The following is a 72,089-nucleotide window of genomic DNA, read 5'->3' on the forward strand; positions in this document are numbered from 1 at the left end:
GGTAACATCTCACCCACTCTCTCATTTGCTCTCTTTTTACATTGCTTCACCACTCTCTTAACCTCTCTCTTTTTCTCCATATACTCTTCCCTCCTTGCATCACTTCTACTTTGTAAAAACTTCTCATATACTAATTTTTTCTCCCTTACTACTCTCTTTACATCATCATTCCACCAATCGCTCCTCTTCCCTCCCGCACCCACTTTCCTGTAACCACAAACTTCTGCTGAACACTCTAACACTACATTTTTAAACCTACCCCATACCTCTTCGATCCCATTGCCTATGCTATCATTAGCCCATCTATCCTCCAATAGCTGTTTATATCTTACCCTAACTGCCTCCTCTTTTAGTTTATAAACCTTCACCTCTCTCTTCCCTGATGCTTCTATTCTCCTTGTATCCCATCTACCTTTTACTCTCAGTGTAGCTACAACTAGAAAGTGATCTGATATATCTGTGGCCCCTCTATAAACATGTACATCCTGAAGTCTACTCAACAGTCTTTTATCTACCAATACATAATTCAACAAACTACTGTCATTTCGCCCTACATCATATCTTGTATACTTATTTATCCTCTTTTTCTTAAAATATGTATTACCTATAACTAAACCCCTTTCTATACAAAGTTCAATCAAAGGGCTCCCATTATCATTTACACCTGGCACCCCAAACTTACCTACCACACCCTCTCTAAAAGTTTCTCCTACTTTAGCATTCAGGTCCCCTACCACAATTACTCTCTCACTTGGTTCAAAGGCTCCTATACATTCACTTAACATCTCCCAAAATCTCTCTCTCTCCTCTACATTCCTCTCTTCTCCAGGTGCATACACGCTTATTATGACCCACTTTTCGCATCCAACCTTTACTTTAATCCACATAATTCTTGAATTTACACATTCATATTCTCTTTTCTCCTTCCATAACTGATCATTTAACATTACTGCTACCCCTTCCTTTGCTCTAACTCTCTCAGATACTCCAGATTTAATCCCATTTATTTCCCCGCACTGAAACTCCCCTACCCCCTTCAGCTTTGTTTTGCTTAGGGCCAGGACATCCAACTTCTTTTCGTTCATAACATCAGCAATCATCTGTTTCTTGTCATCCGCACTACATCCACGCACATTTAAGCATCCCAGTTTTATAAAGTTTTTCTTCTCTTTTTTAGTAAATGTCTACAGGAGAAGGGGTTACTAGCCCATTGCTCCCGGCATTTTAGTCGCCTCATACGACACGCATGGCTTACGGAGGAAAGATTCTTTTCCACTTCCCCATGGACAATAGAAGAAATAAAGAAGAACAAGAGCTATTTAGAAAAAGGGGAAAACCTAGATGTATGTATATATATATGCATGTGCATGTCTGTGAAGTGTGACCAAAGTGTAAGTAGGAGTAGCAAGATATCCCTGTTATCTAGCGTGTTTATGAGACAGAAAAAGAAACCAGCAATGTGTGGTGTAAAAACCAGGGCAATGTGTGGTGTAAATATTATGCAGAAAATTCGGAGTGTGGAAATTAGGAGAAGGTGTGGAGTTAATAAAAGCATTAGTCAGAGGGCAGAAGAGGGGTTGTTGAGGTGGTTTGGTCATTTAGAGAGAATGGATCAAAGTAGAATGACATGGAAAGCATATAAATCTATAGGGGAAGGAAGGAGGGGTAGGGGTCGTCCTCAAAAGGGTTGGAAAGAGAGGGTAAAGGAGGTTTTGTGGGTGAGGGGCTTGGACTTCCAGCAAGCGTGCATGAGTGTGTTAGATAGGAGTGAATGGAGACGAATGATACTTGGGACCTGACGATCTGTTGGAGTGTGAGCAGGGTAATATTTAGTGAAGGGATTCAGGGAAACCGGTTATTTTCTTATAGTCGGACTTCAGTCCTGGAAATGGGAAGTACAATGCCTGCACTTTAAAGGAGGGGTTTGGGATATTGGCAGTTTGGAGGGATATGTTGTGTATCTTTATACGTATATGCTTCTAAACTGTTGTATTTTGAGCACCTCTGCAAAAGCAGTGATAATGTGTGAGTGTGGTGAAAGTGTTGAATGATGATGAAAGTATTTTCTTTTTGGGGATTTTCTTTCTTTTTTGGGTCACCCTGCCTCGGTGGAAGACGGCAAACTTGTTGAAAAAAAAAGAAATATATATATATAAATATATATATATGGGAGCAAGGGGCTAGTAACCCCTTCTCCTGTATATATTACTAAATTTAAAAGGAGAAACTTCAGTTTTTTCTTTTGGGCCACCCCGCCTCAGTGGGATATGGCTCGTACGTTAAAAAAAAAAAAAAAAAAAAATATATATATATATAAAAATTTCCCTGAACATCAAAATCCTGCCTGTGCTATGTATTTTTCTGTTACAGTTGAGTAATGCCTAACATTAATTACAATTTTCATTTTCAGTTACAATCATCGGTGGCATAATCTTCCTGATATTTGCTGTGTCTTCATTGATAATTGGCCCTTGAACAGGCATCTTCATACATCATAAAATACAGAAGGTTGTAAGCAAAGTGTTCTTAAAAATTATAATAATAATGGTAAGTCTATGGTATGGGCTTCTGTAATTGTTGAAGTTCATTAGAGTTTTACGCTTATGATTGCAGTTTAATCTGAGTTTATTTCTGCAAATACAAATTTTAATCTGGACATGTAAATGTTTTCATGGTGTGCACAACAACAACAGAACGCGCTACAGTTCTAGCCTGACATAGAAACGCTTGATGCAAAGTAAACCTTTGTTATAGACTATGTTTTGCTTTACCCCAGGTGAAACATCATCTATAACAAAGTTTTTTTCTTCTACATTGTGTGTTTTTCTGCCATGTTTATCGGTAATGCCTGCCATCCTACTTTGAGTACCAGCTTCAGTTAGGAATAATGACCAAGTACTTTAAAAACTAAATTAATTCTGAACTTCTTTTGTTATCATTGTTTTTAATAGACTAAGCCAATGTAAAAACAAAATAAAGGAAATTGGCTATTGTTTAGAATAAGGGTTGTCAAAGTTTTTAAACCACTAAAAATTTTAAATTTCATTCATCTCGCAGTGCAAATAATACAAGATTTATAATATAATACTGTATTCAAAAAAATGTGTGGAAACAAATTAGACACAGTTGCTTGATTTCTTGTAGGGTTGTAATCCTGGAGCTTTTAAATCCCTGATGTAGACTACAGTACTCCATGGACTCTTCTTGAAGTGCTGGAGATACAGTGCAACATGGTAGATGAAGAATGAGACACTTGTGCCACATTTGGGAATCTTTATTGAGGAAACATTTTTGCCAGCCAGTGGTTTCTTCAGTTCAATACAGAGAAGATTGATGGAAGATGAGGAGTTTGAGGTAATCAGTCCCTCTTTGCATATGCACAAAGGGACTTAATTACCTCAAACTCCTCATCTTCCACCATTCTCTGTATTGGACTGAAGAAGCCACTGGCTGGTGAAACATTTCCTCAATAAAGATTCCCAAATGCTGCACAAGTGTCTCATTCTTCAACTTGTTGGTTTACAAAACCATTTTGATCAGACATGGTAGATACAGGATGGCAGAGTAGTTAGTTCCACACACACTGGTGCTACAGGAAACAACATAGCATTTTATTTGAGGATTGGCAACTCAAGTTTAATTTCATTTCAGTTCTTTTTTTTTTTTTTTTTTTTTTTTTGTCATAGACTGTGATGGTTATTACGGTTTATGCTGTAAGACTTATTATTATAAAAGTTGAAAATCTGAAGCGCTAAATATACTATACTGCCATTGCAGGTATTACTGTATACTAAATCTAGATATCATATATAAGTAGGTTGCATTTGATCTAATCACATTAGCATACACTCATAATTTAAAAGAAATCTTGATTCTTAAATTTATCCCTGTTTATAAAAGTGTAAACTACGCGATACTTCCCTAAACTCTGTGCCATTAATTCACTTAAGTATTTATTGTGTTATCTCACTCTGATGTCTGTGCTGATGTATCCATTTCTTTTTTTAAGTTTGATATAACATTCTCTTTAGCATGAATATTCAAGTTAGTATGGACCAGTACAAGCCGTGCTTGTCAACTCGTATCTTGTGAACAGGGTTTCCCATTAATTGTCGTATATTTTATTTTATTTAATAGGAATATTAGTGTTGCTCAGTAAGATAATACTTGGCCAATGATGGCCATATTTATTATTTATTTTTAGTTTAAAATTGCAATATTGCATAATAGAGTAAATATTATTTAAAAGAATTGGTCCTCTGTTGACCATTGGATCCTGTAATTATAAATTTTCTGGATGATGTAAATATGGAATGCAGATACAGTACAACACCATTAACACCAATGCTTCATTGCTGAGGGTACATCACTTCTTCTGTCATAAAGATAAAATCTTATGGTACAAAATTCACTGTAAGTGATGGCTATAGTGGTTACCCACACCACAGAATTAAATCTTGTATTGATATATTACCAATCATTGAAGTCATGGCAGTATGTAATTATTACATGATGTGCTGGGAAGATACTAGGTTAGGCTGTTAACCCTCTCACTGTCCATCACGTTGAACTGTTATAGATAGTTGCCAAGGCCCGTTGTGTAGAACTCCATTGTGAAAGCATCTAGCTCAGATAAGCTGTGAGCAGTAAATTTTGGCCTAGATTTGAGAGAATTTGTTTGGTGAGTGTGCACAGCATAAAAAAATCCTGCCTCACACTGCATTATGGGAAAAGCAAAAAACTGACCTTGTATTTGGTTTATAATAGCAAATTTGAGGCATTTTCTAGGATGGCTTTTATTGTTTTATTGGCTGTTTCTTAGTATCGTTTGGTAGAGTGAAAGATATACTATTGAAATGAAGAGGACTTTACTTGGTTCCAGGACTGGAAGTAGCATGAAATTGGCCTCAGAGTAGAAATACAGTGGAACCTCTACTTGCGAGCATGTCCACGTGCGAGTTTTTCCAAATACGAGCAGTCGATGGGTCGATTTTTTGCTTCCATACGCGAGCAAAATTTCCACAAGCGAGCAGACCTCGAGGCAGGTTCCTTGACACTGGTGAGGGGCTCTTGCTCTTGATCTCAGGAATTGTATCTCATTTGTTTGTTGGACTATCTTATTGAAACTTGGGCAATGTATGATGGAAAGTTGCTTCTTAATTACACCAAAAATGAAAGAAATCTATGCATAAATAATGGAGTTCACTTCTCAGCAATTAGCCACACCTTAATGGTAATTTTGAATGGTTTTTATGGTTGTATTCTCGTTTTTTTGGTCTCATTTAATAGAATGGAAGATAAATTACAGAAATAGATATGATTTTGATTGCTTTCACGACAAAAAGTACCTTGACTCAAGAAATCGTAATGACACGATTGCAAATAAACCATACCCCCGGCTGGGATTGAACCTCTATGATTGAGAGACTATGACCACGGGTTCAATCCCGGCCGGGGGTATGGTTTAAAAAGTACCTTCAAATAGAGCTCAACCTAGGAGAAATGGTCCATTGCTTGGCTGTTTCAGTGTAAACAAATGACGTCGCTGTCCATTCCAATATGCAGTTGTGAATGGGTTTACTTATTTATACAATTATTGCAATAAGGAATAACAGTAAATCTAATATTTTTTGTGTGAATAAAAATTACGAATAATTTATATAATAATAACGATAATAATAATAATATGTATAATAATAATATGAATAATAACAATACATATAATAATAGTATAATACAATAATAATACATATATAATAATAATGTACTACATATAATAATTATAACAATAGACGGCTTCAAAAGGCTGTCACTAGATGGCAGTGTTTTCCACAACAAAGAGGGAGCGGTTGTGGCTGCCTCCACCTGTTACATAATGACATATTTTATTCATTCTAGGTATATATCATGTTTCTGTGTTATTTATATTGTCTGTTATGTCATATTAGATGAACTGTAATATATAAATAAGCCGTATAGATGATATTAGCGAAATTATTCATGAAGAATTTTGCCCGGTGTCCAGACAAACTCTTGTCCACGCCGACACCACCCATACCACTACATGAATGACATATTTTATTCATTCTAGAGTATATATCATGTTTCTATGTTATCCATATTGTTTGTTATGTCATACTAGATGAACTGTGATAGATAAATAAGCAGTATAGGTGATATTAGCGAAATTATTCATGAAGTATGTTGCCCGGTCTCCAGACAAACTCTCGTCCACCGCCGACACCGCCCATACCATTACATGAATGACATATTTTATTCATTTTAGAGTATATATCAGGTTTCTATGTTATTTATATTGTTTATGTCATATTAGATGAAGTGAGATAGATAAATAAGCTGTAGAGTTGATATTAGCGAAATTATTGAAGTACAGAATTCCACTGGAATGGATTAATTGCATTTCAGTTAATTTAAATGAGGAAAATGACTCTGCAAACGAGCAAATCCAGTTGCGAGCAAGGTCACGGAACGGATTAAACTCGCAAGTAGAGGTTCCACTGTATTTGATTTTTGCTGATATTCCTAAGGATGGGTAAGACCTTCCCTACACCATGCGAATCTGTTTTATGGATTTTACTAGATCTGACCCAATTATTGGGATGCCGTAAACCATGACCAGTCATTTCTGGTTATATTAACCGATAAATAGGGTAAATCTTCAATGTTTTGTGTGGTGAATTCAAAATGTAAGGCAAATGCAATATAGGAGAGGCCTGGAGATAGGATTAATGAACATAGGAAATTGATTTTGGCATTTTAAATGACTGTAGTGTTTGTAAATTGGAATTTTTTTATTTCGTGTAAAATTGGCCAAATTACCGACTTCTGTGCACTTTATAGGATAGTTTAGTAAAAAACTAAGAATTTGGCTTAAAATAGGACTCAAATTTGGCAGTCACCAATATGTAATTTGTGCCAAGACTGCTAACTTTGCACCAGCATAATTCCATAAATTTTCCGTCAACATTCATATTTTTTTTATTCCATTCCTTTCAGAAAAAAATTCTCTTACCATTTCAGATAAAATTTTTTTTTTTTAAATGTGGACACTGTGAGCACTTAATTTTGAGGGTCTGGACAGTGAAAGGGTTAATACATTCAGCATTTCTGTCTGTTTTGATAAAAGTATTTTATATAGTTTAGGAATTATAGGATAAAGAATTTGTGGGAGTTTCATATTGTTTATGAAATGTGCATTAAGCAAGGGATAATTAAATTTTGCATGCCAGGTCTCCTGACTAAAATTTTAGTGGATTAGTATTGGTGAGAAAGTTTGTTGTAAATTTGCTTGAGGTGATTGGGTCACCATACTGTTGTTCCATCTTCACAGTTAGTGGCCAACATAGTGGGTTGTGCTGTAGCAGCTATTTGCTGTTACATCATCTGTCCTAAGATTCCTCTTTGTGTTATTATTGCTCTATATTATAATTTTTGTATTTCATTGTTTAAATCAAGTAGAAGCAATTTAATATTGCCATGAGCATCTTCTGTTACTCGGCATGTTTGTTCATGCATAACTTTTGTACTCTTCTACACTCGCCACACTACAGACTTACTGATGCATCTTATGTACATATACAGAGGGAACGTTAACTCTCTCACCACATCGCAAACGTCTAAACTTACAAACATAGCACATGCAGCCTCTCCTCATTTAGCTCTCTGATCAGTATTTATACCTAAATGTATATTAGAGCTGATTTCCTCTATTCTGTTTATTTCAATATACAGTACACTACTGTATAAACATTTAAAAATATACCAGAAATGTTATAAATGGTGCAAAGATGACACAAATGCATTACCATTATAGTATGCTCCTCACTTAGCAATGAATTCGTTTAATGACGTGGTCTTAGGAACAGAATTCCGTTAAGAGAGGAGAGATTGTATGTGGTAATCCAATTATACTTGTTCAGCTGTTTATCCACAGTAATGAACATGTGTGAAACTACTATCCTTTGTGCTATTGTTTTCTTTAGGAAGATTAATTCCATGTTACAAACACCTTATTTTTAAGTTGAAATACGAGGAGCTTGTTCATAAGCTGTAGACCTCTACATTCCTGTATTCTTTTCTTCTGCTTTTCCCTAATTCGGTCTTCCTCCCCACTTCAATAATGCACTTGCACTCTGTGCTCGTCTATTCTCATTTATCATTATGGTGAAATTCTCACCATCCTGGAATACATAATTCTTCTTTCTACATAGTGAATTCACTGTTGTATAATTTATATGTCTTACATTAGTTTCTCAGCCTTGTATCTCCTTGTGGTAATCTGTTCTCAATTCATTAAATATCTGCATTACTTATTCACATCTTTTAATATATTTTGTCTTGACTTTCACTACACCATTGATGTATCTGTGTTCAAAGAGTGAATGCTAGTGTAGGTGACTATCATCTCAGCTTTCGTCATGTGTAAAAAATTCGCCTCATGTCTGTATTGTGTATGAAATTTTGAAATAAGGGTTTTGAAACCTTGTACAGTCATGGTACCCTGTAAAGGAGGATCACAACTTACAATAACCTAAGTTACACAAAACTGCAGGAACCATTTATATATTTATTTATTTGTTTTTCAACCAATTATATGACATGAGAATTCATGGCCCCTGACCAGCCTTTGTTCTGTTGTTTTCTTCACAAACCACTCATTTGTAATTTGTCAAACTAAGAACAGGGCCTGTTAGTCAGTTAAATACCACAAATGTAATACTCTTGTAAGCTGTGAAACCAAGAATTCAATACATTTGTAATTTACAAAGTACGCAATTCCTTTGTAAGTTGTAAAGCCAAGAGCACAACTTGTTTATGAGTTTTGGACCTCCTGTATTGTGTAATAATACACAGATTTGTTAAAAATATATTTTGAAATATATATGTTGTATATTATACAATGCAGCAAAAGGTTGCTATCAACTACCCACCACACCAGTAACATACTTCCACTACAGCTTCCCATCTTACCAGTAAACATTTGCATACTGTAATTATAGTTTGTCATACTCTGTTGCAGTTTGACTCTTTTTATACAAAAAAAATCACTCATGAATTATTGTTTTTTTTATGATTCCCTCCTGTTATTATAGCTTAGTATCAGCTGCTTTTTTGTTTTTAATTCAGTACTTCTATTCCAAATGTGTCTCGAATTTGAGCAGTCCAGAATTAAACAAATTCTGGCATTCATCTCCTTCCCTCCAAAAAAGAGCAGAAACAACACAGTGGTGCTCACCACTGACTCGTAGTTGTCCTCTTCGAAAATTGGTGTAGCTGTGTTTACCTACATGATGAAGAATGTGTTAACTTCAAAAAATTCATCAAAGCATTCTGTTCCATATCACTGCTCAGGTTTTGTACAGAAACACAGATGCATGATTTGTTTTCCAGAAAGGACATGGTTGCGTCTAAACTGGGTATAATACAATTTATTACTGTTTCAACAGATCAGCTCCCACCACCAAAAAAGCACCCTCTCTTTCCCAGTGTGCTCTGGTTATCCAAAGTTGTAAAGATCACAGATGAGCGAATGTTGCTACTGAGTACACAAGCATGCTTCAAATTCTCATAGTGTCAGAATTGATTATGCAGTGTCACTACTTACCAGTTCCCTCACTGCTGCTTGGCAAAAACACTGATGTACTTTTTCCTACCATGCAGTTGTCATAAAAAAGTTGTAGAAATGATTGAGTGTGGTATATGTTATTGTTAAGAACACCAGAGAGGCTAAGATAAACACATTTATTCACACAACACTTGGGGTATTTTTTTATTTGAAGTGCATCATCAGGCATCAAGTACATTATTAATGCAGTCCACAGTATACACCAAGCATTTAATATAAAAGTTCTAGAGGTGAGACGTACAATGCCTATTTCTGAAGAATGAGTCATGTTGGTGTGGTTCTGCAGGTCATTTGAACCATGGTCAGTGGCATAGCTTATTACCCTAAAAGAAGCCAATTATTATTTTAAACCTTTGACTGTTTATGTCGTATATATACGTCTTACCACTGTTTCTGACGTATTTATACGTGTAAATTCTAGCGGCTTCAAATCAAGCAGAAGAAAGCTGCTAGGCCCACATGTGAGAGAATGGGTCTGTGTGGTCAGTGTGCACCGCATAAAAAAATCCTGCGGCACGCAGTGCGTAATGAGAAAAAAAAATTCTGTTTTTTTGGATTAAAACGCCGACTTGGAGGTGTATTTTCTTATAGTATTTATCGTTGTATTCTCGTTTTCATGGTCTCAGGTGATAAAATAGAAAACATTTTATAGAAATTGAGATGATTTTCATTACTTTCACGATGAAAACGACCTTGAAATTGAGCTCAAAGTAGCGGAAATGTTCGATTTTTACCAATGTTTAGGAGTAAGCAAATCACACCACACGTCCAATACACGTCAACTGGTGAGTCTATTATTCTTTCACTAGTGCACTGATATTATTTATATCATTTTTACAATAATGCAGTAGTCTGCATAACAGTAAATTTTGTATTTTTTTGTATGAATAAAAAATCAATCTAGAAAGCAATAGTAATATAAGAGGGGCCTAGAGACGTGACTAATGAACAGAGGATATGTTATTTTAGTGCCAAGAATGTCTACATTGTTTATTCTGGACCCTATTTTGAAATTTGCATCTTTTTTTAATTTGCGTGAAATTGGCCAAATTGCCAATTTCTGACCACTTTATTGGGTAGTTCAAATCGGTAAATGGGTGGTTTCTTGTACTCAACTGATAGAAAAAATGGAGTTCTAAAGAAATATCTATGAGTTTGGTCAACTGGAGCAACGCAATTGGCCGAAAACAGGCTCCAAGTCGGCAAAATTGCCAATGTGTATATGTCGCCGAGACCGCTAACTTTGCGGGAGCGTAATTCCGTGAGTTTTCAACCAAATTTTGTACTTTTGGTGTCATTACCATCGGGAAAAGATTCTCTATCATTTCATAAGAAAAAATAATTTTTTTTTTCCAAAACTTTTGCAACATAGAATGACAGTTTCAGAAAGGGGCTTGTGACAGTCAAAGGGTTAAGGCCCCCACTTATTACCTTAAATGTGGCTCGAGAAATGTGAATTTTCAGTGTCATGGGAGATATTTAGATTATTGCATTTTTGGATGTCAAAACATGTTTATTTTGTGGTAACTCATTTTGCAGTTTATATTTTGGTAATCAAAATCTTTAATTTTACAACAGTGACAACTAATAGTTTACAGTTCTCTAAACAACATGAAATTGGCCTGTATTCATGCAGTGGTAAAGCTAAGTCAATTTCAGAATTGTTGCAATCTTCACCATCATCAAGCAAGATACTAAGTGCTGGTGAATATTTTAACTTCTTTGGTTCAGCTTACCTTGATGAACATTGACTTAAAATTATCTTTTAACTAAAATAAAAAGCTTAATAAATACATCAAGAAGTTAGTTAAAAGTAACTTGAAATAAAAGGCCTTGCAAACATAAAGCTGCTAAGTGTCTCAATCAGAAATGCAGCAAAATAGTTATCACAATATTATGATATGCAAATGAGATGGAGAATTTTTTTGGCTGGGAAAACAGTTCTTGGAGTGTTGACTTCTTTGTAGAGGAATTCTTGTGTGTCTGCACTTCATTGACTCTTTAATTAGAGCCAGCCCTATTACCTGGAATATGCCAGCCTCTCCACGGACTCTTCATGTAAGACATGGTGATCATTTCCTCTATACGAAGCTGTGAAACCAAGTACACTGGCTGTATACCAGTGTGATGTCCTTGATGACACCTGGTATCTGGTCCATTACCAGGCAGAGTAGTCCAGCACACTTAGTCACTGAATGGAGCATAGACTGATATGGAGGTGCTTATACGACATGTGGTACATGGCACTTTAACTAGCTCTGGGACTGACTCTTGCTAAACTCTACACCAACACCACTGTACTCAATAAATTATGTCCCTGCTTAATATGCACAAGATTGTGGATTGTAGCCTACTTAATGAACAAGGTGGGGAAAGGAACTTACATGCCTCCAGGTCTTTTTCTAGCTGGGGACTTGTGTGTGGTACTTGAGACGTCAGGCCGGAACATCTGCTAAACGATAAACGGTCATCATATCTGAATATCACTAAATCACTATAGTTGACACTTAGCTTAACCCATGCATTAGTGATGCCTGCATGGTCACAGCTCATTCCTGTGGGTGTGGACCCCAGCTTAAGTCCAGAAAGTCTACTAAATCACGTAAATGAGACTTGATGCTCTCTCTCTCTTGTCTTTGACTAGATGTTGGAGTACACGTCAAATTAGAGATCAGGGAATTATTAGTTCAGACCCCAGGTGCTCCAGAAGATACACGTACCGTGTTCCCTATGTGGTGACATCAGACTTGGGACTTCCCTCCAGCAATTCAAACTTGGCTGGCTCCAAGTGTCAGCCCTGCCTTGCCTTGGGGCTCTGTTGCAGATACTGGCAAGAAGGAGAGCTAATTAAGTGCTCTTAACAGATGAGAATGTCAGTCACTGTGACATTCATACATTCAAAGTTCTGAGATCTAGTGAGACATGGATCTCATTTCTAATACTGAGCCACAGAAGATTTAGCCACGGCAAGAAGGTGAGATATGTCATTCTGTGACTTTACTCTCCTCGCAGCAAGGTGAGGGGAAAAGATGTTAACTGCCCTATACCCTTACTTGGTAGAGAGGGGATAGCTATCATGGTGACAGTAGAGTCACAAAACTATTGAGGGGAGGGGGAGTAGGAATAGCCAGCGAAATAAATTCCATCACATTCTTAACGGATTGCATTTAATAGGTCATTGTTATAAAGGAGGAACAGATGAGGGCATAGACTGCCCTGGGTGACATCAATATTTGTTGGTGTGGTACGCTGTGATAAAAATAAGTGTAAGTAAAGTCAGTCATAATGTTTTAGTTGAAATAGAAGGTTGTTGTGTAACATTTTCAAAGGCCTTTTGTAGGTCAGTAAATATTTCAACTTAATATTCATTCCTAGCAAGCGCTGTATAGACTGTCTAGTACAATATATTTATTACTATATGGCATTATTCTCACTTTGTGGTCTGACCCAATGCTAGTATGGAATTAACATTTTGTGCTTGAGTATATATTTTAAATGTTTATGATAGTATTAATGAATTTGAAATTGGTTTGTAGTTATTTGTGTCAGAGGATTCTCTGCCTTTGTGAATTTGGTTAATTCACAATTTTGAGGATGTCTGGGAAAGTTTTATATTAAAATAATTACTGAGTATTGAGCAAGGGGCTAGTAACCCCTTCTGGATACATTACTAAAGTTAAAAAGAGAAACTTTTGTTTTTCTCTTTAGGTCACCCTGCCTTGGTGGGATATGGCCAGTTTGATAAAAAAAATACTGAGTATTGTAATGTCTGTTGGTAATACTTCTGAAGTTTTTTGTATACGATGGTGAGAATCCTTTGAATGATTGTAATATGGCTGTTGCTTCAGAGGTGGTGGTGGTTAAGTACAAAGATTTAAGGTAATTGGTATTGTTTGTATCTCAGATGACAATAGCCTCCTAAGTTCCAGTGGAAGAGAAGATGCAATTGAGTATATTTGCAGCATCAATTGCTGAGCAAGAGACAGTATCATTGTGGAAAGATTGATTTTTTTGTTAGTCTCTAGTATTTGAGGAAATGTTGTCAGAGTATAGTTTTTTTTTGTCTTTTTTTTTTTTTTTTTTTTTTTTTTTTTTTTTTTTTTTTTTTAACAAGTCGGCCATCTCCCACTGAGGCAGGGTGATCCAAAAAGAAAGAAAATCCCCAAAAAGAAAATACTTTCATCATCATTTAACTCTTTCACCACACTCACACATAATCACTGTTTTTGCAGAGGTGCTCAGAACACAACAGCTTAGAAGCATATACATATAAAGATGCATAACATATCCCTCCAAACTGTCAATATCCCGAACCCCTCCTTCAGAGTGCAGGCATTGTACTTCCCATTTCCAGGACTCAAGTCCGGCTATATAAAAATAACCGGTTTCCCTGAATCCCTTCACTAAATATTACCCTGCTCACACTCCAACAGATCGTCAGGTCCCAAACACCATTCGTCTCCATTCACTCCTATCGAACACACTCACGCACGCCTGCTGGAAGTCCAAGCCCCTCGCCCACAAAACCTCCCTTACCCCTTCCTTCCAACCTTTTCGAGGACGACCCCTACCCTGCCTTCCTTCCCCTACAGATTTAAATGCTCTCCATGTCATTCTACTTTGATCCATTCTCTCTAAATGACCAAACCACCTCAACAACCCCTCTTCAGCCCTCTGACTAATACTTTTATTAACTCCACACCTTCTCCTAACTTCCACACTCCGAATTTTCTGCATAATATTTACACCACACATTGCCCTTAGAAACGACATCTCCACTGCCTCCAACCATCTCCTCGCTGCTGCATTCACAACCGAAGCTTCACACCCATATAAGAGTGTTGGTACTACTATACTTTCATACATTCCCTTCTTTGCCTCTATAGATAATGTTTTATGTCTCTACATATACCTCAACGCACCACGAAAAATCATGCATTCATGAGCTACAGAAAAATAATTAACCTGGGAGTAATAACTTGGTTCCAAAGATTTCGACATTCACCCTGCCGAAAAAGTATAACAAATATTTTTAAATACGGTAATGTACAGCTTGCCTACCATGTGGCAGCAGTGTTCTACATCATTCCTCACTGCAAACTAGGTGAGAGTCTGGTTCATCAGTGTGAGTGTACTTGTTTACCAGGCATGGTGAAACTACAATTGTGTGTATGTTCACTGTCCACTATATTCTAATTATATGATCTTATTAGCTGTAGATGTAAAAATTAATAACTCATTATCAAATCACTGTTACAAACAATACCGTACATGTACAAATGTTTAAATTATTGGGAAGAGTAAAAATTTAGATTTTTAATTCTGCCATATATAAGCATCACCCTGCCACGGTGGGAGACGGCCGACTTGTTGAAAAAAAAAAATAAGCATCACTAGCTAAATTTGTTTTTATGTCACATTCTCATTATCTTCTAACTTTTATTTTCACAAACAATGCTTTTGGATGCTATAGTTACTGTAATATGCAATAATGAGGGAGAGCTGTAGATATCTAACAAAACCTCATAAAAATGTTACCTTATTTTATGTAAACATGATACAGTAGCTAATTCTATATTGTTGGTCACATTCTCTCCCTTTTTTTTCTTTACCATCAGGTGCTGTGATTAGTATGCAATAATCAGGGAGGGAAGTGGAACAGAATTCTTCCTCCATAAGCCATGCGTGTCGTAAGAGGCGACTAAAATGCCAGGAGCAAGGGGCTAGTAACCCCTTCTCCTGTATATATTACTAAATTTAAAGGGAGAAACTTTAATTTTTTCTTTTGGGCCACCCCACCTCAGTGGGATATGGCTGGTACATTGAAAGAAAGAAATAAAGGAGGGATATATAAAGAGTGAAGAACTTCCAGAATATTATGTTAGCTATAAAGAAGAAAATAATGAATTAGTCCACTTGAGATGAAACTACTTGGCTAGTTGTTGTATTGATAAAGCCACTGGATGGCAAAATGTCTACAAATATTACCCAGATGTTGCACATGTGTCTCTTCAAGACTAGCTAAGTAACTTGAGAGTTATTCTCCATGATGGCCTAAAGGACTGGATGCACCATACTGATTTTTTTTTTTTTTTTTTTAATTTTTTCATGCACTGATGAAGCATCATAACACGAGAAATTGCGCTAAAACCATATCCCTTAACAAAAGGTCATGCTAAGTATATATTTCATATGAAAATCTGTGTAATAAACTTGTATAATATCTATATTTGTATATTACTGAACAGTATGCTTATCATAGTTTGCACTAGGGTTTTGAACTTGACTCTTCATATTCAACTTTGGTTACACTGTATCTCTAGCAAGCAAAAAGATATTGCTTTTTGTTGGGTCCCTGGTCATGTTGACGTACAGGGAAATGAATAGGTAGACACTGCTGTGTGGTCAGCAGTACATGACCTCCCACTTTCATATAGAGGTGTTCTATTGACAGACTATTTTGCTGTAATTGCTACACACCTTCGCACCTGTTGGCAACAACGTTGGTCTGATCTGCTACATAAATTACATTCTATTAAACCAAGTACAGTGAACCCCTGGATTTTGTAACATTCAGAAATAGTAACTTTTTTCGTCAAAATATTGGCTCGTTGATTGTCATTGAGCTCATTGATAGTCATTTGTCCCGAACACGTCCACACCGCAACAGCGGCCTGACACTGTGCCATTGTTTATCAGCCAGTGAGCACGATCCCACGCATTCATACCATACATATCGTAGTATTCCATTCTTTTTAGTGCTTCCAACTGCTAAATAAGCCACCATGGGCCCCCAAGGAAGTTCCTAGTGCCAGCCAGCCCTTTCGTAAAGGGCTGAGAGAGAGGGGAGAATGTGCCTTCAGTGATTTTGCTATGTATACTATACTAAAGCAGCAGGAGTCGATGAAGGCTATAGCACCAGCCAGCGATGAAGTGTAGCATTAACAGTGTAGCGTGTAGCAAGTAAGCGTTTAATCAATAGAAGTAGGACAGCACGAAACTGACTCCTCCAGTGTTGTTGGAGTTATATAAGGCAACTGACAACACCGCCGTCTCTTCTGCCACCATCACCAACACAATGTAAGGTTTATCTTTCAGTGGCCCTTATCAAATCAAATCAAATCAAATCAAAGTTTATTCTCTATAAGGATTACAATGCGGGGTTTACAGATTTTGGTTATTGTGGGGTTTACATGTAATGAAATGCTAATTACAGAGGGGGCCACTAGAACACCTAGCATGGCTAGGCATTTCGGGCAAACTTAGATTAATTCTTAGCCCTAAATTATTACAAATTGTGGAGTAAGTTGACTAAATACTAAGTGACTAAATACTAGTTTGTGAGTTTAGCAATGTGAATGCTTTTGTTTTGGCACAGTCCATAGTTTCTATATTGGAGTATCACAGGCAAACTTATGACTAGTTAGGAATCATTATTTTAAGATTAAGATACATATTTCTGTGCTTATAGCCAAATGGGTGAGTGAGTAAGTGTAAGTGTGAGGCACCAGGTGGTTTTTATGTAGTTAGTTGATGGGGTGTATCAGGGAGATAAGATGTTTTCTAACACACCATCATAATGACATATTTTATTCATTCTAGAGTATATATCATGTTTCTTTATTATTACTATTGTTTATTAAGCCATATTAGATGAATTGTGCTAGATAAATAAGCCGTAGAGTTGATATTAGTGTTATATTGGACTATCTTGTCCTGTTTCCCAACACACTCCCCTTCCGCCGCCACAGTTCCTAACATACGCCAGAAACAGACCTCCCTGGAACACTTTTTTGAGTAACGGGTCCAGTGATTCTCAAGCTGGTCCTAGTGCATTAAAAAACAAAGAAGGGAAGTAACCCCAGAAAAGGACTTAGTACCTGAAGTCTTTATGGAAGGGGATTCCCCTTCCAAACAAGAGTAACTCCTCCATCTTCTCCCCTTCTTCCGTCTTCCATACATCAACAAGTCATTTTATTATGTTTTATTCTGCAAGTCTCATTGGTTTCTTTGTAGGTAAATGTATATTTCATGTAAAAAAGTATTGTTTTTAATTTGGGTATCTGGACTGGATTAATTGGATTTACATTATTTCTTATGGGGAAAATGAATTTGGAAATCATCAGATTTGGGTTTAGTCACTCTCTCAGGAATGGATTAATTACGATAACCAGGGTTCCACTGTATAGGTTTCTGGCCATCATCTTGTCATCAATGTCGAGGTTGGGAGACTACTCTCTCCCGTCTTTGCATTGGCCACACTCTTCTTACTCACGGGTATCTCATAGAGCGGTGCTCTGTTCCACTGAGAATTGTCAGGTTCCAGTTTCTGTTAGCCATATTCTGTTGGACTGCCCATTCTATCATTGAGCACACAGAATTTACCCACAATGTCATTACCGCTCTACTGCCCTTACCTTACCTTCCCTTCTTGCTGATGGACCCTCCTTTAACCCAGACTCTCTCGTTGACTTTTTAACAGCAACTGATTTACTGCATAAACTCAGATGATGATGTCTCTAGCACTCCTCACAACCCTTTCTACCTCAGTCTCTTGCTACCCTCTACCCCTGCCCTATCCACTGCCCTGCTGCACTCCATAACCTAATAATAATCCCTCTCCCACTTGCTACCCAATACCCCTGCACCCTTCTCTGCCCTGCTGTGCTGTATGACCCTTGTAGGTTTAGCACTTCTTTTTTATTATAATAATAATTCTGAACTTGACTTTGGATCCACGGGAAACTCAATTGTTTGTGGGTGCAGTTTTCCCTGCAGCAAATGACTGATAAATAATGGCAAATAAAATCTAACAAATAAGGTTTCCTGTATTTCCTATAGTTCTAGTGGCATTAATAATAATAATAATGTGATGCAAACCAATATTTTATCTGTGCAAAATAAAGCACTTATGACAAATTGCATGAAATGCCAGCTGCTTAAAAATGTTATGGAGAATAAAAGTCACAATATCTTGGCCAGAGCATCTCACAACTAACCCATATATTAGAGTAAACTTTTAGATGATACCGTGGTCTTCCTGAACCATAATCAGATGGGACTCGATGATGGTCCAGGGGAGACCGAAATGTTGTGTAAAGGGTTTACTTCAAAGTGTCAGTGGGTTGTGTAACATTAAGAGGCAAGTCTCCTCAGACTGGCTAGACTAGAGTTAAAGCTGCGTGTCACCTTCATTATACATTTTTTTTTTTGTTACCCTGATAACTCATCCATGTTAGTCACTTTTTTTTTTTTTTTTGAGTGAAACTTGTATGAAAAACTGTTAGATGAGGGAATTTCTCATTCCTTTCCTTTATTTTTTGTTTCCATCTGTAAAGGATGTCCTCCATAGTATTATAAAGTAAACCAGTATATAGAGTGCAGGTAGAATTTTCAGTCATTCTTTTGAGTATATGTGAAGTATCCATTAAGGGCTGCAGGTAACTAACCCCAAAAAATGGAGTTTGTTCACATAAAACAAAGCATCAGAAACTTTGAAACCTTGTCAATGAACTATCTGATCATTGGTAAAAAAAAAAAAATAAACTTGGTGCATGTAAATTTTTGTAAAAATTTTCTTTATTTTTACATGCACATATGTACACATGTTTCATTAATGCATTGATTTTTTTTCTTTTTGCCAAAGTTCAAATGTTAAGTTCACCTTCATTGTCAGTGTAGATAGAAAATGGTGTGGAGTGAGTTGTGTTTTATAGTGCAGATTCTCTCGACTGTGGATTTGTGTGTTGACAGAACCTTGTTATAGTGTTTTCTGCAGACTGGTGAAAAATATATGACTACTGGTAAGAAAGCTGTTGATGGTAAAAGTAATGTGTACGTAGACATTCACTCAAAGGTAGATATCAATTCAGCCTACATGTTAGAGAAGATCGAGTGAGTTATGTTACATGTTTGAGTGTAACATTACCAGACCATCACTTCACTCTGAAAAGCTTTACATGGTGAAATGTTGCCAATTTAAATTTCTTCTTCAATGTATGTCTTCTCTTTGCTATTATTGGCACATGCCATCTGTATCACAACACCACTAAAAGAAAATATTAAACTTTTCTATGACTGAACTTGTGTGATAAATTTATTTTTAATATTGTATGTAGTGTGGCAAAAAATGTTCATAGCAATGCCTGTTGACTCGGTGTATATAATGGGGCTTCAGAGATGACTTTCAAGGTGAGTGCCTTGATGTTGGTGAAAAACTCCTCATCCAAGAAGTTAGAACTAGCCTTCTACTTGGATGAAACCTGATTACAGTCCCTCTAGAGTACCAGAAGCTGTATGACCCCTACATGTTTAATGTTTTTCCATGAATGTAATTGTTCAGAGATGACTTGTATGGGCCATCATGCTCAGGGAGTTGTAATATGTTTAATGCTCTTTGAAGATATATATATTCTTGAATAATTGTTGTAATGAATACTCTCCTTAAATGTTACTAAATAACTGATGCATGTCACCAAATATGTAACAGTGTATGTAGAACACTGATTAAGCATCTCAGTGGTTCGATGGCCAGAAAGCTGTTAAATGTGATTCAACTGGGTCAGAAATTCTTTACGTTTTCTTCCTTCAATTTTGAATGAATACTACCACCACTACTATTTAAAACTGTGAATATTTTTCACAATATTTATATTTTCATACCATATTTAATGAGTTTTTATATGATCCTAGGCTAAGTTATTTTGTACTGTAACTTGATTTCTCTGTACAGCACTTCACATATTTTGAGGTTTTGGAAACAAATATAATTAACAGCAGCATCAGCAAATGCACTTTCACTTAAGCTATCCACCTACCCTACAGTGTCCCTTCAGTATAGGGTGGCATTTTTATTATTTTGGCAGTTTCTTACACATTCTGGATAGATTATCATATAGTACAGTATTATTAAATAGTTACAGAGGTACAATATAATTGATGTATTTTTTGACTAGTTTTGGATTGTATGGTACATTTGTAATTCTTGTAACTTAGAATACTTTTATGAATATAATAGCTAAGAATTTTCCCTTAGGCATTAACTTGGCCATGGTTGGCAGGTGTGTGTTCCATTTTTACCATTCAGCATGTACAGTACTGTATGGCCCATAAAGTGTTCAGCATTTTCAGTGAATGTGTAATGTAATACAGCAACCTAGCAGACAATTGACAAATTGGTTTCTCCCACTGCTTTACCTTCTGATGACGGATTAACCAATAGTAACCAGTAGCAGCATTTCTGTACAGGTCATTGGCTTCACCTACCAGAGTGATGGTGATGGATAGTTGGGGTCTGTACTGAGGTATGGGGGAATTACCTATTAGTAAATACAGGTTTTCCTTGCTTTGTGCAGTTTTGTGTGACTATATAAATGTGCAGTAACCCTCTTTCTACCAGTATTTTGCTATATGCATTAAAAATCCGCTTTCATGCAATGACCCAAGCCCAGCACCTCTTGATTATTTAGCAATTTCTCTGAAGATCACTATATTGACATTTATTAGAAAACAAATACAGTAGAAGACAGCAGATTTGAGCATGGAAAGTCCAATAAGCATAGTCTGAATGAAATCCCATGATTGATTTTCAATTTAAGTCTTGTGCCAAGTCAGCAGAAAATGGATGTATCCAGATAAGCCCAATTTTTAACAATTTCTCTTTAAATATAACTTGAAATTGTTCAGAATAATATTTGAAAAAAAAAAGGACATAACAGTGAAAATAAATTTGGGCATGAGAAATTCAATGAGCATATTTTTGAAAGAAATCCTATGTTTAATTTTCATTTCAAGAATCTTTTGTCAGATCAAAAGAAAATGGTCAACCGGCTAATTGAAGTTGTGTTGAGCCAACACAAAGTTTGGAATGGGTAGGAGGGAGGAAGAAAGTAAGATTAGTGGGGAGATATGTATTCACAAGTTCATAATATGTACATTGCGTTAATCCATAGAAAAGACGAGTTTGTTGTTTGGTGGAAGACGATTATGATCGAATTTTGAAATAAATTTATCATTGTGTATAAATTGTTTAGAAAACTGACGAAGTTAATAAATGAGAAACTTGTGCAAAATTTATAAATCTTTATTCTGGGAACGTTTTGCCATGTGGTGGCTTCTTCAGCCCAGTGCAGAGAAAGGTGGAAGATGAGGAGGAGTTTGAGGTAATCAGTCCCTCAGCCTAGAGTCAGTGTGTTCACTCCATCAGTCTTGACAAAAGTACAGCATATTCGTGGAGATGTGGCTTAAGTACTGATGACAGATAAGGTGAAGCTGTGGTGGGTGGAGTCACCAGCGGAGAAGACTAGTGAAAGTAGATCAGTGACATCGTCTTTATATCTCTACTGCTTTTGCTCACTCTTTAGTACTCGACTGAAGAAGCCTACTGTGTAGGTGAAACATTTCGGAATAAAGATATCTAACTGTTGCGCATGTCTTAATTATCATAAAGTGTTCTGTTCAACACAGCCTAAACAGCATTCACACAAAAAATCTGAGACCCTACCAAAGCATCATTGACTCCACTGCCACTAAGATACCTGCCCACATAGCAAAGAACAATTTTTGTCAACTGGAATGTACCCAACATAAAATAAACATTAAAAAATTCTGTGACACTTGAGAACAAACACTAGAAAAGCTGAATACACTGTGGCATAATTAGTAACGAGAAGGAATTACTGGAAGAAACACGGTCTTTGAGCATCACCGTACTTTGGGTCCTTACAAACTTGGGGAGAAAAAGCGTGTCATTTTCAACTCGTTGGAGTCTTAAAACAAAAAAAAATACAAAAATATATGCCCCTCTCATAATATACACATTGTAAGTGTGTAAGTGAATAGCAAAATATCTTAATCAAATCAGTGACTTATAAATTAGAAATGTCAATTTGAAAAGGCCACTGTATGTACAGTAACTAAAAGTTAGTAATAGTTTTTCAATAGTGATGTCACAAAATTGTACCTACTAATCAACCAAAAAAGAAAAGGCTATTTAACCCTTAAACAGTCCAAACATATATATACGTTCTTACCGCTAGTTCCCCAAACGTATATAAAAGTTTTATTTTTCCTGCCTTCAAATATGGCACGATTGGCCTGACATGCCTTGTCAGCACAGAATGGGTCATAACACTCAGTGCGCACTGTATTAAAAAAATTTGGGACCATTTAGTACCTTGTGGGAGCACCAGTTCAAATGAGCGCCAGCTAGAGCAAACAGTGCGGTAAATGCCTGGGATTCACTGATTTCATGTAGTATTAACTCTCCCATTTTAAGAGGAAAGTGATGTTGACCCCGAGTTTAGTGGCTTTGGGGTAGATGTGGCCATAAGTGGTCGAGGAAATATAAAAAAACCTCGATAATAACCCATGTGCAACACCCTTTCAGAATGTCTTATAACCTATGCCCTAAGTAAAGAGAAACAATTCTGGAACGTAATACTTGTTCAGCAGACTGGCTGATAGGCTGGCTGGCTGGCTCCGTTTGTTTGTGTCTGTGTCTATCTCTGTCTGTCTCTATCTCTGTCTGTCTCTATCTCTGTCTCTGTCAATCTCTTTCAATCGGTCTCTGTCTCATAGGTACACACAAATATACAAGTGTACATAGTGTAAATTACCTAGGATAACCCCAAAAAATTAGACAAAGTGCTATACTCTGCTTGAAGATATTAGTAAACGTAATGATGCGTTCTTGTGCCTCTCTCTGAGACAGAGAGCTAGACAGATAGACAGGGAGCTTGACACACACATGTTTGTGTACCAGCAAAAACAAAGCAGGGCTGATGCTCATCAAATGTCACCTCTAATCTCATCAGGTCATATCACTGCACCCTTGTGTATGCTCATCAAATGCCAGCTCTTATCTGATGTTATCTCATCTTATCACGTCACTGTCAGGGGTGGACAGTCTTGTTTTTCATGCATCAAGGGAACTTATTATTACGTATAATTGTTATTATCATTTTATTATTATTATTATTATTATTATTATTATTATTACGTATTATATAGTACTTCCACATATCTAAAACATTGCTGGGACCTATAAATACTTTGTATATATTATTCCAAATCAATAGTAAATGGCCAAGGCAGGTGTAAATGTCCACCTGTCAGTGTGTGACAATTTGAGTACAATTTCAGTAGATCTACGCTCCAAGCAAACGTATATCTACGTTTGGACAGTGTAAGTTTTAGGAGCCCATAAACATAAATTTTGACACCACAATGACAGTTTGCAACAAATAGATATGACGTATTCACCTCAGAGTTCCTCCATCTCGGAAAATGAACACTAAATAAAAGCCCTTGAGCTGAAATGTCTACCTTAACATTTTTGTTGTGAATTAGTCAAGTAATACACACAAACAAGAAAATTCCATGTGGAGCCTGGACTATTATGTTTAAACTTCCTGTATTGTATGTGTATTGTAGTGGGTTTAGCACTTGGTTTTGATTGTAATAATAATGCATGTGTATTGCTGTAACTTTCTTAAACAAAAAACTTCTCTCTTTAATCCTTCAGTGCACTTTTTAATGCCTGACACACACACTGTATGTAAGACTTCATTTGCATGATATAACAAACAATATTTCGTATATCTTTTCTGTTTTTGGGCGAGTGCCCATAACGTGACTGAAACAGTGGTAGGTTAATGTAAGAGTAAACGGAGCAGTTTTCCCAGGGCCTCTGGCCATGACAGGCACCAAGTTTTCATTTTCTGTTTAAAAAACTTTAAAGGAATAATTGATATTTATTACATATCATTTCAGATGAATAATTATAAGCATGAACAGATTTTAAAGTACAATTTAAATATAATGCATACACAGTGTGTTGCCTCAGAGCCATTCTTCACATTAATTCTTTACTGGATGATAACTGCATTATAGTTTACTCTGCATTTCTCCAGCTTATTCATGTTTCCTAAAGGAACCTTATCATAATTTTACCTTAGTTGGCAAAAATGTATAGATGGAAAGCATGGATGACTTAGAGAGTTGAGACAGGTAATACGCATTACCAAAATCAAGTTATTTTTTCAAGGGCAGGAAACTAGACCAAGCTTTAATTGTATTTTCACTTTTGCATACATTACTGTGTAGTTGAGTTAGTCTCCCAAGGTTTCACTTAAAGTTTTAGTACTGTGCTGAGATTCATACATAATATATATACATAGTTGATATGTGGCATTGTAGATAGTCAGTGCAAAATCTAAGCTTTGATAAACAATACCATAAAACATTATTCATGCATGTAAAAATAATTATAAATTTTTTTTTCAAGATTTAGGTTTATGAAAAAGATTTATATTACTCATTTTTTACTATAGTCAAAATATTGAGTTAACCCTTATTGTTAGTAGTGCCTCACAACCCTTCAAGGGGAGTGCCTTGATACTGGTGATGGGGGGTTTTTGATCCAAGGAATTGGAGCTACCCTCCCTCAAACCTGATTACCTTGCATTCCCCAGACACTGACTCTTACAGGTTTAGTGCTTCCTCATGAATATAATGATGACTCAATAATTGTTTTGTGTAGCGTTCATTCATATTTGACTAAAGAAAGTGTAGTGTATAATTGCTGATGTACTTCTGTTATGTCTACTTTATTACTGTATCATTACAGTAACCCCTCCATGATCACTACTTCTTTTAACTTAAAAATTAAATTACTCTTGATTTGGTAAATATACTCTATAACAGTTTTATATCCTTGATGTACAGTATCATCATTGAGTATTTGCAAGTTAATCAGCCTGTCACATTTTCTCATACATACAAGTGTCCCTAGTGCTGATAAAGTAATAGGAAACTAGGACCTAGATTCCTAGACTTAAATATACATAAAAATTGTAATAAATAGTTATGAGAGTTAGGTGGAATGCAGATGTGCTGTTCCCTTTATAGGCAGGGATGTAGGGAAGACATTAGGAATGGTTGTGATACAAAAAACACAAACTTGTATTTGATAAAGCTCACCCATTCACTCCACTAGTCTTCTTTTTTCTTACTTAGCTTCATATAGTTATCACTGAATTTTAGAGAAGAGTCAGATGTGTAGAGGCTACTTCCTAGGGCATGAGGAAGGAGTTGTACCCAGAGAATAAAACGTTATAGCAAATGGCACAAGTTGCTGCTTTATCGACAGATTAAATGCTGATTAAAAATTCAGTCTATTCATTTCTTTAGCACACATGTTTATAATAAGCATAGCATTGTCATAAATTATTTTAATGTCTAGGGTTTATATTTCATAGTTTAAAAGGAAGGTAAATGTATATAACTAACCGAGAGGTGGAGCCCCACAGTGCTGCTTGTACAAGCCAGAAAGCATATATACATTTATCATAAAGCATCACACGAGTAAAATCTGAAAAGATTTGAAAAGAGAAGGTAGGGGAAAGGTAGCATGGGATAGCAACAAATTCAGACAACCTCCACAAGCCTTTTTCCTCTTTGACAGCTAATTGTTCATAGTATTTTTTATTCTTTTAATTTTTAATTTTTTGACAAGCACTGTTGAACGTTACTAGAAAGTCTTGGTTACAGTATTATAATTAATGTTCTAGTAGGAATGTGAGTTTAGGCTTAGTATGTATGATAATAATCTAGTAAGAATGTATAATTGTGTTTTAAGTATATATCATTACCTATTTATGTTCAGTCTGACCTGTTTAGGTAACCTAACATACAATACTTTTTTATATTGAACCAAAATACTATACCTCTATTCATAAATTCTATATTTGAAACATTTTCCTGAAATGTAACTTGTGAATATGGAGGCTTTACTGTAGATGCAGCAACTTAAAAAATGTATAATTCTGTATACCATACACATAACTTAAAAAAATATTGCTGATAATTTTTATGTAGTGATTTAGAAATGCTGGGAATTACTGTAGGTACAGTACTATTTATTTTTGTTAAAAATAAATTGAATTGCATTGTGCAACAGTGTCAAGAAGGCCTGCACCAAGTGTTTTTTTCCTGTTAATTTTTTTTAGTAATACTAGTAAACCAAAATTCTACATGGCCATACAAAATTAATTTCGATATTTTATAATAAATGTATTTTTGAAAACAATGTGTGTGTGTTTAAATAAACCCAAATATACAAATATTTGCTAGTGATTATATTCACAAGGCTTAAAAAATTACTTAGGTTAGGTGAAAATTTAAGTCTAAAAGACTATTGAGATTTAGCTAATAAGATTTTTATATTGTGAGTTCAATTTTTCTAAATTATATCTCTCAAGGGAGGTTCCTTGATGCTGGTGGTGAGGGGCTCTTGATCTAGAGCAGCTTTGTATGGCCCTGGTGGTTTAGTGCTTAGTTTTGATTACACTATAATCAATCTTGATCTAGGCAACTGGATCTTTGCTCCATTTCTCCGAATTAAGCCAAAATATCTTCCATCTCCCCCTCCCACAGGCGCTGTATAATCCCTACAGGTTTAGCACTCCCATAATTATATATAATTTACAATGTGCTTGTTTTAATACAATCTGCACAGTGCTGTAAATTCAAATTTGCATACAATGTCTCCTGGTCTTTCCAAGGTTTAAACTATATGTATTAAGAATTTCAGTGCATCGAAGGATAGGTTGATGTTGCAGTTCGGAGAGTCATTTGATATGTGATGTCCATACACAGCAAGACAGATGCTGAAATGAGTGACAGTGAATGTGTCTACTTTGTTACATTCCCACAAATGGAGGGACCTTGATGCTGGTGGGGGACTTGTTCCAGGTAATTAGACCTATCCATTTCTTTGGAATGAAATTGACTGCCTAATTCTTCAAAGCACTGTATGATCCTTAAACAGTTTGTGTTTTTCATTGAATACAATAATAGTTAAGTGTTTTAGTGAGTAATGACTGGTGTGAAGCAGATGATTTAATTCAGATTAACTTGGAGACATCTCTATGTGACCCTTGTGGGTTTAGTGCTTAGTTCTGTTTGTATTATTAACCTGGAGGGTTACTAACCCAGGATAACTCTCAAGATGTCATAGAGGACTCTGCCTTAAAGCAAAAATTAACTGTCAATTCCCATTTTGTATCCGATTTTCCATAATTTAATCCCACCCGTCCCCAACACCCTAGCGTTTACTACTAGTACTTTTATAACCCCCATCTATAAATATGTTATAAACAACCATAGTGACATTATACATTGCTGTCTAAGACCTACTTTTACTGGAAAGTAATCTCCCTGTCTCCTACACACACCCTAACCTGAGTCTCACTATCCTCATAAAAACTCTTTATAGCATTTAGTAATTTACTACCTATTCCGTACACTTGTAACATCTGCCACATTGCTCCCTATCTACCTTATCATAACCTTTTCTAAAGCCATATACATGTACATGTATGTAATTCACATGCACATTTCATACTAATAGTGGAAAATTTAATTGTCCTATAATTAGTAATGTGTATGTGAAGTGTTAACATAATGTAATGTAAATATTATTAATGGTAGTCACAAACTACCAGTGAGGAAGGGAGCGAGTGAGTGCTTCCAACTTAGTGGGGGAGGTGGGTTGCGTAGATGGCAAGAGGGCAAGGCAGTGGTGGTGACATGGGTGTAGAAGGTTGACTGCTGGGCTCAACTATTTGACCCAAGGGCAGAGGTCATAAAAGCAAAACTGAATTGGGTGTAATGCCCGGGTAGCCATCTTGAGAGGCAGTGTCGGCTCTCTCAGAATTTGGAAATCGGTCGAATCTTCCAGTGAAATCAACTAAGGTGTAATAACAGCAGTATCGTCAGAAATTGATGAAGTTTACACCACGTAATGTATGCCTCCAAGAGTATTAATTCTCACTACAGGTATGTTAATTTGTAATAATGATTTTATTTTGACATACCACAATAACAGCCTGGTTGATCAGGCCCTGATACACCATGAGGCCTGGTAACAGACTGGGCCGCAGGGGCATTGACCCCCGAAACCCTCTCCAGGTATACATGGTTGTCCAAAGGAATATAATAGTTGGGTGTACATGCCAAAAGCTCCTTTGTATGAAGAGCATTTCAGGCAAACTTAAAATTAACGTAAAACTAGTAAGGCATTAACAGTTCCTATGGTCATTAGACGAGTTACAGTGAGTACAAGAGAATGGAGTATTCTGTTAGGTAGTGCTATATGACTTTAATAAGGTTAGTAAAGCAGTTCAGTATATAATTACAGTTTTGATACAGTTTATAAAAAAGTACAGTATGAGAATTTAGAAAAAGTTGAAACAATTTACAATATGAAGTATTACAATTTAGTACATTTTAAAATAATGATATTGAAACAAGTTTGAAGTTATAAGTAAATGGATGAGCAATCTTCAGCAATATACAAAAATGAAATTGAAAGTTTTAAGTTCGAGGTAAATTATCCAATAGTTGAGAAGTCTTAAATTATTTAGTTTTTTTTGAGTAGCTTTTGGGTAACTATTAGGTATTAAGTAAAGTGTTTGTCTGGTTAATTTTGGGTGATGAGGTGATTTCTAAGCAGGGCCCCCCTCAAGGAAGGCTCCTTGATGCTGGTGAGGGGCTCTTGATCTAGGGAATTGGATCTGTGCTCCAGTTCCCTGAATTAAGCCTGAATGCCTTCCATCCCCCCATAGGTGCTGTATAATCCTATGGGTTTAGTGCTTCCCCCTTGATTATAATAATAATAATAATCTAAGCAGGGCCTTAAATTGATTTGTAGGCAGGCATCCTTTAATGTGTTCTGGCAATGAATTCCAGATCTTCAGGCTCTTTATGTGCATAGCATTTTTGCACAGGGAGAGATGGACACGTGTATCAAAGAGTGATTTGTCTCGTATTATGGCTGTGTGTTCTGTTATAGTTATCAAGGAGGTATTTGAGAGGAGGGTTAATATTTGAGTGTAGTGTTCTGTGTATGTAGTAGACAATAAGTGTGGATGTTTTGTATATTAAGCAAGTTAAGACACTTGAAAAGCAGTGGAGTGTGCTGTCTAGTGCAGGAGTTAGTAGTCAATTGCACTGCAGCTTTTTGTTGGGTTATTAAAGGTTCAAGGTGACTTGCTGTGGTGGAGCCCCATGTACAAATACCATAGGTGAGATAAGGGTAAATGAGAAAGTGGTAAAGAGCAAGAAGAGCTGTTTGGGGTACATAGTACCATATTTTTGATAGGATGCCAACTGTTTTGGAGGCTCGTGGATATTTGCTGTATGTGGGTTTGGAATTTGAGTCTGGAGTCAAGGTGGAGACCTAGATATTTGTCCTCTGTCTTGAAATGGGTGAACCATTTATCACTGTTTAGCTGTACATTTGAAGTTCTTTTTTCCACATAGCATGAAGTAGGTCTTGTCTATATTGTAAGTAAACTTGTTGGTAGTCATCCAAGTAGATATTTTTACTAGTTCATCATTTACAGTCTGTTAAGTCATTGTACAGGCCAACAATATAAATTGCCTGCCAAAAGGGAGAGTTAGGATATGACGCCAAATCTTAATTTGGCGAGTTATATTGAAATCTTTTATACTACTTTTTTAATGTAATTCATTTATACATGTATATATGTAAAATTTCCCAAGCAAATTACTCAGGTCAAGTATGTAATTGATATTACTGAATATACAGTTCACAAATATATCTGTGTTACTGGTATAATTTTTCAAATAATTTTAAGAACTACATGTTCTAATAATTTAAGGTCCAGACGTATGAGATGTGATGAACTGAGAAGATGGACACGAAGGAGGGATATTGTGACCTGGTGGCCTTTAAAGTCCTACTTGACTCTGAGGTACATCAATATCAGTGTAAACTGTTTGATGTACCAAAGTTTCTTCACAATTATGGGACATTGCCTGTAAAATTTACCCGCATAATTTCTCACACTAATGTTGGCAATGAAGGATATTATTAAAGATGAGGCGATGATTAATCTTTATTGAAATAAGGTGCTGTATGAACCCCCTAAGGTTTTGACACTTCTCCATGAATAAGACGAGAATGCTATTAATTTTCAGTCGAGTCGAAACAAAGTAGTGCCATCATCAGTACTAAAAAAAGATAAGAAATATTACTTCTCTCAACTGGGGATCAAGGATTGCATGAACACAAATATATTACATGGATTGTATTCCAGGGACTACATTTCAGGTATTATATTGCATGGATTATTTTAAGAGGAATTACATTAATTATATAAAAAATTAATTAAAAATTCATGGCTAACTATAAAATAAAATTCATATAAAATTAGACAAGATATTGATACTGAGTAATAGTGATAGTACATTCATACAGCAGACAGTACACCCTCATACAGCAGACAGTACACTCCCTCGTCATACACAAGACAGTATACCCACTTATACACCAATGAGTGCCCTCCGTCTTAAACCAGCCTTCTTACACACCAGTCAATACACTCATACACAGGCTGCAGGCCCGATCCAGCAATTGGCTCCTGGAGTTCAACCTCACCAAGTGCAAAGTCATGAAGATTGGGGAAGGGCAAAGAAGACCATAGAAGGAGTACAGTCTGGGGGAGGGGGGCAGAGACCACAAACCTCACTCAAGGAAAAGGATCTTGGGGTGAGTATAACACTGGGCACAACTCCTGAGGTGCACAACAACCAAATAACTGCTGCAGCATACGGGTGCCTAGCAAACCTAAGAACAGCATTCCAACATCTTAATAAGGAATCGTTAGGGACCCTGTACACTGTGTATGTTAGTATACAGCACCAGTTTGGAGCCCACACCTAGCCAAACATGTAAGGAAACTAGAGAAAGTGCAAAGGTTTGCAACAAGACTAGTCCCAGAGCTAAGGGGTATGTCCTACGAGGAGAGGTTAAGGGAAATCGACCTGACTACACTGGAAGACAGGAGAGATATGATAACGACATAAAATACTGAGAGGAATCGACAAGGCAGAAAGGATGTTCCAGAGATGGGACACAGCAACCAGGAGTCACAGTTGAAAGTTGAAGACTCAGATGAATCACAGGGATGTTAGGAGGTATTTCTTCAGTCACAGAGTTGTTGGGAAGTGGAATAGTCTGGGAAGTGATATAGTGGAGGCAGGATCCACTGTGTGGCTGAGCTTTAAGACGAGGTATGATAAAGCTCATGGAGCAGGAAGAGTGACCTAGTAGTGACCAGTGAAGAGGCGGGGCCCAGGAGCTGTGAATCGACCCCTGCAACCACAACCAGGTGAGTATATCAGTCAATACACACTCTTACATCAGATGCTGCATAAATATTAACCTTGAGAAATGTGTTTAGTTGAACGTATGTATCTATTGTGAACTTAGTTTTTATATTAAGAGATGTGTATATACACAAATCTGTTTATAAAGGTAGAGAAATGCCAATGTGCAATGGATGTACATCTGTGTTGTATGTTAATGGGTGTGGGGAGTCATCACCCTGCGACCCGCTCTCTCTCCTAGTTGGTAGGAACCCCTGGTGTGTAAGGAACCCCTCAAGGGAGGTTCCTTGATGCTGGTGAGGGGCTCTTGATCTAGGGAATTGGATCTGGAATGTGACATGCGGGCTTAACACTTTAATACAATAATATAATCATGGGGGAGCGCTAAACCAGTAGGATTATACAGCACATGTGGGGATGGGGGATGACATGGAAGGTATCCAGGCTCAATTCAGGGAACTGGAGCAGATCCAATTCCCCAGATCAAGAGCCCCTCACCAGTGTCAAGGAACCTTCCTTGAGGGAAACAATAATAATAAAAAGGATGTAGTCACCGTTGCAGCGGTGTTGTTGTCTTAAGCATCGAAGACCTCATTCATAGTCTTTATGAGATCGTATGGTCGTGAAGAGCAGTAACCATGGAAGTCCTCAGTCTCGAGACTCCATACCATCAGCCCTGCCAGATTGTTATCCTTGGCGTACTGGGCCTGCAACAGCAATATTTTAAAATTTAGAGCACTGGCACCAAAATATTGCACTATTATGTCAAGATTTGTCACATTTAAGTAAATGCTAACAATTCATAGCATACATAGTTATGTAAACAAATATTTTGTCACATACATCCATTAATGCTTATGCAAATTCTAAGCTAGGTTTCACTTATTTATAACCACAAATAAAACTTCTTTATATAAGTCGAAAACAACTGTTTTCACTGTATATAAAAGGGCACTGGTATGTATTGTTATCGTGCGTACAGGTAAAGAGAACAGGTATCATTTAATGGCTATAATTATAGCTATAATTTTTTAAAAGGGTGGAGGAGTAAGCTAGCGGAAGGCCTCAGTCAGATGACCAAAAGCTCCAGCTGCAGGTCATTATATGACTAAGACCAGCGTCTGAAAGCACTTGTCCTGTTTCCTGACGAACCTTACCCAATCTAAGGAGTACAGGGGCGTCCCTCACCTTGATAGCAACTGAGTCATGGTTCTCAAAGGAACACCAGATCTTTTGATAGGCAGCGGAGTAAGTGTAAGGCTCGTTGCATCCTTCCGCCACTAACACAGGCCAACTGTTTTTGTTGATGAGGTCACAAAGCTGTGGATCAAGAGCATTATGCTGGTGTTAGCGAGGTTACAAGCATTTTAAATACAAACAAATAGAATAAGACTCTTGGGTTTATTAGCCTTATGCATGTGGCTTATTTTCTATTGTCCTTCCTTCAAGGTGCATGTTTACTGCTAGGTAAAAGAGAAGCAGTGAGGAGACTTCTCCAATTGTCTCGCCCCAGAATTCGAACTCCAATCCTCTCGGTTGTGATCTAAATGCTCTACCATTGACCCATGAGATTATATTCACAACATATATTCAATAAATATAATATATTATTACTTTTTCACCAGCTTAGTCACGCTAAAAAGTATCAAAATGGTATACAATACCGACAGGTTGGTAGGTATGACACATAAGCAACTTTATTCCGAAACGTTTCGCCTACACAGTAAGCTTCTTCAGTCGAGTACAGAAAGTAGGCAGTAGTAGTAAAGATGTGAAGATGATGTAATCAGTCCATCTACGACTTTGAGGGTGATGGACTGATTACATCGTTTTCACATCTCTGCTGCTCCTGCCAACTTTCTGTACTCGACTGAAGAAGCCTACTGTGTACGCGAAACGTTTCGGAATAAAGTTGCCCAACTGTTGCCTATGTGTCTTACCTACCAAAGATAAAAAGTAATTACCTCATTGTAGCCCAATAAGCCAGGTGTCTGAGTGTAAGGTCCAGCTGGGCCAGGATTCTGAGCTGGTGCATAGTAGCCATTGACAGTTTCACTGTCCAGGGACCAGCAGCGGGCGAACAATGGAATACCCAGTGTGATCTTGGTACTTGGCATCCCTCCCTCGATCCAGTAATTCACGGAGAAGTTCTGCATTGAAAGAAATTCATTAAGTTTACTGGGGCAGAGATTGTGCAGCCAAGTAGCTTATTAAAAAGACATTAGGGAGGTATAGGTAAAAAAAAATTAATAAATACAACACTGTCTTAATAATGAGTAAGTCCCGGTGTGTTTATGTACATTTTCCAATATTAAGTAGATTGTTCATTAGGGCTAATTATATTTTGTGATAATGGAGAAAAAACATTTTTTTTTGGTAATCACACCTAACTTAAATTTAACTACTGGTCTAGGTTAATTTAGGGTAGGTTGGATTACTATTTTTTTAGGTTTCGCTATAAAAAAAATATTTCCAGAGGTCCAAAGCATAACTGTTTCCACTGCACAACCCAAATAATATTGAAGAATTTACATAATTACAACCTAAAAAAAGTAGGACCTAAACTTAATATTAACCCCAATAAAAGATTCCATTTGGCCTGGCACATGATATATACATGGAGAGGTGTATATGTCTCAGTGTATATACACTGAAAATTGATTTTAAACTCAATTTTAGCGCATAAAGTATTCTTGTCGAGTGGAGAAAATGTTACATGCCTTAAATTTCGTGCAGTTGATAGGGTTGAAACCCCACTGACCAACCATTCATTCTGCCATAGTATTAATCATAAAACATCACTCTTTAATTACGTAAATAATGAAATGAATCATTGTCAGAAAGACAATAGGCATCATGATTCACGATCCACTAAGACCGTTCAGTTGTACGATTTCCTGACACTGTTGATGGGATCTTCAACCAGCGGAGTGGAGCGATCCATTTCCTTGGATCAAATCTAATTGCTTCTCGTTTTCCACAGGTGCTGCATCACCCATGCGGGTCTGTCACTTCCCCGTAAATATAATAATAATAATAATACTAATACTGATTATTATTTTTATATTATTATTTTACTATAATACTGATAATTATACTAAAACACTGATAATTACCAAAATACTACTAATAATATTGATAATAAATTTTTATCATTAAAATTATCATTACTATTTTAACTATAGTTACTAACTTCATATAACCTTTTTATAACTAAATTACTGCTATCTTATGGATAGCATAATCATCTCAATATAATCAAAACAATTATAATTTTGCAAGTAGCGTCTATAATTGCCTGTTAATGATAGGTCACCAAGCAACCTCGATGCCCGTGCAGGGCTCTCAATCCTCAGATCACACCTGATTACCTTGTGTTCCTCTGGGCACTGTATGCCCCTTGTGGGTTTAGAGCTTACCCTTAAATAACTAATCGCATCAGATTTTGACAGGTTCAATATTTAGGAGTGTAGTAGTGGAGGTAGGATACATACATAGCTTGAAGAAGAGGTACGACAATACTTCCGAAGATACTGACAATACTTCCTAAGACAGCAGTATTATACTGACAATATTCCCTAAGATAACAGTATTTTACTGACAATACTCCCTAAGATGACAGTATTATACTGACACTTGCACAAGAAAATCACTCACTACGAAAGCAAAAGACTTGGCAGACGATGCACCATCCCCCCAATGAAAAGCAGGGGTGTCACTAGCACGTTAAGAGACCATACAATAAGTGTCAGGGGCCCGAGACTGTTCAACTGCCTCCCAGCACACATAAGGGGGATTACCAATAGACCCCTGGCTGTCTTCAAGCTGGCACTGGACAGGCACCTAAAGTCGGTACCTGACCAGCCGGGCTGTGGCTCGTACGTTGGATTGCGTGCAGCCAGCAGTAACAGCCTGGTTGATCAGGCCCTGTTCTACCATGAGGCCTGGTCACAGACCGGGCCGCGGGGGCGTTGACCCCCGGAACTCTCTCCAGGTAGTTTCCTGGTAAGATAACAGTATTATACTGACAATACTCCCTAACAGTATTATACTGACAATACTAAGATAGCAGAATTATACTGACAATACTTCTTCCCTAAGATAGCAGTATTATACTGACAATACTCCCTAAGATAACAGCATTATACTGACAATACTCCCTAAGATAACAGCATTATACTGACAATACTCCCTAAGATAGCAGTATTATACTGACAATACTCCCTAAGATAATAGTATTATACTGACAATACTCCCTAAGATAACAGCATTATACTGACAATACTCCCTAAGATAACAGTATTATACTGACAATACTCACTAGGATAGAATTATACTGACAATACTTCTTCCCTAAGATAGCGGTATTATACTGACAATACTCCCTAAGATAACAGTATTATACTGACAATACTCCCTAAGATAACAGTATTATACTAACAATACTCACTAAGATAGCATTTTTATACTGACAATACTTCTTCCCTAAGATAGCATTATTATACTGACAACATTTACACCTAAGATATCAGTAATGTGACAGGTGTATACTGAGAGGTGTATATGTTGACTTAAAGTTGACTTCAATCCCAATAAGCCAATACTTAGAATTAAAGTATTCTTCATAGGTGGTAAACAGGTGATAATATTAGCGTTAATGACCCTTTTGAGTCGATAGGCTTTAAACCCAACTACCCGGTTTTGGAATCCTAGTTACTTAAGTTAAATAACTAATATACTAAAAGAACCAAAAAGCACAATACACAAATAACCAGCAAAGGAGAGAGAAGGTCCGACTTGGACCATTTACAAAATCACACCAACACAAGAGTAAGGAAACCTGTAATCGGATTACATATTGGTAGAAATGTTGCTGGAGAGGTTGCAACAAGTGGGTACCTGGGTGAGGTAGATGCTATCCCCGGTATCCCCCGGGTAAGCGTAGAGGCCAGACTGGTGCTGGGTAAATGGGTCCCAGGCGCCATAGAAATCGTAGGTCATTAGGTTGACCAAGTCAACATACTGAGCCATGGAGGGTATGTCGTAGGCAGAATCAATGCTGGTCTTGACAGCTGAGACACCCACCGTCAGGATAAGACCCACAGCATCCAGTGCCCCTCTCAGCTCACTCAGAAGAGATATGAAATTCTCCTGCAACATTTAATAAATGATCACACATTACCTTTATTTTTTTTTTTATATTTTATTGAAAAGACATACATAGTACATAAAAATAAACGACAAATTACATAGTGAAAACAGTGATGAAAAATTCTGCATAGTACATGTACTTTCCAATTAACATATTACATCTGAAAGACAAATCTGTACAGTAAACAATGACCGCTCCAATCCTTGAAGTAATGACATTATGTCTGGAACACTAAATCTAACCTAAAGACTCCTTGGCAAGTACATCTAATTCCTGATTGTACATCCTGCCACGGAATGTACACCTTACATTCTGAAAACACTACCCCCCCCCCTTCTTGCATGTCAATCCACCTGACACGTAACAATCTTTATATGTAACTGTATATTGTACTTGCATTATTCCATATTGAACAACATGATACGTTCAGTATCACTCAATGTATTGAGATAATATAAAATTCAATTCTACATGATTCATGTACAACGTATATCTACTAAACACCCAAACATATCACCTTCTCCAGGAAGGTATAAATATATACATATGTTACATACACTTTACAACACAACCAGTGAAACTACAAAAACCTAATCCTGTGTCATCCATCAATTACCCTATAATATATATCAATTCAATGGTAACCTAAACCTATGGGCTCTATAGAGCTCCCATGAAAAAACAATATGTATTAAGAAAACAGGATAAGTCAAGCTTTCTAAAAATATTTCGCCCATATCATTAAAACCACTACTAAGATGTAAGTCTGTTAGCACAAAACATAACAGTGCATGACCTTCACACGTCGATAAATACTGAAGCCTTCCTACCACTCGCAATACTTCATGTGTATATGTTGTGATAGAAACACAGGCCTTATCTCTAGGCTTTATTGAACATAGAATCTTCATAGTACTTCTGCAACAACAAAATATAATGACTAGTACATCTAATAATGGCTTCTACAGGGATGGTGATGTCTTGCATATGTCAAGAGAAAAGTTATAACTACAGGCCACATATTTAAACTCACCATGTAATCTGCATCGGTGATAAATGGATAAAGTAGGAGAGAATCACACACCATATGTTGGTGCCCATGACGCACGCCAAACTGTTGTTGTTGTTAAGGGCCCCTAGAGGTGGTGCAGTATTATCCTGCTGCTGCTCCCCACAGGACCAGTATCACTACAATCTCCCCCTTCTAAAATATCAGAGACAGTAATCTCCCAAACTGTTAGGTGGGCGACGTACACGTCCCGACCTTCGTAGCCCTTGAGCCTCTTCACCAGGTTCGATATTTTCCAGCGGGGTTTGATTAACTGCTGGAGCAGAATCCTCTATTTCCATAGGGGTAGTCTCAAGGGGCTTTCCAGGAGAAAACGAAGCATCTTTCACATCTATTGGTGTATCTTGAGATTCCACACTAATAGGGATTTCAACTGGGGCTAAATGTCTTGTAGATACTGTAGTCTCTTCACCATTTTGGTAGCGAATGTGGGCGTAATGTGGATTAGCTTGCAGGAGCTCTACCTCTTCCACTAAAGGATCCGTCTTGTTCATCCTACGGTGACTCTTCAGGAGAACGGGTCCAGGATGACATAACCAAGTGGGCACGGAGGCTCCCGTAGAGGAACGACGTGAATAGTTGAGGAGTCTTTCATGAGGGGTTGCATTAGTAGCTGTGCACAGCAGTGATCTAATAGAGTGAAGAGCATCAGGTAGGACAGTTTGCCAGTGTTGAACAGGTAGATTGCGCGACTTTAATGTCATTGTAACTGCCTTCCATATAGTACCATTGAACCGCTCCACTTGACCATTGCCTTGAGGGTTGTAGCTTGTTGTTCTGCTGCAGGCAATACCTTTGCTAGCCAAAAACTCCTGAAGTTCATTACTCATGAACGAGGATCCCCTGTCTGAATGGATATAAGCTGGCATACCAAAAATAGAGAACAACTGTGAAAGACAACTAATAACAGTTGAAGCAGCCATATTTGCACAGGGGAATACAAAGGGAAACCTTGAATATTCATCTACTATGTTAAGGAAATACCTATTCTGATTTGTGCTTGGTAGAGGTCCTTTGAAATCTATATTCAATCTTTCGAAAGGCTGGGTGGATTTTATGAGATGAGTCTTCTCTGGCTGATGAAAGTTTGGCTTGCACTCTGCACATACTCTGCATGCTCTGATCACTTGTCGCACATCTTCCACTGAGTAGGGCATGTTCTTCGGAGTGACTTTTTGTCTTGAGGCATTGGAAGTTCCCGTAGAGGTCGTAGTCGTTCAGGGTCTGGGAATATTGAACCTCCTTCCACTACATAACCAAGGATGCTAAGCCTTTTAGTTGAAAAAGTGCACTTTTCCTCATTGTAACTGATATTTTTCTTCTTGGCGGCTTCCAAAAACTTATCAAGGTTTGCATCATGTTCCTCCTGGGTCTTGCCACAAATGGTAACATGATCTAAATACGCGTAAGTTCCCATGAGTTGCTCTTCCTGAATGAGTGAATCCATAATTCGTTGGAAGCAGGCTACCCCATTGGTGACTCCAAAAGGGACTCTGGTAAACTGATACAGGCCATCACTAGCCTGAAACGCTGTGTATGGTTTATCTTCATTCCTTATAGGGACTTGATGATAGGCACTCTGCAGATCAATTGTGCTAAACACGTAGTATTGAGCAATTTTGTTCACTGTATCGTCAATTCGAGGTAGAGGGTACCCATCAAGAAGTGTAAATTTGTTGATTGTCTCAGAGTAATCGATAGCCAGTCTCCGTTTCCTATAACCATCTTTAACAACAACAACCTGTGCACGCCAAGGGGAATCACTCGGTTCTATAATACCCTCCTTCAGCAGCCTCTGAGTTTCTTTCTCAATGAACATCCGATCCTCATAAGAATAGCGGCGTGACTTAGCTGATATAGGATGGCAATCCGCGGTAAGATTTGCAAACAGCTTTGGTGGGTCTACCCTTAAAGTGCTAAGTCCACAGACAACAAGAGGAGGCAGTTCACCTCCATATGTTAAGGTGACACTACCATGCAGCTTCTGACTGTTGTTGTTGTTAAGGGCCCCTAGAGGTGGTGCAGTATTATCCTGCTGCTGCTCCCCACAGGACCAGTATCACTACAATATATTTCGCATTCACACAGTGCACCCATTTTGTCATTTCATTACACACATACCAATAATTTCGTTGCAGATATATAATATTCCATCACATTACGACGTCTGTCGTCCTTTGTCATTAGCATAATAATTAAATTGAAGTACTTGTATCGTTCACAACACACAACCCGCTCATCATACAGTCAAAGGCACTTATGTCTCAGTACTAAATTCATTCTCTTCCACACTAAACCCTTTCACACTGTCCTTATCGGGAAGCCAGCCCGCCGCGACCCCTTACATTGCACGTAAATCCCATAAATCCCTCAACCTAAAACTCCGATAGCCCTCAGTAAAAGCAGTCTCCCAATTCCCTCCATAAATTTCCCTATTACGACACTTAGTTCTGTAAAATGTCGCAGTTAACACCTTTATCCTCTCATCCACGTCCACCTCCCTCATGGCCCATGACGTATATATAAAATCCGTGACCAAATACGCCACTGCATTCTCCACCATCTTACTCACCCCACCTATATCCAAACTTAAAGTCCGCAACACCTGCAATCCTCCCCCACCCACTAACCTGAACACCTTTCCTAACCAGACCCGCACCACTTCTATACAGTCACAAAAATATACCGCATGCAAAATTGTCTCCATGCTTCCACACGCTCTACATTCCCCTCCCTCCCTTATCCTCCTATTGAATAGGACAACCCCAGACGGCAAAATCCCATGTAAAAATCTAAACATTACCTCCCGAACACCCGGTTTTACACGTAATTGTTTTAGACGCGTCCATATTTCGTTCCACGCATACATAGGGTATGCTCCTTCAACAGCAGCCACCACTGACTTACCTTCCACTCCTTCGAGGACCCGCAATTTAACACACGACGGATCCCTCGCTGTCATTAATAACCTTAACATGGCCTCACCAACTATTAAATCCCTACCCCCCCCACCACCGTTGCATATCCTTACGTACTCGCACAAGTCCACCTCCCCTCCCGCACCCTTCCCTTATTTAACTTCGTTTTAGGTACACGCTCATCATCCTTTTTTCCAGAGGTAAAAGTCTCGCTCTACTTAACCATTCGCAGCCCGATCCCCATATAAAACTAAAAACCCCATGTTGTAAACGCTTCACCTCACGTCTCATCAGCGGGTACATGACAACGACATGCCATATCTTGCTGTACAATAGCACGTTCGTCACTATTACTCTTTGATGCAGCGTTAGTTACGCCGCCCTCAAACCACCAAGTCTTTTCAATACTCCATTCACTATTCTCACCGAATTCACCTCTTGAGCCACCCGTGTATTTCTCACATAAATTATCCCACATATCATTAGTTGATCCACCACCTTCCACCCACCCCCTACCACCTCATCCCCATTTGTACTATCCCTTAAGTCTAGAAACTTAGTCTTCTCAACATTAATTTTCATACCTGAAGCCTCCCCAAACACATCCACCACCTTACCCACCCTAAGCAAATCCCCATTACCTCTCACCAAAACAGTCATGTCATCCACATAACCTACGATACCAGCCCCCCCTCCCCCCGGTCAGTACCCTCCCCACCTCCCGCAACACACCTCCGAATGGCCCTATAAAATGGATCCTGTATACACGCAAACAATATTTGTGATAGTGGGCAGCCTTGGCGCAGTCCCCGTCGCATCTGTATTTTAACTCCTAGCCTCCCATTAACCTGCACCCTCATCGATGCCCCTTGATACAATAATTTTGCCCAAGATATTATTTCTTCCCCAAAACCTTGCCAACGCATAAACCTCCATAACCCTTCCCTTTCTACACTATCATAAGCAGCCTTCCAATCTAACGCCAATACACCTCCATCACCCAACTCCCCCTGTTTCTCTATAAATTCTCGAATCATGCCATGCCCTTCATACATCGACCTTCCTGGCACCCCATATTGCCCCCTATCAATTACCTTGCCTATTACCCTCTTGATTCTGTTCCCTAATATTCTCGCAAACAACTTATAATCTCCACACATAAGCGAAAGTGCCCGATAATCCATTACCGTTGACTGCTCCCCTTTCGGTACCAACACCACAACGGCCGTCCGTTGCTGCTCTCCCATCACCTCAGCCGCCTTAAGTATGTTAAACAGCCTTACTAAAAAAAAACCTCAGAACCCCCCCAATTCTTTACGTAGAAATCATTTGGCAGTCCGTCTATACCCGGCGCTTTTCCCAAGCTCACTCCTGACAACGCCTGCCAAATCTCACACTCCGTAATCGGCCCACCTAATGTCACCCGATCTTGACCATCAAGCTCACACTGCACATACTCTCCCATTTCCCTCAATGCCACCTCACGGAAGCCCACACTTTGCGTATATGACTTAAACCAAGCGTCTACATATCCACTCATACCCTCTGTCGTTACCAATGCTTGACCCGCTCTATACCCTTCCATCCCTACATGTACGTTTAACCCCATCATCTCCATCGTCACTCTCCTCTTTCTCTGGCCTCTTAACACGCAAGCCGACGGCCGGTCACCCCATAGCACTTCTTCCAATCCTCCCATAATTCGCACACCATCAAAACGCTCGTTTTGCAATACCCTAATACTCTCCTTTAAACCCTCAATGTCCTGCACTGGATAGCTTGCTCCTCCTCTTGCATAACAGTCCCGCAGCTGCCCTTCAAGATATCTTTGAAACCCATACTTTAACCGATTATCTTCCCTCCCACGACAAATATAATATTCTCTGATACGATTTTTAGCCACCGAATCCCACCAATTTACCAGTTCATCATCCCCCGGCGCCTCATCCACCAACCGTTCCCACAATTGCGCAAAAGACTGACGACATTCCTCACCCTGCAAAAGCTTTACATTTAACTTCCAATAACCTTGACCCCTTCTAGGCAATCCCTCCCATTCTAGGTCCACCATTACTCCTCCGTGATCCGAAAAAACCGCGTCCACCACACGCACTCTGCTCACTATTACTGTTCTGGGCACATACAATCGATCCAGTCTTGCCGCATATCCACGTCTAACAAACGTATGTTCTACAACCCCACCCCGTCCAACGTCCATTAACCCCACTCCATTTAATAATTCCCCCAAAATCCCCAAACAATACCCTGCCCCTCTAGGTTCCACATCCTTACGCCTTATCACACAATTCCAATCACCACCAATTACAGCCACACACGGCAAAGCACGCAAATAATATACTAAGACATCCTTCACAAATTTATTCTTAATACGCACATCTCCCTCTGCTGGACCATACACACACACCAAACTCATTTGTACCCTACCCCACCACCCATCTACACGAATCACCCTCCCCTCCCCACCCTCACAATGCCTCACTACGAACGGGCTAGTTTCCCTTACCAGGATGGCAACTCCTCCTTTCAACCTTATCGCATGCTCCACATACACATTATACCCATTTACCTTCAACTCATAACCTGGTCTGTAGTTGTGTTCCTGCACGAACACCACGTCAACACTATTACGCACCAAATATTCACTAAACCATACACACTTTCTCTCTGATCTCAATCCATTAATGTTCAATGTCATGCACTTGAAGCTTACAGAGTGGCTTTCCTTCTTGACCCTGGTACTGTCTTGCCACCAGATCGTTTCGTGACACCTCGGTCCCTCTCCCCCCCTTTAGAAACGCTCTTAACCAACTCCTGCCCCTTAGGGCCGCTGTGTCCTCTCTGCGTAACTTCCGCCCAGGACTTTTTGCCAGTGCGCTGAGCAGGCGTGATCACGTCCTCGGAGTCAGATAGCGCAGCAGCACGCTTCCGTGATGCTCCCTCTGCTTGCATCATGTCGTCTGATACATTGTCCCGGTGGACCTCCACCTCCACAGCTTGCATCAAAATATTCTTATCACACTGCGCAGACCTCAGATCCTGTTCCACGCCCGGATCCACAACAGACCCAAAAACTAGATCTGGACTCCCAACCTTCCCAATACTCTTGTCAGCCAATAACACATTTAAAGCCATGGCTAATGAGTCTTCCACATCGCTAGCACTCGCAGTCGGGGTGTCCTCTTCCAACACCTGAGCTGCGTTCAATGAAGGGGTGTCCCCCCCTCGTCACACCTGCTGACTCCATCTCCTCCGCTCTCTCGACCTCCTCACTCCAGGACCCACCTTGTGTAGGCAGAGTCACATAAGGCAAATCCTCACTCTTCTCTATTGCTGTATGTCGTTGCCTTTGTTCCATGTTGCCACGCCTCCTTTCACACACAGCCGCTAGGTGATCATATGACCCCACATAACCGACAGGTCCGGCGTTGCCCAGCGTATGTCACAAACACCTGGGTACGAAATTCTGGCAGCACTACGTACGACGGAATAGGGTAACGTAACGTCATCTTCACAGAATACGTTCCTTCGAGTTTCCCTGCGTATGGCCCAGTGGCCCACTTCCCAACAGTGGCCATATGTACTGTACCATATTTGCCCATCGCAAGACGGATGTCAGAATCATCCGCCTCGAATGGCACATTTCTAATCTTAACCCATGTGTAATGGCGAGAAACGTCGTGAAGTCGCACGGTCACAGCGGAGTTAACTGTCAAAGTAACCTCCTGGTACTTGTCTACCACCGCCTCATACACACTTGCCAAATTAAACTTGACAAAGATCCTCGTCGTGCCATTCAGCGCTACTCCATATATCTCCTCGTCAGCAATACCATATGTATCTCGTATGATTGCAGGTAGTATCAGGTCCATAGAAGTTCCTGTCACAGCCCCACGGATAAGCTCAACACAGACTGTGTTTATGCGTCTCCGGCTTGCCTGCGCCATGCTGTGAAAATGTAACTGCCACTAATCAACACCAGGGGGTAGCAGCAGCACACGTCCTCTCTACTCAAGGGCTGAGAGACGAAATGATTCAGCTCACTCAGAAGAGATATGAAATTATCCTGCAACATTTAATAAATGATCACACATTACCTTTAAATTATCAAGAAACCATATAAATTTTGCACTGAAACATGAAATACATTTAAAATTATTTTATTGGGTAATAAAATCAGTAATTTAATACTACAGTTGGCTATAAAATAAAATCATTAGAATAAAAGAGATTTTTTCGGATAATTAACGCTGAAGAGCTATTAACCCTATTGACGTCACGGGATAGTGGTGTCCAGGTTGGCCTACAACCTGGAATTGCTGAAGCTGTTCTTTTGTGTGTGTGTGTGTGTGTGTGTGTGTGTGTGTGTGTGTGTGTGTGTGTGTGTGTGTGTGTGTGTGTGTGTGTGTGTGTGTGGGTGTGTGTGTACTCACCTAGTTGAGGTTGCAGGGGTCGAGTCCAAGCTCCTGGCCCCGCCTCTTCACTGGTCGCCACTAGGTCACTTCCTGAACCATGAGCTTTATCGTAACTGCTTAAAGCTATGTATGGATCCTGCCTCCACTACATCTCTTCCCAAACTATTCCACTTCCTGACTACTGTGTGTGTGTGTGTGTGTGTGTGTGTGTGTGTGTGTGTGTGTGTTGGTGCTCCAGACTACTGTTAAGGTAGCTTCCTACCATTATCTTCTTTGTACGCTCACAGATAAAATCTGCCTAGCCTTACCCCACTTCATGAGGTGTCTCTGATTGCCTCTGTTGTATGCAGGCGTTCTAAAGAACGTAAAGAACTACAAGTGTATTCATATTTCGATTATTATTATTATAATCAAAAAGAAGCGCTAAGCCACAAGGGCTATACAGCATTCATATTTCGAGATTCTCGGTTCGCGGGACATCGCCACTTTCCCTGTTGTGTATTTCCTCCTCACATAATATGACACGAGCTCTTGCACGGGTGACTAGGTTATTTTTTGCTTCTTACAAGGAAAATCTTTAATAGTGATGGCTGAGTCAGTAGCTATCTTGAATAGGTTTCCAGAAATACTAACAGAAATGATACTCCACTTTGTTGACTGGAGGCACAAACCTTCCACATGTAGGCTCTTAGCCTTCAACACTCCCCCACCCACTTCCCTTCATAAGAACAGCAGTAAACAGGCAGCATAGTATCCTTGGAAAAAACATCAATTACTCTACAATGGAAGAGCCTACCAGATACATTGTGCTACCAGTCAGCAACATGGCTTTGACAACTGGTAACTAACACACATGCAAACTACAAATAACGACCAAGTGTCTTTGACAACTGGTACCTGTTAATAAAATAAGGAATATCCACTAGGAATTTTTATTGACCTAAGAAAAGCTTTTGACACAGTAGACCACGGCATCCTACTCCACAAACTTGACCATTATGGTATAAGAGGCCATGCGCTTGCATATTTCAAATCTTACCTTACTAATAGGTATCAGTATGTCACCATTAAAGACACAGCATCAACAACACAGCCACTTGATACTGGAGTTCCGCAGGGAAGTGTCCTTGGTCCCCTGTTCTTCCTCATACATCAATGATCTTCCAAACGTATCTCAACACCTGAACCCCATTCTCTTTGCTGACGACACGACTTGTGTCATCTCTCACCCTAATCTTGCCACCCTCAACACCATTGTTAATGAGGAGCTGATCAAAATATCGACTTGGATGACAGCCAATAAACTTACGCTTAACACTGACAAAACCTACTACATTATGTTTGGTAGCAGAGCAGGAGATGCGCAAATTAACATTAAGATCGACAACACTAATTGCCAGGCATAATGAGGGCAAATTCCTAAGCCTATACCTCGACAACAACCTGAACTTCAGCACCCATATCCAACACAACCAAAAAAATATCCAAAACGGTTGGGATCCTCTCCAAGATAGGATACTACGTGCCGCAAACTGCCCTTCTCACACTATACCATTCATTTATATATCCATACCTCACCTATGCTATCTGTGCTTGGGGTTCAACTGCAGCAACACACCTAAAGCCAATAATAACCCAACAAAAAGCCGCAGTAAGAATAATCACTAAATCCCATCCCTGGCAACACCCCCCCCCCACTCTTCATAGATCTAAACTTACTCCCTGTTCAGTACATCCACACTTACTACTGTGCAATCTACATCTACAGGACCTTAAATTCCAATATTAACCTTGACCTAAAACACTTTCTTGATAGTTGTGACAGAACCCACAGGCACAACACCAGACACAAACATCTCTATGACATTCCCCGTGTCCGACTAAACCTTTACAAAAATTCAATGTATGTCAAAGGCCCTAAAATCTGGAACACCCTACCTGAAAATTCTAAAACTGCAGACACATTCATCACCTTCAAAACTACCATCAGAAAACATCTTATCTCCCTGATACACCCTGTCAACTAATTACACGAATACCACCTGGTGGTTAACACTTACACTCACTCACCCATTTGACCATAAACAGAAATATCAATCTCAATCTCAAAATAATGAATCTTAACTAGTCATAAGTTGGCCTGTGATACTCCAATACTGAAACTATGTATAGTGCCAAAACAAAAGCATTCACATTGCTAAACTCACAAACTAGTATTTAGTCACTTAGCCATAATACCAACTTACCTCATAATTTTGTAATATTTTAAACTTAAGATTTAATTTAAGTCTGCCCGAAATGCCTAGCCATGCTAGGTGTTCTAGTGGTACACTATGCAATTATTATTTTACTACATGTAAACCACACAATAACCAAATTCTGTAAACTCAGCATTGTAATCCTTAGAGAATAAACTTTGAATTTGAATAAAGAGGGCCTGACTCACCCTGTCAGCGGCCACCCCTCCTCGCAGTGTAGGGTACTGCCAGTCGAAGTCAATACCATCGAAGTTGTGTAAAAGTAGCAGCCGTATGGTGGACTCTATGAATGTTTGTCTATTGGCAGCAGTTGATGCCATCTGTGGAAAGTCAGAATTAATAACTAGATATATACACTACGTAAAATAGAAAACATTTTGCAATCACGTGACTAAAGTTAACTAATTTACACTGGTCGGCCATACTGGACGTGACTCCGGGCAAACTTGTATAGATAAACTATGAAATAAACTCACAATTTATATCTTTGTGGTGAATAACATCTACCAACACTTTAAGACTGGGTAGTAGCCTACGTCATTAGTGAGCACCTGTGCCGGTGAAAATAAGGAAAAATATGTATAGGAAAAGCAAACTTCTTGTATGTACATCAAGTACTTGATAAAACCTCTTGTAAGTGAGGAGTCGTATTCAATAAAAGGTCAGCCTTTGCTGAAGGTTTTGCTTACAGCTACTGTCATTGCATTGTGGGGCTACCACGCCATCCCATAAGCATGTGCAGTGAAGTACCCACCAGTATGTACTTTATCCATCCATCTGTCAATTGATTTTAACGTCTGATTCCTCATTTACCAGGGTTGTGGAGTCTGAGTCAGCAGTAATTCTTGAGTAACTGGAGTCAGAGTCGGTAAAATTGTACCGACTCTGACTCCTAATAAATTTAAAATGTATAGAATATAAATTAAAAAATACTTTAATCTGGAAAAGGAAGGGTTATTGTACCTGAGTTCATTTCTTTTAAAACGGTTATTTATTAAGTTTATTTAGATATTCAATTGCTTTACTTTTTTTGTAGTTTTAACTTTGAATTCTTTTTAGTAATATCAAAAGATTTACTTCAGATTTTTTAACTAGCTGGGAAAGATATTTCTCAGATTTTCTTTTATAGTTTCTTTCTTATACATCCTGTTACTTTATACCTGACAGTCTGTTTATAAAAATATATCGTAATTGTTTGCCTTTTTCGAGTTTTGGACTTTAACTATAAGGTTATTGAATGTTTGTAATTTCTTTAATAAAAAGAGCCAAAATGGCATAGTTATAGCATTTAGAGCCAAGCTTTAATAGGTTATTGAGCTTGTAAGTTTCATGCTTGCAATCCATATAGCAAATATATAATCAGTATATTTATAATTTATCCCCTATATCGATACATAATTAAAGGAGTCAGAATCGAGGGTTTGATGTGCCAACTCCACAGCTTAATGGCTCACGTGTTCTCTATGAACATAAAACACATTAAGAAACAAACAGTACATACATAGGAGTATTTGGTAGATCCTTCGTTCCAGCCTCCCACACCCAGCAGGGTTAACAGGGCAGCATTTTGGTCCTTCAAACCTGTGAACTTATTGTAGCCGCACTTGCCGTAGTTGTCGCACAGGTCATTATACGGGTCCAACACCTGCAATGTAGCATTATGGATGCCATGATGAAATGAAGCTTTGTAAATGATACCGACAAGAGGTTTAAAAAGACCCGCGAGCAAACACTGGAACATATTAGAAGTAATCAAGGTCCCAGGACAGACATATTCTCTTAAGATATATAACCCCTCAAGGAAGGTTCCTTGATGTTGGTGAGGGGCTCTTGATTTAGGGAATTGGATCTGTGCTCCAGTTCCCCGAATTAAGCCCGAATGCCTTCCACATCCCCCCCCCAGGCGCTGTATAATCCTCCGGGTTTAGCGCTTCCCCCTTGATTATAATAATAATAAAGATATATAGCCTATCGTTTTCCCACAGGTGCCTTGATGCCAGCGAGGAGGCGCCCTTGATGCATTCTCTCTTCTTAACCGGATGAAACCTAATTACCTCCCATTCTCACGCGATATTTGGCCTTAATGAGTTTAGCAGTTCTCCATGGACATAACACCGAGCGAGCCTACCTACCAGATACAGATAGATTCGCCAGCACATCCTTGCCCGGGTCTTCTCAATGTGGTGACCCAGCCACCTGCCTATGGACAAACGCTAAACCTGTTATAGATATCATGATCACAACATAATTCAAACAATTCTAAATCACTAGTCACAGTTCAAACAATATCCGTAATACCACAAGTCAGTAATTAAAAAAAAAATTACCCCACTACTTGGGTCGAAAACTGGTATGCTGTATCCTCAGGTACTCGGTCCTTGTACGTCCGTAAGGACAAGTCGACCCTCCACCAGTCCTTGCCCTAGATAACCAACACGGACTTAAACTTACTAATATAATAATTAATATAATAATATAACAATATTAGATGCAATATTATATTAACATACAAGTGAAGGGTACACACCGCTATAGTATTGTTGGTGTTGAGGCCAGCGAAGCCGTACACAGCATGGGTACAGATGCTGGGATCAATGTTTTCCACGTCAAACTTGCCGTCGCTATACCTGTACGTTGCCCACGACCCGAAGTAACACACCATCGCGCTCTCTGAAGCAGATAACAGTACATACATACATATAATACCGAAGCAGGGTGGCCCGGAAAAGAAGAAATAAACATTTTTCTTCTCTTTACATTTAGTAATTTATACAGGGAAAGGGGTTACTTGCCCCTTGCTCCTGTCATCATTTGAGTCGCCTCTTACAACACGCGTGGCTTACGGAGGAAGGATTCTTCTCCACTTTCCCATGTGGCAAATTCTATTATTCTCTCTGTAAAGGTGCCATAATTTTGTGTCAGGACAAGTACTTGCACAAACTAGATATATTTCGATTTCTGAGCAATCCGAGAAAGGTATCCCCCATATTGTATAGCCCCATTCCCTTGTGCCTCAATGCACGCAATTCGAATTGTGCAGAGTGCAGCATAAAATTGATAATGCAGTTAAATATTAACGTTGAAGATTTGATGAATGAAAATAGGCATCCACAAGTCATCATAAGGAAACTAATATTTAGCATGTGTAAATATCCTGGTGAACAGGATATTTACACATGCTAAATATAATTTAAACCCTTTTAAAGAGATCAAGAAGACAATATATTAAGCTTGAAGCCGCTCAGAAGTTACATTATACATTCATCAGCATGGTAGGCTTCAAGTTAATTAGATGTGACACTGAAATTATCACATGAAAAACAGTATTTCAATTTTTAGTTTCCAAAAATAAGCAAATTGGGACCCCACACAGGCGAAAAATCAATCCAAACTTTTCTCCAAGTAAGAGCGACCACCTTTTAAGAAAGTACGTAAAGTACGCAAGTTAAAAGTTACCTTACAAAATTTTGACAATAGTTTTGAGGGCACAGATGTTATATGCACATAAAAGAATATTAAGCTGATTTAAGAACAAAAAGGCACAATGCCGACCGAAACGTCGTCGTAAGCTCCTCTCTCCTACGTGCGGGTTATTTGTGTAAGATGATTTAACTTAGGATAATCAATGAAGTGAGACATTGTGACTTATTTCTGATAAGAAAAGACATTCGCTAACTAAGAAAAGACAATTCGCCAAATTGGTACATAACTTACACAATCTAACATCAATATATTGTTTCCTTTGAGGAGAGCACACATCACCACTAAAATTTGTACGATGACCAGAGGATGCATTTTCCAGTTATTGGACAGAATCCAACAAAATTTGTGCCTATACAGCCTAAACACATGAAACGCTCCATCCATTTCATACGATACATCGGCCATTGAAGATTGATTCTAATCACGATTGTTATATTTTAAGCACAGGAAGGGCTAAACCTGTAGGGTTCATACAAGGTCAGTATAATGGGAGGCATTCAAATTCGATCCAAGCAAGGGGTAGATAAATGCAGTTCCTTGAATCAAGAGCCCTCCACCATCCTCAAGGGAAAATAAAATACTATACCATTTCGAGATTAGTGACAAAATGTCATCTACAAACTCATTAAATGTACCAACTATCTTCTAAGTAGGATACAACAATATTGAAATTTTGAAGCCTGTCAGAGGAGCCTGTCTCCACCAATAATCACATGGAAACTAAATTTGGGAATGGCCTATGTAATACTGTGCATAGGGAACCCACGCATGCAAATAGTCCCAAGAATGTTGAAAAATATATATCACACAAGTGCTGAATTACTGAACCCGATAGAATACGGCATTATATTATTTTATTAACACATCGGCCGTTTCCCACCAAGGTAGGGTGGCCCGAAAAAGAAACTTTCATCATTCACTCCATCACTGTTTTTCCCGAGGCATGCCTACACTACAATTATAAAACTGCAACATTAAAACATCCAGTTTGATAAAACTTAAAAATTAACGCAAAAATATTTTCCATTAAGATACACCATCATTTAGAGTTTGAAGCTGATCAGCAGACACATTCTCTAGCTAATACATGGGAAACAATCTACTAAATAAAACTAGCAAATTGAAATTTACATAGCTTAATGAGTGACAAGTTTTAAAAGTTTTAAGCCTATCAGAAAAGGCGTTCTCCAGTAATTCCATATTTTATCTCAGTAAAATTGCAAATTTGCACCTATTTGGACTAAACTTATGGGGTATTATTCGTCTTAAAGAATGCATCACCAATAATATTTTGAACTCAATCAGAAGAAGCATTCTTTAGTTAATGAATAAAAAATTAATATCACTTTTCTAAAACTGGCAAATTGGGATATATCAGCCAATGATAACGTGAGTCTTGTGTTCAGGAAACCACAACAGGGGTGAAAATTTGAAGACTGGATGCGCCACCAGTTCCATTATTTTTCACATTAACAAATTTGCCTGCACGCAAAAGAAATTTAACAGGTACTATCCTTGCCCTAAGATACGTCAGCCATTAAATATTGAAGCCGTTCAGAAGAAATAAACCAAGAATTAATTAACATGATTGAACGTGAATAACAATTTCTCACTATTTTTTTTACACACAAATCAGTGACACCTGTGCCTACACATCTGTATTTCGCTCTCCGCCGTCGTCGATTTTTTGCCATCTTATTTTAACTTTTCAAGCTGCCACTGGATGCTGGGAATGGCTTCAACACTTTTGGTCATAGAGCACCATGAACATGTCAACTGTTCCATGAATTTGGTGCTCATCATCGTACACACGCATTGAAAATTTGAAGCCGACTGGATGAAGCGTTCTCGAGTTATGAGCGAAATAAAATCGAAAAGTTATAGAAAAAGAAAAAAAATCAGGGAACTTAAAGGCACCTCTTCGGGGACACCTAAAAATATAAAAAACTCGCTTGCCATGGGTTCAAGACCCACCCGTTCTGTGATTTATTTACAATTGTGTTAATGCGAGTTCGCAAATGACAGAGCAAATTTCCTCTCTAGGTGTGTAGAAAAAATGGTGGCGCCTAGGTTTTCAGCTCACCTCTCACAGGTCAACTTTCCCTTATTAACACCTTTATCGGCTTCATCGAAAGCATCGAAATACTCAACAACGAAAATAAGTTAGCCTTTGATCACACCGGACAACTAGAAGAACTCCAACACTACAAAGTCCCAAAACACAGGTTTCCCATATCAACAGACTACAAATAAACAAATATGAACGCCTTCATAGCTCCCTTCATAGGGAACAACTTAACCAAGTGAAACCATCAATACAGGTCTTATTTCCACTGGGGTCCTTAGATCTTGTCCCCCAAGACGCGACCCACACCAGTCGACTAACACCCAGGTACCTACTTGTTTGCTAGGTGAACGGGACAGCAGGTGTAAGGAAACACGCACAGTGTTTCACCTTTCCCAGGGATCGACACAGCGTATGAGGGGAGTGTTGCTTAACAGACCGTGGGACACCTACGCGTACAGGAAGTCAACAAGTAAAGACAATCTAACCCACTACTTCTCTCATCATGACCTCAAATCATAAATGGGTGACAAGATCTCTTTCCTTTGTGCCTTCAAGTTTTGTAGTAGTGAATACCTACCTCAAGAAAAGAATACACAGAATATGTTTCTCTGCCTCAATATTGCTTAAACGTCATCAAATTTCAAATTTCAGAGCAAATACTACAATCTATTGCAACCTTGTTCGACCCACGGGACAGCAACATCCTGTTGTTCATCACCTCTATTCTACATACAGCTGACATTGAGGTGCCATTACTGCTACCATTGGAGGTGCCGGTTCTTACCACAAAACAGTTGTAAATGGTATGGAAATACCTACAAACTGAAAAAAGGCACTTGTGTACAGATCAGGACTTTTATTGACCAAGCCACTCGTATTGAACGTTTCCGTTAATGTCCTGAACTGGACGCAAGTGTACATTTACTCACCACAAAACCTATTATAGAAAATCATCAGGACTGCCCGCTCTGCAAAGAACAGCCATAGCAGGAATATTCAGTATTCCATGTGGAGTATGGAATCGTGTGTACTGAGGAGGAACATCGAGAGATTTGGACACCTGTCCACAAGAACAGATACACCAGCAGGATGGTACACAAACAAGCACGTCTCATGAACCTCAAACAAGCCAATCTCTTGTACGAAGAAAGCTCAGAGAGGCAGTTATATCTTGTCTCTAACTATCAGACAGAAGTGAGACAGGTACATTTTTAACCAAATCCATCGCTAAAGCTACCCTAGAGAAAGAACGAAAATCATAAATTACTTTAACCTAGCTTTATGATCCAGATTATTTTCTGCGTTGCCTGACCTTCAATGTCTGCACCCGACTTGACCCCCCCCTCACCAAGCCTGACAGGTCACCTCATATTCCCGTGGGTTCAACCTCGCTTACCACCTGAATCTACCACTCATCATGTGCCACCATTTTGATATTTCTGTATCTGATACAACCTTAAACAGATGAAACATACAATATGCTCCCCTCTTACTGTATGTGTTCAAGAGTGGAGTGTGTCAGCACGAGTGTAAAGTGTGTCAGCGTAAGTATAAAGTGTGTCAGCATGAGTGTAGTATCAGGATGAGCATAAAGTGTCAGGATTAGTGTAAAGTGTGTCAGGATTAGTGTAAAGTGTGCCAGGGTTAGCGTAGTGTGCCAGGGTTAGCGTAAAGTGTGCCAGGGTTAGCGTAAAGTGTGCCAGGGTTAGTGTACAGTGTGCTAGGGTTAAAGTGTGCTAGTCTGTACCAACACCTGAAGCTGACAACGGCGTCAGTTTTACCTGCAATAGAGAACGTTAGAACCAGAATACACAACGCTGATAACTTCATTATGGACACTTTTCGACCTGGGCACTCGTCGATCTTGGGCACGTGTTGACCTAGGCACGTATCGATCACAAGTGATGGCCAGGCTACAATCTCCTCTTCTCTTATGTAGTGGAGGCCGAGGTTGTGAGTGTCAGCGCGCAGGCGCAGGTTCACAACATTTCAAGGACATTACCCTCACTGATGCATTTTTTCCCCTGCTTCGATAACTCTCATTACATAAATGATTCAACCAACAGAAAATCTTAGCATCGTTGTTTTTAGGAAACAATATTAAGGATCAGTTGTAAGCCCCTTACGGGAGAATTATTATTACACTCATACCTAAGCGCTAAACCCACAAGGTTCACGGAAGAAGCCTTGATACTGCCGAAGGACTCTTAATCCAAGGAATTTAACTTTAAACTCCCCTTCCTCTGATCAAACCTCATTACCTCCCATTCCATAGGAGCTGTATGACCCTTAGAGTTTAGCGCTTGCCAGTGAATATATTATTTTAAATGTAAGAGAATTTATTTATTATTACTATAATTAAAACTGAGCGGTAAACCCTGAAGGGTCGTAAAAGAGTTTAAGAGTGGTGGTGTTTACTGAATCCTATCTTCATGTTCCTATATAATATTGTTAAGGTCTGTCGAGTTAAAAGTTTGATACATTGTCACGATAATACATATAATAACGGGTGGGGGGTTAAAATACAAAAAAATAGTGTATTTAGAGTACTTTTTGCTAGGTTAGGTTACTTTTAGTTTGCTTAGATGAGGATACATTTGATTAGATTAGGTTAGGTTAGGTTTGATTTGGTTAGATTAGGCCATGTTAATACTGCTTAAGTCAGGTTTGATATAATTCGGGTAATAGTGGATTGGATAGGTTAGGCTAGGTTAGGTTAGGTCAGGCTAGAGGCTGTGATGTGTTGCTTAGCAATTATGCATTTGAGATTGAGTTTATATAGTTAGTAACCCATTGTTCCAGTGTTTGTAACCTTAATGAATCCAGGAACCACGTGTGGCCTTACTCTCAACTACTAAGAAAATGATGAATGAGAATGAGTTGCTTTCTGCTGTCATTCATTTTCACATATCAGAGTTTATCAAGATGTGAGTACGGAAGGTACTCAAAATTACCTAGCTGCGCCCTACTGGAAGTATACAAATTACCTGCTACGCTAAGTGCTTTGCTTATAGTAACTCTAGCCTCATCGATAGGCTTTAAATTCCGTTAACGCTGACTATCAAAGTTGTATGCAGCATCCACACGCAAGATAATGAAGCTGTTATCTGTTACGTAGATGAAATATTTGTATGTAATAATGTTGATTGAATTACCAGTTAGGCAAAAGGACACATGTGCAACTAATGCGACTTTTTTGTGGCAACGTTTCGCTCTCCAGGAGCTTTGTCAAATTCTTATCGGTTAATTTACAAATAGAAGCAAAGAATGATATCTCCTCGCACCTAGACTGATTACACCGATTCCAGGCTGCGGGAATGATTACCTCAAACTCCTTATCTTCACCATTCTTTTTCGTATAGGACTGATGAAACCACTGTGTGGCGAAACGTTAAGATACCCAAGTGTTGTACATGTGTCTAATTTATCTACTTGTTGGTTGTCTGAACTATTATCTACAATCGTCTCTACTCACTGATCAATGTAAGAATAATATAAACTACAGTCAGAATAAGTGGAACTCATTACTTACAAAAACAACAGATCAAGAAACAATTGCTTGGTTTATAAACACCCTTAGGTCTGTGTACATCACGTGTGTACGGATGGTACAGTCCAGTAGTGTACACTGATGACAGTCCAGTAGTGTACACTGATGACAGTCCAGTAATGTACACTGATGACAGTCCAGTAGTGTACACTGATGACAGTCCAGTAGTGTACACTGATGACAGTCCAGCAGTGTACACTGATGACAGTCCAGCAGTGTACATTGGAATTTACCTGGAGAGAGTTCTGGGGGTCAACGCCCCCGCGGCCCGGTCTGTGACCAAGCTTTATGGTGGATCAGGGCCTGATCAACCAGGCTGTTATTGTTGGCTGCACGCAATCCAAAGTACGAACCACAGCCCGGCTGGTCAGGTACCGACTGTTGACAGTCCAGCAATAATAATGCACAACCCGCACATAGGAGAGAGAAGCTTACGACGACGTTACGGTCCGACTTGAACCATTTACAAAGTCACACTTTGTAACATGCCGGCCCGAAACGCCGTCGTAAGCTTTCCTCTCTCCTACATGCGGGGTTATTTGTGTATTGTTCTAGTCGCGTTATTGTGCCTTTCTGTTCTTTAGTAATATTAATAACAATAATCATTAGCAACACTTGCATGTGAGAGGACAGAGAATGTATTGGAGCCAAACATCTCTAACTCCACTCTTAAGAAACTTATCCCACTTAATGTTAGCTGGAGTAGTCAAAACGTCAGTCATTCATAGCTCGTCAGTTGTGCAATCATCCCTGGGCAGAGCCGCATGAACCTTCCACTAGATTAAGTGACGGTGGCTGCCAGAATCAGCCAGGAAAACCGTCACCTGTGGCAGATAAATATGATATAGTAGGTGTACCTTCTAACCTTCAAGGATATATACGAGAGGTGTATGTCTGTCTTACCTTTGAGGATATATACAACGAGAGGTGTATATCCCTGCGTAAACATGTGTCGATAGTTCAATTTAGTTTTTATTTAAAGTATGAAAATATTCTTAATTAACTGGTGGTGAACAGGTTACATTAAGCCTTAATGACTTTCGTATAGCCGTTAGGCTTTCAATGAAATTAACCAATCAACTAATCTAACCATGAAAGTGATATGATAAACTTTGTTTCCATAAGGTAAGCCTTACAATTGGTTAGGCATATGTGATATTATCGATATAGTTTACAGACAGTCCCTTGTTACGTAGAGCATTCCAGGCAACCTTAAGTAACTTATAACTGCGGGTGAAATTTTTGCAAAAACAATTCGTTGTTAGTTTTAGTAAGACAATTTGCTATAACATTTGCGGAGGCTATTACGAATGTTTTTTTTTTTTATATATATATTTTATTTAAAACAGTACAACGTGAAATAAAAAAAAAGAATATGGAATCAGTTCTTCCACAAAATTTCATAATTCCTTTGGTATAATACATTGGGAAGTCTGTGTATGTACACAAATTGTTCCACCCCCCCGTGTTATTATATCCCTATTCTAAGTTATATAATGGAACACTAGATTTCACATTTATCTACAAAATTCATGCCATATACATTATTATACTTATACAAAGAACCCTAGACCTACCATATGCATTAGTGCCTCACTTTTCATGTTATTTATGTTTTCAGTACCACTCAGTACACCTGCACTCCTGCCTGCTTAAGCGAGAAACCCCTTGTCGTCCTATAATTCGTGCACAATACGCGCCTCACAATGATGTCACTGATGTATTATACATATACTTAAGTATGCATACACATGTGATAACAAGATTAATAGTGTATGTACTCATTTACCTTTATATCCAACTCATCTCCATTCACAACTCACGCTGATAACTAAGCTTTCAATCTAAGCTTTAATTGTGTAACATCCAGACAGTTCTGCGCTCACTCTAACCACCTCATGGGGTTTAAGTGTGCTCCGTCTTATATCGTCCATCCACAATTGGCACTCGTTACATATGCAAATTAGAAACCACTTGAGAAAACATTACCTACAATGCACTAATATGAAACTACAAATACATCTTCTAAGCATTTACCTTAGCAGGTACTACACTTGCATATATGATAAGCGACTGTCACACTCAGACATTTGTGTAAGGATTTTTTTTTTTTTTTTTTTTTTTTTTTTTTTTTTTTTTTATTTAAAAGACATACATAGTACATAAAAATAAACGACAAATTACAATGTGAAAACAGTGATGAAAAATTCTGCATAGTACAAGTACTTTCCAATTAACATCTGAAAGCCCCTCAAGGAAGGTTCCTTGATGTTGGTGAGGGGCTCTTGATTTAGGGAATTGGATCTGTGCTCCAGTTCCCCGAATTAAGCCTGAATGCCTTCCACATCCCCCCCCCCAGGCGCTGTATAATCCTCTGGGTTTAGCGCTTCCCCCTTGATTATAATAATAATAATAACATCTGAAAGACAAATCTGTACAGTAAACAATGACCACTCCAATCCTTGAAGTAATGACATTATGTCTGGAACACTAAATCTAACCTAATGACTCCTTGGCAAGTACATCTCATTCCTGATTGTACATCCTGCCACGGAATGTACACCTTACATTCTGAAAACACTACCCCCCCCGCCCTTCTTGCATGTCAATCCACCTGACACGTAACAATCTTTATATGTAACTGTATATTGTATGAAATACTTTCATTATTCCATATTGAACAACATGATACGTTCAGTATCACTCAATGTATTGATATAATATAAAATTCAATTCTACATGATTCATGTACAACGTATATCTACTAAACACCCAAACATATCACCTTCTCGAGGAAGGTATAAATATATACATATGTTACATACACTTTACAACACAACCAGTGAAACTACAAAAACCTAATCCTATGTCATCCATCAATTACCCTATAATATATATCAATTCAATGGTAACCTAAACCTACGGGCTCTATAGAGCTCCCATGAAAAAACAATATGTATTAAGAAAACAGGATAAGTCAAGCTTTCTAAAAATATTTCGCCCATATCATTAAAACCACTACTAAGATGTAAGTCTGTTAGCACAATACATAACAGTGCATGACCTTCACACGTCGATAAATATTGAAGCCTTCCTACCACTCGCAATACTTCATGTGTATATATATATTTCGCATTCACACAGTGCACCCATTTTGTCATTTCATTACACACATACCAATATATAATATTCCATCACATTACGACGTCTGTCGTCCTTTGTCAATTGCATAATTAATAATTAAATTGAAGAATATGTATCGTTCACAACACACAACCCGCTCATCACACAGTCAAAGGCACTTATGTCTCAGTACTATATTCATTCTCTTCCACACTAAACCCTTTCACACTGTCCTTATCGGGAAGCCAGCCCGCCGCGACCCCTTACCTTGCACGTAAATCCCATAAATCCCTCAACCTAAAACTCCGATAGCCCTCAGTAAAAGCAGTCTCCCAATTCCCCCCATAAATTTCCCTATTACGACACTTAGTTCTGTAAAATGTCGCAGCTAACACCTTTATCCTCTCATCCACGCCCACCTCCCTCATGACCCATGACGTATATATAAAATCCGTGACCAAATACGCCACTGCATTCTCCACCATCTTACTCACCCCACCTATATCCAAACTTAAAGTCCGCAACACCTGCAATCCTCCCCCACCCACTAACCTGAACACCTTTCCTAACCAGACCCGCACCACTTCTATACAGTCACAAAAATATACCGCATGCAAAATTGTCTCCATGCTTCCACACGCTCTACATTCCCCTCCCTCCCTTATCCTCCTATTGAATAGGACAACCCCAGACGGCAAAATCCCATGTAAACATTCGTCTCTCGACCTGCGGGGAGAGAGGACGCTTCTACAGGTTCTCTTGCACGCCACCTGGTGAGGAAAACATAGCATTAGCACCAAGATGGCGGACCGACTGTACCGGCGCATAAATACTGTCTGCATTCAGCTGGTTAGAGGATCTTTAAGCAACGACACGATGAACGTTCTCCTGCCAAGCATTATCAGGGACTGTTATGGCATCCCCAATGAAGAGCTGTATGGTGTGGCACTGAATGGAATGTCAAGGGTCTTCGTGAAGTTCATGAGGGCTGACTTCTACTCTACCATCGTAGACGAATTTCAAGAAAGACGGATGAGTATCAATTCGGCAGTGGAAGTATGCTTGCATGATGTGTCTAAGTATTTTACTTGGGTGAAGGTAAGGAATGTACCTTTTGAGGCAACAGCATACAGCCTACAAGATGTGTTCAGTGGTTATGGAACTGTACACTCGACGAGCATGGGAATGTGGAGGGACGGCCCTTATGAGGGGATGCCGGAAGGATCCTTCACACTGAAAATGACCCTGAGGAGGCCGATACCATCATATGTTACTTTGCATAACCATAGAACACAGGTTTTTGTACACTATGCGGGGCAGAGGAAGACGTGCCGTTTATGTGACTCTTATGAGCACATGGTGGCACAATGCCCCAGGAGACAGGGCCCTAGGCGTCAGGAGACAGCTTCTGTGGATACGCCATTAGAAGCCGCGGACGTTATGACGGGTGAAGTGGAAAGCCGGGGTACAGGTCTATGGAGTGAGGAGGTCGACAGGGCAGAGGTGGTTTTGGAGACGTGTGCTACACTACCAGTGGAAACGGGGGGGGGGGAGGGAATATCGCTGTCAGACAGACCGTTAGGTACTGCAGAGTCAGCTCAGGACGGGATTTTGGAGGCTGTGCTGAAGGATTTTTTGGAAGAGTCGGAGCATGGTGTGGAAAGTGATGTGAGGTCAGGTGATGACAAGGTGATGGAGGAACAGAAGCAGGGTAAGGAAGACTTGAGTGAGGTTCGAAAGGAGAGCAATGTGGTGGTGGAGGTCCATCAAGAAGATGTGGTTGCAGAAGAAATGTGTGTAGAGGGTAGCTCCCGCAAGAGATCAGCGGGGGCATCAGACATGGACGAAGTCCTCACACCAGCGCAGAGGCCTGGGAAGAAGATGTGGGCAGCTGTGGTAGCAAAGGCAAGTCCGGGAGGAGGGGGGGGCAGTGGAAAGCTAGGCGGGAAGGGACAGGGAGGGGTTGGAGGGCAGGAACGAGGGATTGATAGAGAAGAACCGAAACCTATGAAAGGAGGACCAAGTAAGCCTCAGCGGCATAGGGGTAAGCCGCCATTCTTGTAAAATTCAGGTGTGTAACTTTCAATGTAAACGGTCTTAAAACCGAGGTCAAGAGGGTATGGTTAGAGTGGGTTTTGAGGAGATTTAGTATTGATGTCTGTTTTTTGCAGGAACATAACCATAGGTTAGGATGTGAGCTGTTGTTGAAAGGTTATAGGTTGTTTACATGTGATGCTTTGAGGTTGAAAGGAGGTGTGGCTGTGGCGGTAAAGGAGACCAGTCCTTTGCGTATCCTGGGTTGGGAGGAGGGGGGGGGTGGGAGGGTTGTCAGGGTGGATGGGTTTTGGGGGGACAGGAGGGTTAGTTTTGTAGGTGTGTACATGCCAGCAACTAGTAACGCTAGGGTGAAGGTGGATTTTGTACGCGAGGTTCTGGTATATCACTTGCGAGGTTTACCTGCTTTTACGGTGATTGGTGGGGATTGGAATTGTGTCATTAGGAATGGTGATGTGGTTCCGAGGGGGGCGGGTTGTGTTTTGGGGGTTCTACGGGATGTTTTGCGAGATGTTGGAGTGGTAGATGTGGTGGGAAGTAGGGGATATGGAGTGGAGCACACTTTTATTCGTAGGGGATATGAGGCACGGTTAGATAGGATTTATGTTAGGCAGGGCATAGGTGTGGAGAGGGTGAGGACTATCGATGTGGGTTTTTCTGATCATCGTGCTGTTATAGCAGATTTGAGGGTTGATGGCATAGTGAGAGTTTATGCAGGATACTGGAAATTAAATGTGAGGCTACTTAGGGGCGAGGGTGACCCTACAGGGTTTGAAGATTGGTGGAAATCCTTTTGGGAGACTAGGAATATGGAAATGGATTTGCTGGATTGGTGGGAAATGAGGGCTAAAGTTGAAATCGCGAAATTTTTTAAAGTACGGGGTAAGGAGATGGCGAGGTGGAGCTATGGCCTACAAAATTATCTTGAGGGTCAGTTAAATGACTGTTATGCAGAGGAACGGGTGGGGCGGAGTGAGGACATGGAACGTTTGCGAAATAGGTTGGCGGAAATTCACAATGAAAAATTTGAGGCAATTCGAGTTAGGGCAGGGTTGGAGGATGTTTTAAGGGGGGATAGGCCATCGGGTTTTGTATTAAGGAGGTTTAAGGAACGGCAGGCGAAGACCACCTTGGCGTATATTGAGGCAGGTACAGGGGGGGGTGGTTTTGAGGAGGGTCAAGGCCTATCCACCACGGAAAATATTAGTTTGTATGCAGATTTTTGGTTTAGGGAGAAGTGGAGGAGGGTTGGCGGGGGAGTGGGTGAGAGACGGTTTGGGGATGAAGGGTTTAATAGGGTATTAAGTGAGCAGGACAGTGACAGAATCGAGGGTAGTATTACTGTAGAGGAGGTAGAGGAGGCAGTTTTTGGGATGTGCCAGGGTAAAACCCCAGGCATAGACGGAATACCAAACGATTTTTATAGGTATCATTGGGGGAGTGTACGGCATTGTCTGGTGGGGGTTTTGAGTTGTATGTTAAGTAGTGGAAGGATGGGGAAATCACAAAGAACGGGTGTCACGGTTTTAGTGCCCAAAAAGAAGGAATGCCGAGTTTTGAATGATTACCGTGCGATTACGTTAATGTGCTCGGATTACAAGATTTTTGCTAAGGTTTTGGGCAACAGAATGAGGAAAGTGTTGGGTTTAGTGTTACATAGGGGACAGTTGGGAATTCCGGGAAGAAGGATGAGGGATGGACATGGTTTGATTAGGGATTTTCTAGAGAGATGTACGGGAGGGGGAATACTAGGTTTAGATTGGGTGAATGCTTATGATTGCGTGGACAGAGTTTTCTTAGGGGTTTGCTTAGAGAGGTTGGGGTTTCGGGAGGGGGTAGTGAGGTGGGTGAACACTCTGTATGATGGGGCAGAGGTGAGGGTACAGGTCAATGGGAGGTTGGGTGAAAGTGTACCAATGGAGAGAGGTTTGAGGCAGGGCTGTCCGATGTCACAGCTGCTCTTTGCGTGTGTGCAGAATCCTTTTTATGAGTCTGTTGAGAGGGTGATGAACAATCAGGAGATCGAAGGGGGGTGCAAAGGGGGCATCGTTGGGTATGTGGATGATACTACTGTTTTGCTAAGGGGTAAGGAGGAGTTAAGGAGGGTGGGTAGAGTGATTCAGATGTTTGGTATGAATACCGGAATGAGAGTTAATACGGTGAAATCAAGGTTACTAGAGGTCGGTAATTGGATAGGGGGGGGGCTTGGGGATGGGGTTAGGATGGACAGTGGTTGACAGAATCAAGGTATGTGGGATATGGTATTTGGCGGAAGAGCAGGCATGCAGAAGGGTAAATTCGGAGTCTGTCATGGGTAAGGTTTTAAGTAGACTAGGAGGTTTAAGTGCGAGGGACTTAGCTTTACATCAGAGGGTAGTGGTGGTAAATTCACTTGTCTATAGCAAGGTATGGGGGGTGGCAGAGGTTTTTCCCTTAGAGGTACGAGATATTGTGGAAATGCAAAGGAGGGTGCTGAAGTTTGTGTGGGGATTTGGGAGGGCATGGTTAAGTAAGGAGGTAGTTATGACGGATGTTCGGAGAGGGGGTTTAGGTTTGTTGCCTTTAGGACTGAGAGTAATGGCTGTATATATCAAGTGGAGGTATATGAGGGAAGGGGGTGTGAGGGGCGCTAAAGTAGGAAGAGTTATGGAGGAGGCACGTAAATGGTGGAGTGGGAAGGACTTGAGGGTTTGTGAAGATATGTTGAGATTTTTATTGACAGTGCAACAGGTGGATAAAATCAAAGTGAAACGGTTGGTGAGGGTAGTGAAAGGTCAAGGAATTATGCAAGGGGTAGCCGTGTATCCAACGTATGATTGGGGGGTTATTTGGAAAGATTTTAGTAAGCTTCGGATACCGGCTAGAGTAAGAGAATTAGTATATAGGTTTATCATGGGGATTCTGGCTTCCAAGGAGGTGTTACGTAGTATGGGGTTTGTGGAAGAGGCTTTTTGTCAGTTTTGTGGTGATGTTGAAACGGCGTTTCATGTGGTCTTCTTTTGTACCTCCTTGGAGGGGGTGAGATCATGGATGGGTGGGGTTATCAGACTGTTGGGGGGGGTCGTTTGCCGCTTTTAAGGGCTTTACTACTAGATGTAAGGGGAGTGCCTAGGGATGTTGGAAGGGCTATAATGTATATCATAGTGGATTATCTGGACATTTCATGGGGAATGAGGGGATTAAGGGGTGATATGAGGATAAAAGCATTGGCGGCTAGATTCTATAGGACGAAGTGTAGGAATAGGCTGGTTTATGGGGCGTCCTGGGAAAAAAGTTTCCCGGAAGGTTATAGGAACCTCACTGTGGGTTCCCTTAGGCGGGGTCCCTGAGGATGGACAAAGGAGTGGTCTCCTTATGGGGGGATGTAAAGGGGGGTGTTGTTTTTGGTTTTCTCTGGAACTGATGTAGTGTGTAAGAGGAAGGTAGTGAGAATTAGGTATGGATGGTACGCCATGTTTCACGTGAATGTTTTGTCATAGTGAGATATAAGTGTGGTTTCCAGGGTTACATTTCTAAGCCTGATGGTTATGTTCACTGGGTTTAAAATTTCCTTGAAAGCCAGGATACCGAGCCCTTAGGATCTCGTTTTTAAGTAATTAGATTGGCACGTTGGTATCAACACAAAATTTAAAAAAAAAAAAAAAAAAAAAAAAAAAATTTAGTTATTTTATCATATGAACATGTGGGTCCATAACTGATTTGCGAGTTGGTTATGGATATCGGGTGTTTTATCATGTTGTATGTACTGTTTTTGGTTTGTACTGCCTTTTTTGCATTTTGGCTACAATTAACACAACACACACACACACACAAAAAAAAAAAGCTATGACCGTTTAAAATTAGATTGATGGTGGTTTTTGACTGATGTAAATTTTATACGTACATTGTAAAATTGACACATGGGTTCTATACCAGTAAGGTTTGCATACTGGAATATAGACTGAGTTCAAAAGGTATTAATGTACTCCTAATTAAAGTTTTCAATGGTTAGATGATAATGTAACATGTGTATGGTGTGAAGGGGAACAGTATCTCGACAGGGGGGGTAAGTCGAAGTAATTCCACATTCGACCTTATGGCCCATACACATATGGGTGTTAATAATGATTGTACGTGGTAGTTAGGAACTTACAATTGATTCCTTGTCATAAATATGTACCTAACTCTTGGATTGTATACTAAAAACTTTTATATTACTCGTGGAGTAATTTTTTTTTTTTTTTTTTTTTTTTATATTTTATTTAGAACAATACAATACAAGAAATAGATAAAGACAAAAACAGGTCTTACACAGAATAATCATGAACAACCACACAAACATGAACTTGAGATAACACAAATATCCCTCCTCACCCATACATGAAAACCCCTACACCTATGATAACCAATAACCGACTAATTCCAATTGCATTGTTATATGATTAACAAAACACATCATTATATACATATATTGTCACTTGTAAATTATAAAGTAGGACACCGTATACGTTAAATACAATTAACGTACTGTATTGAGAATAAGGTAAAAACAATATGTTCATCAAACACAGAATATATTAATAAACAAGGATCCAACACACTGACACCTCTACAATCATCTAACAACGTGCATAAGAGTAACATACATAAAACAATATCCTACTGCAAAATCAAACACATATATTGAGTATACGCATCACAACCATGAATACGCATCATACGCCCAAGTTCATACACATTCACCTGCTACATACCAGGAGGCGACCCCGTTTCCACCCCTGACAGGCCATTAACATAATACATTATACCATCCCTACCCTGCCCCACCCACCTACTTTACAAATTTAATAAAACCTCTAATGTAATGTCTCTATATCCCTCAGAGAAATCCCGCTCCCACCTCCTCCCATAAAGTTCTCTATTACGGCACAACGTTTTATAAAACGTAACAGCCAATACCCTCCTCTTCACCTCACTTACCCCTTTCCCCCTCATTCCCCACATAATGTAGACATAATCTACCATAATGTACCCCACAGCCCTAATAATACTTTCATCCATACCCCCCACATCAAGACTCAATGCCCGCAAAACAGAGAAGTATTGACCACTTATCTTATGCAACACCCTGCTCAACCAACCCCTGACGCTCCCCAACCCCTCACAAAAATACACTACATGGAATGCAGAATCCTCCCCGCCACATATTCCACACACCCCCCCCCCCTCAACCACCCGTCTAGCTCGTAAGACCACTCCCGATGGTAAAATCCCATGCAAAAACCGATACATCACCTCACGTCCACGGGGTTGTAACCTTAACCTACCAAACCTTCTCCATATACAACCCCAGTCATACATGGGGAAAATCCCCTCCACCGGAGCCACAACCCTTTCCGCCGACATCCTACACAACCTACTTATTTTTACCTTACCCAGATCCCTAACCATCACTGCTGCCCTCAAAATAGTTTCACACTCCCTCAACTCCGTCCCAGAAAACATGCGTTTCAATTTATTGTGTACCTTAACCAACCCCCCCCCACTCACACCCTCCCTCATCACCTCCCTTTTAATAAAGATACATTTGACCCTCCTCTTTAAATTCATTAAACCCAACCCCCCCTGACGCACAGGTAACATTACTACATCCCTTCTAAGCCAATCACAACCTGAACCCCACAAAAATTTAAAAACCCCTCTAAGTATAGTTGCAATTGCCGTCCCCGTTAAAGGGAACACGGCAGCCACATGCCAAACCTTGCTATACAATAAAACGTTAATTACAATGGCACGCTGCACAAGGGTCAAATGATAAGGCCGCAATGCTCCCAATCGACCCAGTATCCTTTCTACCAACCTGACCGAATTATTAACACGTGCAACCTCAAGATCATCTGCATAGATTAGACCACAAATTTTTAATGACATCACCCGCTTCTTTACAACTGCACTACCCCACTCGACCCGCTCCCCCCAAATTCCTAACCCCATAACCATGGACTTCTCCGAATTTACCCTCATACCAGTTGCACATGCAAACGTGTCGACCACTCCATCTAAGGCTTTTATGGACATCCCTTCTCTAACCAATACAGTAGTATCATCTACATACCCTATGAGAACAGGCCAAACGCCCCCAGTACCCCCCCCAACCCCTTCACTAACGCCCATATGGCGCTCCACCATTCTATAAAAGGGGTCCTGTATGCATGCAAATAAAAGCTGTGACATAGGACACCCCTGTCTAAGACCTCTGCCCATGACAATCCTCCCCCCTAATCTTCCATTAATCTGTACTCTCACCATTGCCCCTCTATACAACGCCTCTACCCATCCCACTATTTCCTCCCCATAGCCCTGTTTCCTAAGGATAGCTCTCAACGCCTCCCGCTCCACCCTATCATAAGCTCCTTGCCAGTCTAGTGCAACCAACCCCGCCCCCCCTTCCCCCCCGTTTTCTTCCACGAAATCCCTTAAAAGACCATGTCCCACCCCCATAGACCTACCTGGCAACCCAAACTGGGTTTCCGATACAACCCTCCCTACAACACACTTGAGCCTATTTCCTAAAATTTTTGCAAATAACTTATAATCCGCGCATAACAATGATATTGTTCTATAGTCCCTGAGCGAACGCTGTTCCTTACCCTTCGGTACCAAAACAACTACAGCTGTTGGCTGTCTTTCACCCAACCTTCCACTTACCTTCATCAAGTTCAGTAACCTCACCAAAAAACCTTTTATTAACTCCCAATGCTGTTGATAAAACTCCGCCGGCAGTCCATCGATTCCCGGTGCTTTGCCCTTTCGCATGGCACTCAAAGCTCTCCATATTTCCTCCTCAGTTATGTCCCCCCCCAAAGCTTCCCTATCACTGTGTCCTAACCTACATGGCACACTTCCACACACCCTCTCTAAATCCCCTAATCCTACCCCTTCCTCCCGCCAATACTTTTCGTACCACATATCCGCAAACAACCCCATCCCATCCGTAGTGTGGATTACCTGACCCGCCCTATACCCACCCACCGACTCAAGAACCTCCAAACATGGAATAGCTGTTGCCTGCTGACGTTGTTTTTGTCTGCGCAACACACACGAAGACGGCCTATCTCCCCATAACACCTCCTCCACCCCCGCCATTACTCTCACCGCTTGGAACCGCTCGTCCTGAATTTCCCGCAACCGCTCTTTAAGTATCATAATGTTGTCCATCGGATAGACACCCTCTACTGTCCCTTTTACATAACAACCTCGTAACCTGTCCTCCAAATAATTAATCAACCCAAATTTTAAAGAATTAATCCTTTTCCCCTCCCGCACATAATAATGCCGAATCCGGTCCTTAGCCACACCATCCCACCACGTCACCACGTCCTCCACACCTTGTACCTCCTCAGTTAATCTCTCCCACAGCTCCCGAAAACCCCCCAACCCCTCCTCATCTTCCAACAGACTCGTATTTAATTTCCAATATCCCCTAGAGATACAAGCTAGAGAATCCCACTCTACTTCCACGACAACCGCCCTATGATCTGAAAAGGCTAGGTCAATAGTACGGACAGACTTTGACACTACCTTATGAGATATATACAACCTGTCTAACCTAGCCGCGTAACCTCGCCTCACGAAAGTATGCTCCACCTCCCACGCTCCCCCACCTACCACATCCCTCAACTGAACGTCCACCAATAGATTGCGTAATGCTGTCAACATATGCCCCGCCCCTCGAGGTTCCACATCCGCTCTCCTGATCACACAATTCCAGTCCCCACCTACGATGGCCACCTCAGGTAAACCACGGAAAGCAAAAACTAGATCATCACACACAAAATCCCTCTTTACTTTCATATCATTTTCAGCTGGTGCATACACACTTACAAAGGTTACCCTCTGCCCCATCCACCACCCATCCACACGCAACACCCTCCCCCCCCACCCCCTTCACGTCTTTGCAACACAAACGGGCTCGCCTCCTTTATCAATAAACCCACACCACCTTTCAAACGTGCCGATGGCAGAGTCAACACCGTATACCCTTCCACCTCGAGCACTTTACCCTCCCTGAAATTATGCTCCTGTAGAAAGACTACGTCCACTCTGTATCGACGTAAGAGAATACGAAAGCATTCCCTCTTCATACCAGTACACAGTCCATTCACATTCACAGTCATGCATTTAAGGCCTTTCTAAAGCTTCCAATCCTTTCTCCTCTCACCCTTCCCAGGGCCTCTTGCCCCAGGGTCAACATGTGGTTTGTCACCATCCACCCCCCCCCTTTTCGATGCCTCTTATCCTGGCTGTCACGAAAATATACATCCCTCCTCCCAGACCTCTGCGCGGGTGTCAGGACATCATCTGAGTCTGACGCAGCCGCCCTCTTCCTCGTGACATTCTCTACCGCCATACTGTCTTCCGAAGATTCCTCACAGTGAATATCAACCTCCACTGTGACCTGTCGCACAGAGCTCGGTGACTCCTCTCTGTGCCTGCAGTTGTCCTCCGTCCTTCTCGTGCCTGTCCCGCCACACTCTCCTTTCAACTCAGGCACCATTTCTCGGACCAAGCCATTATCCTCGCCCGAAGAAGGTAAATTTTTCAATACCTCGTCGAGCTCCTCCTCCAGCTCTTGCACCTCTTGCTGAATTAGCACGTCCTCCCCCGTCACCGGCAAAGTGGCCATTTTTGACTCCACACAACTCGTGCCACGCCCATCATGCACCACAAGAGACTCTTCCACAATGTCACTCCATAGACGGCCATCTCCTCGATTTCCTTTGGAATTCTCCTCCACGACATCCACACCTGTAACTGGTGCTCCACCTGTTTGCGCCGGCGCCCTCCACTGCCTCCCACACGTCGCTGCCATATGGTCATACTCCCCACACAACCTGCATGTCCGTCGCTGCCCAGCATACGCCACTAGAATCTGGGTCCTAAACTCCGGCATCACGACGTATGACGGAATCGGGTGCCTCAGTGTCATTTTGAGGGAGAATGTACCCTCCGGACGTCCCATGTACGCACCTGCCGCCCACTTGCCTTGGGTTGCCAGATGCACGGTGCCATAAGCAGCAAACACCTTCCGTAAGTCCTCCTCGTCAGCCTCGAAGGGGACATTCCGCAACTTCACCCACGTATAGTGGCGAGAGACGTCTATGAGTCGCACTTTGACAGCTGGAGTTACATCAATACTCACATGCTCAAATTTCGTCACCAACGACTCGTACACAGCCGTCGAATTTAACTTGACGAATAGACGATAGGCCCCATTCAGGGCCACACCATAAACCTCATCATCCTGCACTCCGTACGTTTCCCGGATGATTGCCGGAAGTAACACCTGCGCCGTAGAGGGGGAAATCGCCCCACGAAGCAGCTCAACGCCGACAGTGTTTATCCTACGTCGGATACTCAGCGCCATATTGTTGCTATGAGAGCTCTCCTGACAAACAGCAGAGGGGTGCTGTGCACAACCTCACTCCACCGCAGTCAGGCAGCTAATTATGTGGAGTAATTATGATTTTATGTACCTGTTCTATTGTTCTATTGTAACTTGAAGTTTTTAAATAAAATATAAAAAAAAAAATGTCTGTATGGAGGATTAAATATGATAATAAAAAATAAACAAACTTGATTATTATACGATGATGTATAATACAGTTGTATGTGAATCAAATGTATCCTGTTCCTTGTCAGGGTTTTCCATATATTTGTTTGTTATCACTTATGTTATCACTTATGTTATCACTTATGTTATTTTTTGAATTTCCAGTAATGAAATGGATAACTAGCTTTGGACATTGCAGTGTTTTGTTAAGTTTTAATTTTGGGGTTTTTGAGTTGTATATAGGCGGTGAGTGGTTAAGTTAGTCCAGGGTTTTGGTCTAATACTCTTTTGATGTTGAAGTTTTGATTGTGTTTATCCTTTATAAACCTGACTGTTAATCGTTGATGTATGTTCTCATTGTATGTATTTCATATGTATACTGTTCTTTTAAATAAAATATAAAAAAAAAAAATCCCATGTAAAAATCTAAACATTACCTCCCGAACACCCGGTTTTACACGTAATCGTTTTAGACGCGTCCATATTTCGTTCCACGCATACATAGGGTATGCCCCTTCAACAGCAGCCACCACTGACCTACCTTC

The 72,089-nt window shown here is 39.8% G+C and overlaps 2 protein-coding genes across 16 annotated transcripts in view; one reads left to right on the forward strand and one right to left on the reverse strand.

Moving 5' to 3' along the window:
- LOC128694131 (putative divalent cation/proton antiporter TMEM165) overlaps positions 1 to 9,076 on the forward strand; it is a 70,036-nt gene extending 60,960 nt beyond the window's left edge. For 14 of the 15 annotated variants that reach the window (XM_070093694.1, XM_070093695.1, XM_070093705.1 and 11 more), the window contains one exon: positions 2,411 to 9,076. In XM_070093694.1, coding sequence (XP_069949795.1) covers positions 2,411 to 2,475 — 65 coding nt within the window. In that variant the 3' untranslated portion in view covers positions 2,476 to 9,076. The remainder of the gene's footprint in view (positions 1 to 2,410) is intronic. The other variant, XR_011393122.1, reaches the window with a different exon arrangement.
- Positions 9,077 to 30,558: 21,482 nt separating this feature from the next.
- On the reverse strand, positions 30,559 to 55,167 carry LOC128694297 (acidic mammalian chitinase). The gene is made up of 9 exons (XM_070093692.1): positions 55,006 to 55,167; positions 50,201 to 50,343; positions 49,175 to 49,318; positions 47,862 to 47,993; positions 36,743 to 36,994; positions 33,808 to 33,993; positions 33,032 to 33,163; positions 32,398 to 32,550; positions 30,559 to 30,685 (listed from the first exon to the last, which is right to left on the reverse strand). Exons 1-8 carry the CDS (start codon positions 55,052 to 55,054, stop codon positions 32,419 to 32,421), a joined length of 1,170 nt encoding a protein of 389 aa, XP_069949793.1. The 5' UTR covers positions 55,055 to 55,167; the 3' UTR covers positions 30,559 to 30,685; positions 32,398 to 32,418.
- Positions 55,168 to 72,089: the final 16,922 nt, after the last annotated feature.

This window comes from Cherax quadricarinatus, chromosome 43 (genome assembly GCF_038502225.1).
Source record: "Cherax quadricarinatus isolate ZL_2023a chromosome 43, ASM3850222v1, whole genome shotgun sequence".
NCBI lineage: Eukaryota > Metazoa > Arthropoda > Malacostraca > Decapoda > Parastacidae > Cherax > Cherax quadricarinatus.

Bases quoted from the DNA above. Each gene is read 5' to 3' on its own strand.
- LOC128694297 (XM_070093692.1), bottom strand. From the start codon at position 55,054: ATGAAGTTATCAGCGTTGTGTATTCTGGTTCTAACGTTCTCTATTGCA. The intron at 47,994-49,174 runs GTATGTACTGTT...GACTTTCCACAG, and splicing joins GATCTACCAAATACTCCTAT to ATGGCATCAACTGCTGCCAA. The intron at 36,995-47,861 runs GTGAGTCAGGCC...TAAATGTTGCAG, and splicing joins GAGGGGTGGCCGCTGACAGG to GAGAATTTCATATCTCTTCT.